The sequence below is a fragment of the Trichosurus vulpecula genome, chromosome 7, assembly GCF_011100635.1.
Source record: "Trichosurus vulpecula isolate mTriVul1 chromosome 7, mTriVul1.pri, whole genome shotgun sequence".
Taxonomy (NCBI): Eukaryota; Metazoa; Chordata; class Mammalia; order Diprotodontia; family Phalangeridae; genus Trichosurus; species Trichosurus vulpecula.
The window spans coordinates 67,041,872-67,113,960 of record NC_050579.1 but is presented as its reverse complement, the minus strand read 5'-3'; positions in this window follow the sequence as shown (position 1 = coordinate 67,113,960).

The window sequence follows — 72,089 nt, the reverse complement described above, 5'->3', positions numbered from 1 at the left end:
TGATTCTCTCCAGTAAATGCAAAGATATTTCATATGTGGCACCATCTGCCTTCATCAATAGTCAAATCATTTAAATCTTCTAAGTTCATTGACAATCCTATTTATATTTTTGATTGATAAAGTCCAGGTGTCTAGAGTTCCTGAAATAAATTAGGATGGAGGTGGAACTACAATCTTACACAAGGAAATGAGATAGGCAATATGATGTAACGGAAAAAGGACTGGATTTGGAATAAGAGGGATTGAGTTTTAATCCCAACTGTCTCATTTACTACATGTGTGACACCATGAACTTGAAAGCAGAACCAAAACAATCTAAAAAGCATTTATTTATCAAACACCTGTATGCAGTGAAGACTGTTAGGCACAGGTGTGAATCAGTATGGCAAGATTCATGATATCAATGGTGACCACGAATATGCCTGTATAGTTCGGAATCGCAAAGTATAAGGGACTCTGTACAGAAGGCAAAAGATTTATGCAGACACTAGAGGATCAAATCCCAGAACAAATAACCTTAATTGAACATAACAGTAATTGTATTCCAAAATCAGTAAGTCTACCTAAATGTAACAGCAAGGAGATTAAAACACAGTATCACAGCAAAGAGCCAAGCCATCCTATAACCTTCTCTTCTGCTAGAGCCTTCCCATAAACACTCACTCACGAATCCTAACTATCTGGTTGTCTGCATCCTCTCCTCCCATAGTTCTGAAAGCCCTTGCAGTTCTTAGAGCCTTTCTAGTTCTCTCTCTGTCTCTCCATGTCTCTGTCTCTTCCAGTTTTCCATCCTCTCTTGAAGTTGTCTCTTCTTCATCTTCTTCTTCTCCTTGCAGCTCTCTGGTCTCCACAGCAATCTGGTCTGAGCTTAATGGCTACCCACACGGTATATATACCCTGTGTAGGCCTGGGGCTTGGCACCTGGTAGCAAATTGGTGCAGGCCTGGGGCTTAGTACCTAATAGCAAAAGGGTGTGTCACTGCCTACAAGCAAGCCTCTCCTAATCAAGCTTCCCTTAACTAGCTCCACCTGAGGCAAATTGAGTGGGCAGGAAAGTGTGGGCCCAGGCCCCCAGACAGTGAAAAGAATACACGGACCAGGTGAGAGAATAAAGGACAGCTCCATTTACTAAACTGAGGGACAGGGCTTATATTCTTTTTTAGGCAAGCAAATCAACAAGTTCACGTGTGAAAGCATTTGCATTGCATGACTTCCTCATGCTTTGTTCCCCTTTTGCAGTAAACAATATTGTGTTAATAACCCACAGGTTGTGTTTAGCATGTGATGCTGTGGGAGCTTTGGAGAGAGCATGTGTGTACCAAGGAGGCTTGGATAGCCTTCATTTTGAGGGGGGATTTGGAGAGCCCATTTGCTGAATTATCAGCCCAAGGGCAAGAACAGGATTCAGGGAAAACCTGGCCTGTATCTATATCCCAGAATAGACTTTCTCAGAGCTGGCCCTCTACAGGAAAGATCTTTGATCACATTAGCACCACAAGGGGATACAAAAAGAAAAAATAAAGTTTTAAAAAATTGTCTATGACTTCAAGAAGCTTGAACAATGGACAGAATGAAGTTCTTGTAGTCAGAAAACAGCATCATCATCATCATCATGGTCATTGTCATCATTATAGCTAGCAATTACATAACACTTAAAGTTTTGGAAAGTCACTTTCTTGTACCTCAGTTTCCTCATCTATAAGAGAGGATTAGACTATATAGCCTAAAACCCATTGCAGGTCTATGACATTTAGAGGACATTTAGTTTAGGGTTTTAGTGTAGTTTGGGCAATACTTTTTAAGGCTATTTATGTCCCTGCAATGGTGAATCCAATTTAACAAACATTTTTAACACACCTAAAGTGTTCAGAGAACTATTGCAGGCACTGGAACTCTGAGAAGTGTTTGTGATTTCATTATTTTGGGAAGTCCTGTGTAGAAAGCTAATCCATTGAGGCAGATGGTAACACATCTATGACTCAGTTGAAGTTCCAAGTTTTTGCTTGGGACACATAGTGGTTAACTGACTTGCTCAGATTCATATACTTTATAACTGTTAAGAGTTGATGTTAAACCCAGTTCCTCCTGATTTCTGAGAGGGGAGGGGAGGGAGGGAGAGGGAAAGGGAAATGGAGAAGGAAAATATACTTAGTCTTGGGAATATTATTGATCTTCTTTCTTGGTGTGTTGCCGTTGCACTGGGTAGTAAATGAAAACATGTTAAATGTGTGGTTCCTGTAATGTCCCAGTTGCTTTTCTTCCATCAGAGGACAATAACTACAGGGTTATACCGTGTGAGAAACTAACATACTCCATGCTGTACAGAAGACTGAAAGTTTCAGCTTATAAGAAACATAAGGATTAAATGATTATTTTTTTAAAATAATAATCAGTGTGGAAAATTTTCCAGATTTTAATTATCTGTTTTTTAAGTTCTACTTCAACGACCAAAGCTAAGCAACTTGGCAGGAAGGATTGCTAAGATGATTCACACAGTTTACCATTTCCTTCTTCCTTACTTGTTTTCTTCCCTTACTATAGCTCATATAATTAACAGAAGGAAGTATCATAAGAAGGTAGAGGCATGCTTCTAGGAAAGGATAAGCACTACAAGAATCCAGGTTAGGTTGAGTTGGATTGTCCTGTAAACGTGAAATAGTAAACTGAACAGAAAAGTTTGAAAGAGGGAGAAATAGAAAATGTCTGAGAAAATGTAAGTGAAATGTGAGATGACCTTGCTAAAACTTCAGACAAACTCCTGTAGCCAAAAATAAGAGAGGAGCAGCTATCAAGTGTAAAAATTATAACACTGATAACTCTCCTCTCTCCTGTAATTCACTCTGAGGGACAATACCAGGGGTGGGGAAGAGAGAGCTGTTGTCATAATCAGGAAGACCTGGATGCAAAGTCCTTCTTCTGACATATACTAACTGTATGATCTTGGGAAACTGTCTTAACTTCTTAGTGTTCCAGCTTTAAAATAAAAAATTTTGAAGCAGGGATGAATTTGCATAAGACGGGGAAGATTTTTGTTTTGTTTTTATGAGTTTATTATACCAATAGAATTTCATTGACCTAGAGCTGGAGAATCCTAAAAGTCCACCTATTCCAATCCCTCCATTACATAAATTGGGAAACTGAGGCCTGGGGAGTTTAAGTGAACTGCTCAAGTTCACAAAAGTCAGAAGCATCAGAAGTCAGCTCTGAAACCTAGCCCTCTGAATCCAGAGCCAGTGCTATCTCCATTGTACCACACTGCCTCTCAAATACAACAAAAATAAGTCTACTATGTTATCATAGATTTAGAACTGGATGGGACTTTGGATGTCATCTAGTACAAACTTCTAATTTAACAGAGGAATAAATCGAGGTGCAGAGAAGGGAAGTGACTTGCCCAAGGTCACACAGGTAGTCACTTAAAATGCTGAGATTTATATTTAGGCCTTCTAGACACTAAGTCTAGCAACCAATCCCTTATACCAAGTTTATTAAAATATCCATGAGGAGGTATTTCATATTTCAACTTCCCAGAAAAAAATGATATATTATTTTTAGCCTATTGAGAATTCTTTTAAAAAACAACTATTAATTAGCGAAAACACTATCCAAAAATCTAAAAACGCATCATCCATAAAAATCTACCTGACTTGACAATTTTTGTCTCCAACTCCATTTCCATCAAGATTTTCTTCCTAACATCCATGCCCATCTTCCTCTTCAGCTCCTCCAATCAATAGGACAAAAGGGCAGCAGCCCCAAGAACTGAAGCCAATAGATGGCAAACAGGCAAATAATCTTTGATTTTGCCGTGGCCATACCATCATCCCTGCTAAAACCAAAAACTGATGATATATACTCCACGGAAAGCACAGACAGAAACACATGTACAATAAATAACAAAATATTCATAGCAATTCTCTTTGTGTTAGTGAGGAAAAAACCAAAACAGAACAAAAAACAAAGTAGGTGCCTATGAATTTGGAAATGGCTGCAATTATTTAGATGAATGTAATGGAATATTGTTGTACACTGAAAAATGATTTGTAAGAGAATTTCAAATAAACATGGGAAAATTAGTATTATTCCAGAACCAAAAAAAAAGCAACAAAACAAAACAGAAACCAGGAGAACAAAAGAAAAATGAGTACCACTATGTAAATGAAAAGGTAACAATATGAAAACTTATCTCTAAGTAATGGAAAAAAAAACATTAAAAGGCTGGGAGAAGAGTGAATTAACTTGTCTGCTGTCTCCTAGTAGAGTAGTACAAAACTAGAAGGACAGAATATTGCATACATTGTCAGGAAAGATTTCTGTTTTGGTTGTCTTGGGTTCCATATCAAAGAGGGTAAAGCAACAGAATTTTCCAGACTACTATGTGATTTTATACTCTAAAGATCTAAATAAATGTACAATTATGTTTTAAATGTATTCATTGTCAACAGCATAGAGGTGATGGAATTAAATTTGCTTTTCTAAAAAAAATGCTATTTTAAGCAAATGTGACAATATTTAGGTGAGATTTTCAGCAGATATGGGTCTGAAAAAAGTGATATATAGAAATTAATATCTCCAAGTAATCTTAAATGTAGAAATGTACATGATACAGTAAGCTCTTGAAAGAAGCAATGAAACGGTCCATGTGACATTTTTCTGTCCCTAGGAAACACCCGTGATTAGTAGATTTAGGTTTCTAAATAATGAGAAGAATAACAAAAACGTTGTCATTTCTATAGTATTTGGAGGCTAGTTAAATCATTTTGATCTTTTCTGGCTCAATCAGAGAGAAGAGTTTATAATTTGTAAAATAATCACTACATGTTAAAACCTTATTACCATCTTGTTATCAGTGATTGTGTCCTGTGACTATCAATTCCACTACTGAGGTGGGGGAGTATAAATTCCTCTCCTCCCTAGACTAGCTTCCATATATTCAAAGAATCAAAGAAGCTAAGAGTGGGAAGGCAATTTGAAGGTCACATAGAACAACCTTTACCTAAATCATGAATCCCATATGATTTATTCAACACCTGGTCATCTCATTTCTGCCTGAATACCTCTAGCGAAAGGGAATTGATGACCTTATGGGGGAAGACTATTCCATTTGCTGACAGATCTTTTCATGAGGATTTTCTTCTGCATATTGAGCCAAAATCTGATGTCCTGTGACATCCACTTACTGCTTCTACTCTTGTCTTCTGGAATGAGAAAAAAAATAAAATAAAGATTATTACCCTTTGAAAAACAGATTATGAAAATCCTGAAAACTATCTGCCTGAATTTTCCTTTGACTACAGTAAATCTACAAGTTAAAAAAAATCACTCTTGCAGCATTAGTTTAAGTCCCTTTACTATAATGATTGTTCATCTCTGGATTTATTCCCTATGGTCATGGTTCTTAAAATTTTATACCTGGGCCTGAATATAGTACTTCAGATATCGAGCTTCTAACCCTACCCCTACAGCTATTATTCAAGGGAGCAACTCTTTACACAAGGAGTCAGCTATTTCTACCAACTGATGCTGACAATGTAGGCAAGCCAACCTAGCTGAAGTTGCAAGATATCCTGAGGGAGAAAGAATAGGTAGTAGGCCTCAGATAAATCAAGCCACCTCCACCACTTCTATCACCCATTCACCTAATAACTGAGGGAACGCAGCTCGGGATCCTGTTTCTAAAAACTCTGTGACTATCAGCACACTCTGACCCCTAGCCCTGCTTCTAGCCTTCTAGTCTGGTGCCTGTAGTCATCAGTAAGGGAAGCAATACCTGTGGAAAATGGACCTGCCCTCTTTGGTAACACCAACATCAAACAGATGAAATGCCATCAATAGATAGGTAAGCACAGGAGGCCTGGGAAAAGTAGGGCTCTACCAAACCATTAACCTTATTGTCATTACAGCTCCCACAGCTATCATCCAAGACAGCAACTCCTATAAAAAAGAAGCCCAACAACTTACAACAAAATGTTCTCACAAGGAGGGCAACCCAACCTACCTAAACCCCAAGACACTGTAAGAAACAGGAAAAGAGAGGTGATATAGGAAAGGTGACTCAAAACCACCACCATAACCTTGACTAACAGCCTCTCTTCAAACACAAGTGGGGGTAGCATCAGTCCCTTAGCTCAAGAGTCCTAGAAAAGCAGTGTTCCAGGACCACCCTCCTTCCAGGGAACCAACCCTGGTAGAGATTCCTGCCTCCCCAGAAAATAAAGCTACTGAAGACCGAGAAAAGAAAGTTCCTGCCACACGAGTCCTCGGCACTATCCTAAATATTAAGCATCATAAGTGTATATCATTTTTATCAGTACTAATAAGACTTAAAAAAGATTCATTACCTTTTACTTTGCCACTATACCCTAAAAACTATGAAGCCTTTTTATGGAATTGGCATTTTGAAATATGCATTCTTCCTCTACTAGAATGTGACCTACTTGAGAGGAGGGGACATTTTGATGGTCAGTTTGTACATTCAGCATTTAGTACAGTGCTTTACACATTGTAAGATCTTTACAAATACTTTTTCATGCATCCATCCCTTCATTCATGTCATTAGCCTAATTTGGGGTGTAGTGAACTATCACTACACTTGGTCTATTCATTCTATGCTCTTCTACTTTCTCTTTAGTTCTACACTACTTCTGTTCTAAAAATGCAGTCTAATGAAAGTCTTTTGGCAGCTCTGTCACATCTTGACTCATACTATGCTAAACCCCCTCAAATATTACTTACATAAACTCATCTCTATATGTTTCTCTCTTAGCAGGTAATGTTTTTCCAGTGGAATTTTTACAACTAATTATTTAGTCCATATAAATTTAAATTTAATCCTATTAAAATTCATCACTTTTAAGTGAAATTTTGCCTTTGTATTCCTAGAACCATTATTTTGGCCTGTTACTTATTTTCATAGATGCTGATTTTATTGACTATTCCTACCTTCATAGCTATGCTGTTATGCTCTGAACTCTATCTCCACATTGGCACTTCATCTACCACCCTGGGGACCTGAGCTTTTGATTAGTGAACTTTCATCATTTGCAACCTGATCCCAATCCCTCTTTCATCTTTAAACCATTTTACCACACATTCCTTCACCCCACTTCTTGCTCTGGGAGCAGTAAGCAAATCAACACTATAATTTATGAATAAGACACGTCAAAGAGTCCCTCTATGATAGCATTTACTAATGCTGCACTTCCTTGACTAAAACACATCTCCCCTGCTACCCCTACCCATGTGTATTGTATTTTACTAATAAAATGTGAGCTTCTGAAGTCTGTGGTCTTGCGTTTTATTGTGTATTTCCAGTACTTAACAACTAACATATAGAAAGCAGTATAAAAAGAACACATAAGAAGTCTTGACAGGTGGGCAATTGACATTTAGGAGATCTTGCAGCAGGCAAATATGGAAAGGTTTTAGCTTGTAAACCATATGAATAAAACATAGGTGGGTTTTAAATCCTTGAAAGGACTTAAAAGTGCAAGGTGAGGTTAAATTATCTAGGAATTATGGTACTTGAGGGAGAATACAAACAGGGAAAGTATGTGGGTAGAAGTCACAAGACTGAGATCAATTTACAGAAGCTATAGCATAAGATGGGGACTTGATCATCCAAGGCACAAAACAAAAGTCTAGTTCCTGCAACTTAGGTAAAAGCTCAGAGCAGAACCAAAAGTTCTCACTTGATGTTAATCCCAAGAATTACAGTCATGACACTGGATTGTAAAATCCTTGAGATTAGAAAAGGAGTATTTTCATTTTAGTTTGTTTTGTTTTGTTTCCCCATCACTTAGCATGGTGACTGCTATATCATGGGCAATTAATAATGCTTGTGGACTGACTTGACTGATCTAATGTTCTGCTAAATCTAGTAATATGAAGTTCAGTAGGGATGAATTAGAGTCCTCATTTGGGTTTAAAAAATACCAAGGTACAGAATAGGGGAGATATGATTAGACAGTAATTCACGGTGGGGAAAGCCCTGAAGCTATTACTGATTGCAATCCCTGTTTGAGTTCTCATGTAACATAGCAGTTGGAGGGGGGAGCTAATACTCTTAGGATGCAATAAGTATCACATTCAGAAAGAGATCATGGCTCCTTTGATCACTCCATCAATCAGATGACATTTGCTGTATTATGTTGAATTCTGAGATCTTCATTTTTGAAAGGCTAACAAACTAGAGCATGTCTAGGAAAGGGTTACCAAGATAGTAAAATAATTTAAGAGCATGCAACATAAGGGTCATTTGAAAGAACTAAAGGTTTTTTACTTGGGCAATAGGGAATATCATAATAATCTTTAAGTATTTAAAGGGTTATCATGTCAAAGAGATTTGTCTTCCTTGACCATAGAGGGAAGAACATCTAGGAAAAAGGAGCAGAGTTTAGAAAGGCAAATTTTTAATCAGAAAAAGCACATCTTATCTAACAGACCTTTCTCATAGGGGAATGAGCTTCCTTCAAAGGACTGTAAGTTCCTAAACTTTAGGGGTCTTTAAGTAGGTGTTGGATGATAATTAGTGTGATATATAGGTGAGTTGATTTATATTCAATTTTGCATCAGCTCTGATGGTCTCTAATGTCGTTTCCAACTTGGAGATCTGTAACAACAATGTTACTAGCAGCTGCTGTGGGGGTGTAAGACCAACAGCACCAGCACACAGGAGGGCTGCTAGCACAGGTTCTTTGATCTGCTTTTCTGTTTTTTTTAATTTTACCAGAACATAAATACAGAATAGAGAAAAGAAATAATACATATCATAAACTTAGATATTGAAATTTAAATACAAAGTAAGAAAGAAAAAAGCATGTCATATGCGTAGCAAAACATGAGACAATTCAAAATATGTAACAATAAATTTCATTTCAAGAAAGCCTGTATGATAAATAATAAACCTTGTGTTGAAAATTGTCTTTCTTTTCTTTGCTTCCTTGTGTTTTCTTTTGTTCTCTGCTGTGTGCTTTTTTTTTGAGGGGGGAAAGCAGGGCAATTGGGTTTAAGTGACTTGACCAAGGTCACACAGCTGGTAAGTGTGTCAAGTGTCTGAGGCCTAATTTGAACTCAGGTCCTCCTGACTCCAGGGCCAGTTCTCTACTCAGTGTGCCACCTAGCTGCCCCAGCTGCGCACTTTTTAACTTTGTTTTTTTTTTTTTTCCCCTCCTCCCATCCTGCCCACAGAAGGCTCCAGTATAGTTTAGATGTTTCTCAATATATATATACACATACAGACATACACATACACATACATATATACACACATATATAGACATATACTTTCCCAAACATACTCTACTCCTGATCTTTGTTTTTATGTTTGTACATATCTTTTGTTTCCTATCCCTCCTGCCTCCTCTACTTTACTTCTACCCACTACATCACCATCCTATTACTTGCCTTCCCCCCTCCAATGATCCCTCCCCTATCCTCCCATTCCCGTTAATGTAAACACTCTTTACCTATTACCTCATTCTGCCCTCTAAAAGTCCCTCCCTTGTCCTCTCCCCCCTCACTATACCCCTACCATTTTACTAGTAGCTGCTGTGGAGATATAAGGCCAATAACACCACCATACAGGAGGGCTGTGAGCACAGGTTCTTTGAAATGCTTTTCTAAGGAAAGCAACTTTAAGGGATTAACAACCTTACTTTAATTAAACATAGATATATCATTCACTTAGTTCAGGGGAAAAAGTCAGTACCCTGAACTTTCAGAGAAAGTACAAACAAGAAGTTATAAACAGAAATTACGAGCTGAGAGAATAACAGAAACAAACAGACAGGCTTCTATCTGTCTGACCAAATCACAACACAGTCACCAGAGACAGAAGCAACAACATCTGGGTTTTTCAAAGCCAGGGGAGGGGGGAGGGAGTCCTTAACAATGGCTACCCAGAGTCTCTTCTGGTCAAATCACATGACAGTCTTCCAGTGAGTGAGAGCCCCAAGCAAAATGCTAACCTCAGAGTGTATATACTCTTTTTCAAGGTCAGAGGATGTCACTACCATGTGACTTAAACTAATTAGACTTAGGCTTTCTTATGACTTAAGCAGGTCATCAAAGACTCCTGATTCAATCAAAAACTCTTGATTGAAACAAAGAATTCAATCAAAGGCACTCGATCCCCTTAGTGCTGAGAAGCACTCAAACAAAAAACAGCAAAAAGTCCCACCCTGCTTGTCATTACAAGATCTTATGATTCTAAATCACATTGCCAAGTTGTTAGATCAAAATATTGAAAATTTCCTTTAAGACTATCTATATATCATATCAATGAATATAATTTTAGTTCTTGTTAATTCATTTGAACTAAAAAAAAACCCAGTTTATCAGAAGGGGTGGGAGAGTAAAGTTTTTACTAGAATACCTGTTCTCGATTTCCTAAGCAGTTATAAGTTCTTTTAATGTTTTTTTTTTGTTAATTTCAACATTTGACTTTATAGTACAACTAGATCTATATTCTTTATATACATGATACATACACCTTTAAATTGACTGGCTTACTACTTAAGATAAAATATTACTGGATTCAAGATAGCAAGAGTGTAATCTCTAGTTGTGCTGTTTGGATGCATTCAAAAAGTCTTTTAAATGGAAAATGAAGCCTACTTATTATCCTACAATCAGCTTTATGATAAATGTCATATGTTCTTTGAAATAATAGATTTAATTCATTGAAAAGTGAGTCTGATGTCAGGCCAACAGGGATCCTCTGGGGTGAAAAAAAAAACCCTATTCTGTTTTATGTTGTGGGTAGGCAAAGATAAACTTCACTTAACTTTTGCTTTTACATTATGACTTTAGGTAGTAGAATGATTCTGAAGGTCAAATGGTATTTCATGGACCCATTTTTAGAGTAGAAAATTAGCAGCATGATAGGGTGGAGACTGATGTTATACCTCTTCTTGCTCAAGTATAATTCCATTCCTCCCACTTACAGGTATAAAGCATCCTGCAACAGAGGTGTCAAAATTGGCCTGAACTAGATTAAAATATAACTGGTAAATGTTTAACAAAATGAATTTTTAAAAAAATATTTTACAACATAGATAATGTTAATTTGTGGTTTTCTAAGTCATTTTTCAGTCCACAAGTCTCATTTTTTTTGTTTGATACCACTTGTCTAGAACACATTTCCCATTTTCCTTGATCGTGTCATCTTCCTCTGCTCTTTTCATAGAATAACAGAATATAAGAGCTAAAGGAAATCTTAAGGATTACCTAAACCCAAACTCCCTGATATGAAAGAACTGAGGCCCAGATCAAAGACAGACTTTGGCCAGGTTACACATAGTGAGTTAGTAGCAGAAAAAAAAAATTGATCCCAGATACACTGATGTATATTTCCATATTTTTCCTCTTCAGTTCTATCCCTTCCTTTTTCGTTCTTTCCTATTTTATTTACTTCAGATTTCCTCCATTTCATTAATGTTTGTTTTCTTATCATATTCCCAAGAACAATGGATAAATATGGGTGGATGTGAAGAAAAAGAAGTGATATTATAATAATTTTCCCCTTTTATTTCTCTGTTTTAGATCATACTTGGTTGGACATTAAGTTGATTAGTGAGGAAGCTGAAAAAGTAGGCAATACACAATTTTTCCAGCAATTTTATTTCATATCAAATACTATAAAGAACTCTTAATATTAAGTTTTCACTTGAAACTTGAATGGTAGAAGATTATGTATTGAATCGCCTCAAAAAATATTAGAGAGAGTGAAGGATAAGGATAATTTAAAGAACCTGGATGGATATACAGCAGCAAAACCATGCTGAGGGCCCTTAAGAATGAAAATGGAAGAAAGAAAAAGAACAGAGGAAAGATACAAGAGATCTGCAGAGACCTATATCACAGATTCTTCAGGATCAAGGAAAATGGAGCTACCACATTTAGACTCTAACAACATAGTGCCAGCTGCTATTATAAAAGAAATAGAAATGATATTAAAAGAATAGCAAACAATGGAAAAAAAACAGCCAAATTGGACCATTTGCATTAAAAAAAATCTGTTCTAGAAGTAGCATAATTATGAGGAAATTGAGGGATCAATCCATAAAGTATTAAGGAGGGGAAAATCCCAAAAAGGATAGAAACCATCTTAGAACTTATAAATGCCAAAAAGATGAAAGAAAATATCAACAAATATTATACTGTACCTCACTTTTATATGCAATGCCTAATCTACACAAATATACAGTGCATCCTTGATGAAATAAAAAGGAAATAAGCTTAATCCTGATATCACAGGATAAAAAATCAGACTGGAACTTATAGACAAAAGTTATAGATAATACAAGAAGCTTTTCTTGCCCTACTTATTGCCTATTGACTCTCTCTCTCTCTCTCTCTCTCTCTCTCTCTCTCTCTCTCTCTCTCTCTCTCTCTCTATATATATATATATATATATATATATATATATATATATATATTATATATATATATGTGTGTGTGTGTGTGTGTGTGTGTGTGTCAGTATGTAGATATGTGTTCATGTGTGTCTGTATGTACACACACATGCACAAAAACAATACCACAAGTCCATGAGACATTGAGTTGCAACTAGATTTATTACAAGAGAAATGAACATGCATGTGAAACTCTAAGCCAGGGCAAAGGGTTCATAATCCAAGGAGAAGCCTGCATATTTATGAAATTGTGACAAAGATAAGAGAAGAAACAGAAATCTCCACCTAAATGGGAGTGGCAGGGGAGGAGAAAATATGATTAATTAAGATGATAAAAGCTGCATTCTTTTCCCTCAGGAACTGCTAGACTATGAAGAGTGATGACAAGGGTACCACCTGTACAAGTGCAGGTTGACTGGTGCCTGTCTTGACTCCCAGGGACACACAGGGAGCAGCTTGGGGTGCAAACAACAAATTATGTTATCTCGGGAGGGCTTTGTCCTTGATGTGTTCAGGGCCTCCTGCATACTCCAGGTCCAGTGCTTCTGGAAAATATGCCAACTCCAAAAGGCAAGTTCAAGGTACCCTTAACAAATATATGTGTATACATGTATGTAAATATGCCCACATGTATGTTTATATGAATTTATACATGTGTGTATTTATATACATACTTGGTTGTTGCTTTTGTTCATGAAGAGGACAAAAATGACATTAATATGTTGGGATGGAGGTAAAGTGTGTCTGGCTGTAGCTGATCAGATCAATACAAACCCAGAAGGCCCTCCCACAGGTCAGGCACAAATACTCCTTGCGAACATTTGGAAGACAGATGTCTCTAAATTTGAACAACTCACATTTCCTTTGAGATGATGCTCATAGAGCAGAGCACCTTCTTTGATGAGGTTCTACCATGCTACGTGTCTCTTGTGTCTCACAGTTGCTTCCAAATTTTCAGTGAGACCTTGAGAGTGTCCTTATGTGCCTTTTTTGAACTCGGGGGCTTGCCTTGTATGAGTTCTCCACAAAAAATTCATATAGGCAAAATAATCTTTTAGGTAGGTTTGGCATTTGAACAACATGGCCAGTCCATCTAACTTGTACTCTCTGCAACAGAGTGAATGCTTGCCAAGTCAGCTTGAAAAAGGATTTCAGTGTCTGGTACCTTATCTTGCCAGGTGATCATCAGAGTCTTCCTAAAACAATTCAAATGGAAGTGATTCAGCTTCCTGGCATGGTTCTGGTAAACTGTACAGGTTTCACAGGCATACAACAATGAGATCAGCACAACAGCTCTACAGACAGCCCTACAGCCAAATGACTCTTCTCTCCCACACTTTCCTTTGGAGCCTCCCAAACACTGAGCTAGCTCTGGCAATGCATGCATCAGCCTCATCATCTGTGTGTTCATCCCTGGAAAGTAAACATCCATAACCTTCACTATATGTGCATATGTATGTACATTCAATTGAATGTTGAGTTGAATGTATATACATATGCACATACAGACTATCCATATGCACATATAGAACATTACACACACTGTATGCGTGTGTGTGTGTGTGTATGTATACACACTTGATTTGACAAAGCAAATTTGCAAAACCTCTCTTACAACAAAGTGTTTCCTTTAAATGAATCATATTTATGCAAGAGTCCTTGAAAGATAAAACAACATGTATACAATTTCATATATATATATACACACATATATATATGTGTGTTTATATATGTATACACACATACACACAATTAAATTTACTCAATTTTATTCAATAACTCAGGATAGATAGATCTATTCTTGCCATAGATATGTCCTACTGCCATGGAAGAAAGTCCAAGTTGAAGAGGGATTCCCTATATTGATTTAGAATTCCTCCTTTTTACAGATGATATTTCACTGATCGCTACAAGGCACAATTATTGCTGAGTGAGATCTACAATCCACAATTATCCACAAAAGAAAATACGATTGGACTAAATTGAGTATTTTCCAGATTGTGATATGTAGTTAAGTCAGGGTTTCTAAACCTTTTTTTTATATCATAGACCCTTTTAGCAAATTGGTAAACCTTATGGACCCTCTCTGAGAGTAATGCTTTTAAATGTATGAAATAAAATAGAGGATTGCAAAGGAACTCAATTAAAATGAAATAATCAAAATATATGTATACGTGTGTATATGTATACATACAAATATACTGAGTTCACAATTTTCATGTGTATGTATGTATATACATACATGAGTGCATATATGTATGTGTGTATATCTATCTGTCAGAGAGAGAGAGAGAAAAGGAGAAAGAGAGAATAAAATAGCCCCTCATAATCTAGTAAATGCAGAGGACTGAGTCAAATCTTGATTTTCATTCAGTTTACATTTCTTATATTTTCTAATACATGTTTTCTCTTTTTATGCTTCTCTTGAGTCTCATGTTTAAATGCCCAATTTTCTATTCAGGTTTTTCTTAAAATTAGGGATGCTTGAAAGTCTTCTATTTAATTAAATATCTCTTTATTCCTCTGTAATATTATGCCCAGTTTTGTTTGTGGAGTGATCCTTCATTGTAATCCTAACTCTTTTGCCTTCTAGAATATTATATTCCAGGGCAGGACCTCTGTTCCTTTAACATGAAAATTGCTAAATGTTGTGAAATGCTGACTGCAGCTCCGTGGTAATTGACTCATTTCTTTCTGGCTGCTTATAATATTTTCTCATTGACCTGGAGCTCTGGATTTTGATTATAATATTCTTGGGAATTTTCATTTTGGGATTTCTTTTAGGAAACAACCATTGGATTATTTCAATTTACATTTTGTTCCCTAGTTCTAAAATATCAGAGCAGTTATACTTTCTTAAAATGTGATGCTTAGGATCTTTTTTCAATCATGGCTCTCAGGTAGTCTAATAATTCTTAAATTATCTCTCATCAATGTATTTTCCAGGTCAGTTGTTTTTTTTCCTATGAGATATTTAATATTTTATATTTTTCAGCCTTTTGGCCTTGTTTTATTGTTTCTTGATGTCTCATAAAGTCTCATAAAGTCATTAGCTTTCATTTACCAATTCTAATTTATAAGGAGTTATTATCTTCAGTGAGATTCTGTACTTTTTTTTACCACTTGGCCAATTCTAATTTTTAAGTGTCATTTTCTTCAGATTTTTTTGTGTCTTTTACAAAGTTATTAATTCTCTTTTCATAATTTTCTTGCAAAACTCTCATTAATTTTCCCACTATTTCTTCTACTGTCCTGACTTTTGAAATCTGATTTTTTGCTTTAAAAAAAAATCTTCTTATTTAGCTCTTCTGGGTCTTGTTGGGTTTGTGTCCAACCTACGTTTTTCTTTAAGACTTTGCTTGCATATGTTTTCAAGTTATTATCTTCTTCTGAGTTTGTGTCTTGATCTTCCCTGTCACCATAGTAACTTTTCGTGGTCAGACTCCTTTTGTTGTTGTTATTGTTGTTTGTTCATTTTTCTAGTCATTTTCTTTATTTTAAATCTTATGCTAGAGTTGGGCTCTGCTCACCTCTGGGGGTGGAGGTGGGGAATGTCTGGTTCGAAATTTTCTGTCCTTTGTATTCTTCTGTTGCATTCACATATCAATGGAGGCCTGTAAATTTTTGGTGGTGCCAAACTCATTTGATTTGGGGAGAGGTCTGGCCACTGCCCTTCTGGTCTGTACTCTGGCCTTTTTCCAGGTAGGACCCCAGTCCCTCATGACTAAACTTATTCCCTCAGGCTTGTAAATGACCCTGAACTGGGTGATGACGATAGAGGTTCCAAATGGCACCCATTTCTTCTCACCTTGCTATTACAGTGGTTCTCTGGGATCTCTTTCTTATGAGATGTTCAATCTCCTTATGATACCAGAACACCTTAGTGCTGCTTTCATTGCTGCACTCCTGGCTGGTTCCCACACCAGTGGCTGCAGACCTCTCTTTCTGTCTTAATAAGCTGCCCTGGAATGGAAAAATAACTCTCTACTACTTTTTCATGACTTTCAAACTAAGAATTTGTTTGGACTCATTCAACTCAACAAAAAAACAGAAAGAAACATAGAGAATGGAAAAAGATAAATAAAAATGAAACATAGATCTAGGGATTGGTACAAAAAATTATGTATATGGGATAAATTGGAGATAATCCCTAGATCTCTTTTTTTATTCTTATTTTCTTGTTGAGTAGAATGTATTTCTACACTAAATTCTTCATTTTAACATGTGCATTCTACACTAAATCCCTGAGTTATATATATTTGTGCGTGTGTGTGTGTGTGTGTGTGTGCGTGTGTGTGTGCGTGTGCATTTGACCACACCACATGGAGTCATTTTCTTCTGTTTGGTCCATTGTAATTTTGAGGGAATCTGTTATTTTTGTACCTTTTGTGCCATGCTATTGATTTATTTTCTAACTCCATCCTACATAGCTTTCATTTCCTTTAAAATTCTTTCTTCCATCACACATTTAATTTATAATGATATTTAGTCTTTTAAATTCTTGCACCATTTCTTTTAGAAATTCTAACTGATTTTGGTAGGAAGCTATGTTTTTCTTTACTTGTAGGTAGTGCTCTAGGAGTTAATCTCCTCTTCAAGGTTTGTGTCTTGATCATTTCTACCATCGTAATAGCTTTTTATCTTTTTGTTTGTTTGTTTACTCATTCTTCAAGCATATTTTCTAATCCATCTGATTTTTCTGGCCTGACCAAGAACTCTGAAGGTTGAGTCTGAGTTGCCCAGAAAGTCCTCTTCATTATTGACCTACTGCAAGGAATGGGTGAAAGATGTTGGGGGTGGGTGAGTTTGTGTTTGGTTCTGGTTGTTTCTGTGCTTCTGGCCTACCTTGAAGCTATGGAGTACTGGCTTCTTGCTTCTCATCCACCTGGGAGATCACCTATCTCCTATTTCTGACCCAGCCATTGGACTGTCTCTGGTCTCTGGTTAGCTCTGAGCACTCTGGGTTTTCCCCCATTGCAGGCCGAACTGGTAATCCTGGATGCTGAATCTCTTTTCACAGTTCTTATGGATGAAGTTTCACTGCTGGCCTGAGCCTGGGCTGAGTCCATCATGCCCCTGGTCAACTGCTATGCTGGCCTAGCTCTGAGCTCTGAGCACTTATTCCATGATAGTGGTTCTACATGTCTTGCCTGGGCATTTGACTGTAAATTAAATTTGTGATCTTGAGTTGTAAAGAAAGCCTACTATAATTTCTCCATTGGTTTCTCCTAATCACTGCTTGTTTTGGTGTTCTTGGCAGAAACTATGCAGGGTGAGAGGGGGAACATGGGGCTGGGGGTGAGGGAGACTAGGCTACCCTGTTTCTTCCTATTTCGCAATTTTAGCTTGTTTTCTGCTTCTCATTCTATTTGTTGCACAGGAATCTTAAGAATGCTGTTAGACCCCCTGATAGCCATTTCATTTTTACCACTACCCTCTAGCACAGATTTGGTCATAATGGATCATAATTGTCTAATTGGAAGGATTTCTCCTATGAAATACTGTTTTCCTGAGTTTTTAATTCAATTCTAATGTTTTGTGCCAGCTACAAGCTGAAATAGACCATGAATTGAAATATACCCAAAATGAATTGCAGTAATGATAGGAATTAGATCTCCTGATGGCAGATGGTCACCAGGAAATAAATCGCAGATGTCAGTTACTCTGGGAGCATTAAGCAGAATAGCATGTGATGAGGAGTGAAGCAAAGCAATATTCTAGCATGACACATATTTTAGAAAAATAATTATTCAGTTTCTCCTTGTTTTTATATGTCAGTTTTAAAAAAGCAAAATGTAATACTATTTCTCTCGTTACACAAGTGGAAGAATTGCAAGGCTCCTTCTAATTTAATAGCCCCTGTTCTCTCACCAGGCATTTCCTTATTTATCAGGGAAATAACTGATGCTTCCAGGATAAGCCATTGTTAATGGGACTCCTGTTGGCAAATTACCCTTGTTTTCTGTAACTAAATCAGTTTCTGAGAAAGGAGAAATATAAACTCAGGCTGAAATCTCTGCATAGACCAAATGACCCAAAGCAGTAGGGAATGATCTATAATATATTGCCAAAAGCCCCATGTGAAGTATTTTTCTACAAGTCAAGGAACCATGAGATTTGGGGTATGTGTGTATATGTATATGTATATGTATATGTATATGTGTATGTGTATGTGTATGTGTATGTGTATGTATTAGTATGTGGATGTGCATACACATATATATGTATGTGTTTATGTGTATATGTATATATATGTGTATATGTGTATACACACATATTTACATATATACACATATGTGTGTATATGTATTATGTATTTATGTGTGGGTGTATTTTTCTTCAGCCAAAGTGATAAGCAAACTGTGTCCAACCTTGCAAAGATATGATTGTTTTAATGGGATTTTTGAGAACCTGAAAGAAATATGTACTGTCCTATTAGAGGTATTGTGGCACAGTCTTTGATCTAAGAGAGATGGTAAAATGATCGTCTTTTTATTAATAATGTACTGGCCTTATTAATAAAATAATTAAATTACCCAGAAATTATATCTCTCAGAATGTTTTTAATCATCACAGACTTAGGCTATAAACAGGGTTAGTGGCCTAGAGAGGCACAGATATTCACAAGGATCTTGTGTTCTGAGTCCTAGACCATCTCGATCACAATCTGAGGAAAGCCCACTGCTGAAGGTGAGATTTGAAAGGACTCTTGAAAGAAACCTGGAAACAGAGATGAAGAGTACTCCAGGCAATGGATTCACCCAGTGGAAAGGCAGAAGTAGTATTCCTGAGATGGTCAGTAAGAAGGGAGGGCTTGCTGGATGGCAAAATACCTGGAGGGAAGTCAAGCATAAGAATACTGCAAAGGTTTTCAGAGCATCACATGTATTATCTTGCTTGATCCTCACAATAACCCTAAGAGCCTCTCAAACACTGAGCGAGCTCTGGCAACATGGTGTCCACATCATCATCTATGTTCACATCCCTGGGAAATAAACTGCCAAGGCATCCAACAACATTGCTGAAAATATCAGGCAGAAAAGCATGGGAGCAAGCCCACAATCTATCTTCACTCCATTGGTGACTGAGAAAGCACAAGAGCATCATCCATTATTCAGAACCCATGCAAGCATGCCATCATGAAACTGATGTTCAATACAGATGAACTTCTCCAGGCAATCAAAATTGCTTTTTATTTTTTAAATAATTAATTTATTTATTTTCGGTGTTCAATGTTCATTTCCATAAGTTTTAAGTTTTCTCCTCCTCCCTCCCCTCTCCCACCCCAAGACGGCATGCAATGCAATATGGGCTCTACACAAACATTTCTATTAAACACATTTTCACATTAGTCATGTTACATACAGGAATTATAACAAATGGAAGAAACCATGAGAAGGAAAACAAAGCAAAGCAAAACAAAACAAAAGAGAAAAGAGTCTGCCTCGCTCTGCATTCCAACTCCATAGGTCATTCTCTAGAAGTGGATCAGGCAACCAAATTTTACCATGGTTTCCTCACGACTGAAAATATCAGAGCCTCTGTCAGGTCAAAGCCGTGGTACAGACCTCTCTTCTGGTCCTGGCATTTCTCCTGGAGTTGTCAGGCAGCACATACTATATCACTATTCCTCAACCCTTTCAGAAGTCATGCGGGCATCTTCCAGGTGAAAGGAGGACTCTGGCAAGAATCTTGCCAGCAATGACTAAGAAAGAGATGCTTCCCCCATGATTGTCACAGGACAATCTGTTTTCTTTTCCTGAGTTACACAGTTAGTAAGTGTCTAAAGCAGGATTCAAATTAAAATCTCCCTGACTCCATGTCTAATATTCTATCCACTGGTAGAACTATGCATAGGGGACAGCCAGAGAAAATGCCCAGAGCCAAGAGCTAGTGTCTTGTTCATGGAATTTCCAGGAGGCCAGTGTCACTGAATTGAAGAGTATATGTTGGGGAGTAAAATGGGAAAAGTCTGGAAAGGTCGGAAGGGGCTAGGTTAGGAAGGGCTATGAATGCCAAACAGAGCATTTTCTATTTGGTTCTAGAAGAAATAGAGAGTCATTGTAGGTTACTGAGTAGGGAGATGACATGATCAGATGGGTGCTTTAGGAAAATAGCTTTCATGGCTGAATGGAGAATGGACTCGAGTGGGAGAGACTTGAGGCAGGCAAACCTACCAGTAGGCTATGGTAATAGTTCAGTTGTGAAATGATGAGGGCCTGTACCAGGCTGGGGACAGTGTCATAAAAGAGAAGGGGGTGTATTTGAGAGATATCGTGAAGGTGAAGTTGACAGGCCTTGGCAACAGCTTGGATTTTGTGAGTGAGAGAGAGTGAGGAGTCCAGGATGACTCCAAGGTTGGGAGCCTGAGGAACTAGGAGGATGATGTTGTCCTCAACAGTAATGAGAGCTAAGAAGAGGGGCAGGATGAGGTTAAGGAGGAAAATCATGAGTTTTGTTTTGGACATATTTAGTTTAAGATGTCTACTATACATCCATTTTGAGATATCTGAAAGGCAGTTGGAAATGCAAGATTGAAGGTTAGCAGAGAAACTGAGGCAGGAAAGGTAGATTTGAGAATCATCAGCATAGAGGTGGTAATTAAGTCCATGGGAGCTGATGAGATCAATGAAGTTGTATAGAGGGAGAAAAGAAGAGAGTTCAGGATAGAATCCTAAGGGACATCTACAGTTAGAGGGCATGGACTGGAGGAGGATCCAGCAAAGCAGACAGAGGAACAGCAGAAAGATAAGAGGAGAATCAGCAGAGAGTGGTATTAAAAGCTGCAGAGAAGTCAAGAAGAATGAGGATTGAAAAAAGGCAATAAAGAGACCATTAGTAACTTCAGAGAGATCAGTATCAGCAGAATGACAAAGTCAGAAGCTCAGTTGTTAAGAAAAGAGTGAGAGGAAAGAAAGCGGAGACATCTATTGTAGATAGCTTTTTAGAGGAGTTTAGATACTACGGACAGAAGAGATATCAGGCAATAGTAACCAGAGGGAAGGATCAAGTGAGGGTTTTTCAGAATAGGAGAAACATGGGCATGTCTACAAGGTGTAGGAAATGAGCCAGTAGAGAAAAAGAGATTAAAAATAAGTGAAATCATGGGGATGACAGAGGGGGCAATCAGTTGGAGGAGATGGGATGGAAGGGAATCCTTGAACAAATAGAGAGGTTAGCCTTGGTAAGGAGTAAGGCCATTTCTTCATGTGAGACAGCAGGGAAGGAAGAGATCTATCTGGTCCCTTACTGTTTGGATCTCACATCCTAAGACACAACAAGGACCCAGTGCAGAGGGCAAAGAAGTAGGCATCTGTGTGTGCTTGTCTCCATCCACATGACACCATCCACGTTCAAGTACTCAACATCTTTCACCTGGATTGCTTCAATAACTTTCTAATTTGTCTTCCTCAATCCAATCTCTTCCCCATCCAAATCCGTTATCTGCACCAGAGGTATCAAACATTGGGCCATAACTGGCTCACAATACCCCCTAGTACCACTGGACCCAGATTGAAATGAAATGGGAAAATATTTTTTGAAATTAAATACAAGTACAATAAAAAATGGCCAATACTACATTTTAAAACTCATAAAAAGTTGTATGACAAAATTCAGAGAGGGCTGAGCTAGAAATCAGGAAGACCTGGATTTGCATAGACACTTCATGATACTGGGAAGTCACTTAACTTCTCAATGTTCGTGGCAATTCTCTAATGAGCTAAATTACTCAGGAGTTGAAGACTTGCTTAGTAGAGGGAAGTTCCTCACCTGGAGATTCCTTACAGCAATGAAATTGCAAGGCTTTTCCCTATTTGTCTTTGTATCCTCTCTGCTACCATTTAAGGCCTTTCTAGGCAGTGTCTATCATATAAACTCTGTCATACCTATTTGGGGCTTCTTATTTGATGAGTGTAACAAAAATTATGAAAAGTGCTTTTCACAAGTGAGTTTACAAAAGGAAAGGAGCCCTAATAGGATTTCAGTCCGTGTGGGAGGGAAGGCTGGAGAACTCCAGCACTGGAAGTCATGGAGCAAAATCATTAACTTTATTTTTAAGCTGTGGAACACAAGCAAGATCCTCTTTACATTGCAAAGACATTCTTACTGAACCAGTAACTGAATTCACCTAGGACAGTTTCTGAAGACATACTGATCCCCATGACACTAGCCCCAAAAACCCATTAGCTGGCTGAAGACAGTCCCAAATCTGCACTGGAAATGTCTTCTTTGGTTTATTTCTGTTTCACAAACTTATGAAACTGGATAGCTGCCAAAGGTCACTTTAATCTTACCAAATCTTGCAAACTGTTAAGTTTCCTCTCCAACCAAAGCATACAAGTGAAAGGCAGCCACTTTTAGCAATTTTTTCCCGATATAATAGGGAGCAAAGCTCTGGCATTTAGATTTTAACTCCTCACTGCTAGTCTTTTTTTCCTCTTATACAAAGTATATACAAATTCAATAGTTGAAAGGAAGAAAGGGTTGTTTGTAACACTATAATCTAGTGTTTTATCCATGTTTCATTAAAGTCATGCCCATAAAACAGAATAACTGAGAAAAGAAAATCTATTTGGAATTAGATGGTCTGGCTCTGTCACTCATAATCTGCATGGCCTTGGTCAAGTCACTTACCATTCTAAGTCCATGTTTCTACATCAGTAATATAATTAATGACCAAGAAACTCCAAGAACTCTGTTTTCAATAAGCTGAGTTTAATCCTTGGATCTTCACTGTGATAGATTGATTTATCTTCCTCGGATTGCACCCATCTAGATTAATCCAAAAGTATCCAAAATGAAACAGAGTTATAAATTATGTCTAGAGTGCCCCAAATGTTCATGGGAGGACTGCCAAATATACACTATTGCTTAAAGTACAGTACGGGACAGCCTTTATTTCACAGAACAGAAAATGCACAAGACACTAAGCATCAGGGACTCATTAGTGCCTGGGAACAGACACAGAAACATCAAGTGCTAAAATATTACATCAGTTCACTTCCTCCCTTTCTCCAAAGGAACTCACCTGGACTTGGGGTTGTTGTAGGGAAAAGAGTATTATTTTAGTGGGACACTCTTTCCCATAAAGTCTTTTGTATACAGTTTCCTTAAGATTTGTAGCGTCAGCTTGTGGATTAGACTCAAGCAAAAAGTAAACATGCTTTAGAAGTTGCTGAACAATCCAAACAAGGAAAGAACATCCCCAAACTTCTATCATCAGACATACTTTCTGAGAAAACCATTGCCTTTGTTCTCCAAGTAGGGAATTCCATAGGTACCATGTCATTTCCCCCTTTCTTTCTCCAAGGAACATGCTGTGTCAGGAAATTTTCTTTTCCTTTGCCTGATATCCAAACACTTGAAATCAAGAATTCACAAATTCTTGAATTTGGGGTTACTCCTGAAGGAACTCTCAAAGCTAGTGGTATCTAGGAAATCTCTCTTCTCTGTTAAAAGATTCCTATCCTAGGTTCATGCTGTCTATGAAATTAAAAACCCCTCTCCTCTCCCCCTTTTTTACAGACAGTTGGATTTAGGACCCCCTTGAATTTCCCTCTCACGCCATGTGCAAGCACATGCCTTTGATGGTCAGACGTTTCTATGCCATCACATTATTGCCTCTGGTAGGGAATAGAGAAAGAGATTCTTCCCATGTTCAGTACCCATTGAAAAGTGGACAAAGAAAAAAGATTCAGAGTGAATATTAGGGAGCCAAGGAACCTAAAGAGTGAGACCAGCTTGCTTTTGTAGACTATAAGGAAGGGTGGCTGATCTTCGGTTAGTCAATCATTAGTAGTTCCCTATGTTTTATTGGTTGCCTCACCAATGAACCAAGAAGCCTCATACTCTATAATTTCATCAGTATAACAGGGGGATGGGAAGGAGGCTTTTCAATTTGTCCAGGGACTAGCAATGCCCTGACTAAACATATTCATGTTTACTGCCTCTCTCCTCTCTGGCCAATTTCTCCACAGCCTCCTTAACTACTGCCTTACCAATGGCACTGGAACCTTGCCTTGGAGTAACTTCCACCCTGGGGCCTTCCACCACCCATAAATAAGCTAACTGTCCCAGAATATTTAATATGGGTGGTAGTACTATTTTTCACTTTACACCCTAATATCTACCCACCTCCTTCATACTCCCCTGGATAACTGCCTCCAGAGATTATGTCCTGGAAGAACATTTCCTTTCTCTTCTCCCTCTACCCCATCTTATAAGCTCTAGAACCATGAACAATAACCAGTTCTGCTCTGCAATGGTTCTTTGATGGTAAGCATCAATCCATTTCTCTGGGGCCCCACTCCCCATCCCTCTAATTCCCAGACCAAAGTATCCCTCCCTGGAATCTCTTATTTGTGCTTTTTCCACCAATGGCATATAAGCTCCCAGAGGAGAGCAGACATCTTTTCTTTGTTCTTGAGTTTTTGTCCCCATCCTCATTTTGTTGTTGTTCAGTTGTGTCAGTTACGTTCAACTCTTTGTGACCCCATTTGTTGTTGTTGTTTTTTTGGCAAAGATACTTAGAGTAGTTCGTCATTTCCTTCTCCAGCTCATTTTACAGATGAGGAAACTGAGGTAAACGGGGACAAGTGACTTGCCTAGGGTCACATAGTTATTAAGTGTCTAAAACTGGATTTGAAATCAGGTCTTCTTGACTTCAGGCCTGCCATTCTGTCCACTGCACCACCTAGCTACCCATAATCTCTCCACTTACATATTTTTTTCAGTTTAGCCAATCTGATGGATGTGAAATGGTACCTCTGAGGAAGTTTCTTTTCTAAAAAGTCTAATAAATAAACAAATATATAAATAAGTAAACATATATATATACATATATATATATACATATATATACATACATATATATATATATGAATAAATGTATGGATAATCGAATGAATGGATGAATGTAATAGAGAAAGTATTAACGTGATGGTGCTGTGGACATCTCAGATCAGGAAACCTATTTTAAGTGACAACTGACCTGTGCTCTAAGTGAAGTTAGGTTTGCTATGAACCTTTGGGTATAAAGGAAAGTAACCTGGACATTGAGGATCAAATGTGAAAAGGGCATGGAACCAGTAAATGGAATTGCATGTAAGGATAAAGCTAGCAGGAGATTTCTATTGGTCTGGAAAGTGCATAAAAGAGACTGGAATAAGGGTGGAAATGTATTTTGGAGCCATATTATGGAAAACCTTACTTGGCAGGTGGGGATTTTTGATTTATATCCTAGTGACAAGAGGGAATTCATCTATTGATTAATCAATAAACATTAAGTGCCTACTATGTATAAGGCACTGCGCTAAGCATTTCAAAGAGAACCAAATGAATGGGATTTAAGTGAAGCAGAGTTGCATAGTCATCAGTTTCACTCTTTCTTCCAGAGTCATCAAGTCTAGTGACAAGACATAAGTCAAGACAACTGGTCTGAGATGCAGTGGATGACCTTGGCATCTTTGATGTCTGAACAAATTCTAAGCACTCCATAGCTCCTGCTTCAGCCACTGGAACATTGAAACAAATTATTCTTATCAGCTCATTCTACCAGGGAAAGTCTTCAAATGTTTAGATTAGATTTCTCCCTAACACACCTATCAATATGAATCCTGTTGCTTACAGTCAACCTGGTTTAGCCTATCTTTTGAGATAGTTTTATCAGTGTGGCCGCTGAACATGCTGCAGCTTCTTGGAGTCACAGGTGAAAGTTGGCTGACAGGTGGACATCGAAGGTGTGTGTGAGTGGCCCTGAAAAGGGCTGTGATGGCAAGCAAAGTGGGACTTTTCACTGTTTTTTCTTTTGGAGTGCTTCTCAGCAGTAAGGCAATCAAGTGCCTTTGATTGAGCCTTGCCTTTGGTTGAATCAAGAGTCTTTGATGACCTGCTTAAGTCACAAGAAAGCACAAGTCACATGAATTTGAGTCATATGGTTGTGACGCCCTCTGACACTGAAGAAGTGTATGTATATTCTGAGGTTAGCATTTTGCTTTGGAAGCTCACTCATTAGAAGAGTGTTCATGTGATTTGGCCAGATGAGACTCTGGGTAGCTGTTAAGGAGCCCCCCAGCTTTGAAAACCTAGATGTTGGTGCTTCTCCCTCTGGTAACTATGCATGTATTGCTACAGACAGACAATTAGAAGCCCTGTCTGCTGATTTGTGTTATTTGCTCTGTTTATATAATTTCTGTTTGTGTTTTCTCTGAAGTTCAGGGTGCTGACTTGTCCCCCTGAACTAAGTGAATGATATATGTATGTTTAATTAAAGTGAGATTGTAAACCCCTTAAAGGTGCTTTCCTTATAAAAGCAGATCAAAGAATCTGTGCTAGCAGCCCTCCTGTGTGCTGGTGTTATTGGTCTTACACCTCCACAGCAGCTGCTAGTAATATTAGTGTTACAAGGGGTCAGCAAGCCCTAACACTAGAGGTGCAGGTCCTCCCTGAAAACCCCATATGCCCCAGAGCTGGAGATACAAAAAGAGATAAATGACAGTCACTGCCCTCAAAGAGTTTACAATCTAAAGCTAATAATCATATATGATCTATAACTAGAGGAGTGACATAATCAGGTCTCACTTTAAACACTATTGATTTGGAAGCTGTATGGAGAATACTCCATACCCACTTGGGAGGCTATTGCGAAAAAATAGATAAAAGGTGATGAGAACCTGAACTATGCTAAAAGTCTATATGGGTGGTTAGAAAAGGACAGATTAATTGGTGGAAGAAACCCCAGATGAGGAAACTCCTTTTACTTTTGTAGATACTAAATTTTGCTACAAATTAGTTTTAGAAAGTTATTTGAGTAATTGTTAGTTTAAGTGATTTGTCCAGGATCACATGGCTAAGTATCCCTCAGAGGACTTGAACCCACCTCTTCACATCTCCAAGGCAGGTTTTTTTTTTATCTGCCATGTTATACTTCCTTTCATTATAGTAGATATATGATGATTTAAGAAGGAAGACTTTGTCATGTTCTTTGAAGAATTTTTTTTTTTTTACCTTTTCATTCTGGGCAACAGGTGTTGGCACATAAGCTGTAATTATCCTTATGTTGGCCTTTTTGCAAATGTTTATTATAAATACCAGACTACTGTATGACCAATTGCCCCATGAAATGATATTTCTTGTTGCCTTCAGATACATAAAATCAACTTTGCAAATGCCTTTATTTGCCCTTCTGGGAACCTGTGTAGCATTTTTTCATTTAACCACAACTTTACTTTTATCTTCCAATTTCATTTTATAACAAAATGTCAAGATTTACACATCTCAGTTCCTCTACTAGTAGTTATATTATTCGTTGATCATTGGACAAAGACTTTACCAATAAAATATCAAAAGCCAAGCAAATTTATATTAAAAAGTTATTCTGAAAGCAATGGAATAATGATATATAAAATATCAACTAGCGTTTATATAGCACTTTAAGATTTGCAAAGTGATTTACAAGTATTAATTTATCCTTACAATAACCCTAGGAGGCAGGAACTAGTATGATCCCTATTTTACAGATAAGGAAACTAAGGTAGATAGAGCTTAAATGACTTGCCAAAGTTCACACAGCTACTGCGGCTGTATTTGAACTCAGGATCACTGATTTATCGAATACAACTAGTAGCTGCCTCAAACTTAGCTTCCTTAAACTCTCCAACCTCTCCCTTTCCCTTTCCTGACACTTTGGTATTAAAAATAAGAAACAGAAGAAATATAGAGCTGCCCAAGACTTTAGGAGGCATTTTTCTTTGTTTCTTAGGCTGAGTTGGTTAAGAATTCATCAATTGACTTGCTTCCTGGTGATAAGGTGCTCTAAATTTAGCTAAGCTGAACCTCATAAAACTGACATGAAGGTAGGCACTGTACTTGGAAACAGATATGAGTCAAAGTCAAGGGTAGCCTGGGAAAGGTTGAACAACTGGATATCTGTGAGTGGGGGGAGGATGCATGCATGAAACAAGTTCAAGTTTAATCTTCAATATTAACATTTAGAAAAAATTACACAGTCAACAAACAATAAATCATGCCCCGATTTGTAACCTTTGCTGATATTTAAGTGGTAAATACGCTAAAAAAGTAGTAATCAGCTCTTAGCTGCTTCAGCTGCCTCAGCATTAGAGCCTGCCTCATTCAAATCTTGCCTCAGTTATTTAGCCCTATGATCTTGGGCAAATCACTTTACCTCTTGGGGGTCTCAGTTTCATCATCTGTAATTTGAAATAGTTACACTTGATGCCTTCTTATGTCCAAGTTGGAAATCTCCACATTTCCTATGACCTATGACATAATAGGTTGCCAGAACTATACTTGATACTTCTCCATCCTGGTAGAACTGACAAAATTTGCACTCTACTGGAATGGCCTTCAACAACCTGGGATCATCTGGTAGACAGGAAAGGATGCCAGATTATGACTCAAAATGAATTTAGATGCAAAGCAGTAAAAACCAACTTGATAGGAGACTATTTTTGTAAATCTGTGAAGGTTTGCAACCACTATTCATCTCAAATTATCTTTTTAAAGACAAACAAAAAGGACCAATTTTGAGTAAGAACAGTTATATATTTTAATGAATATAAAATAAGTTTTCATGGTCACCTGAGTTTTTGGCCCCAGAAACTATTCTTAAAATCTGACAACAAAATGAAAGTATTGGTAATGCCAGTGAATATGTAAGAGTTCCCTTCTCTTTACACTGCTCAGCAGGTAGTATATTTTGCATATATCACCACATTATATCAATAGAGTAATGTTGCCCCAAATAGGCCTTTTACATGGAGACTCTATTATCTTGTCAAAGCAAAGTGTCTTCAATGACATGCCTTCTGTGAATACTTCAGGTCAAAATCTTTTTGTTAGAATTAAATAGAAAATTTCCTTTTGAAGTCTTTTTGACCAGGGGATTGATTGCCTTTTCTTTTTTCTCCTTTTCTTTTTTCCTCTTGCTCTGCTTTCTCATCTTTCTCCTTCTTTCCCTTCTCCTTCCATCATCCTTTTTATGGAGATAGTCCAAAACTAACTGTTTGCCTCAGAGGGCAGCCTATTACTAAGCCCAATCCATTTAGTCTTAGCAACATCTCATGCATTCTTTCATTTCTTTCTAATCCCATGATCGCCACTCTAGTACATGACCTAATTACCACTTAGATTTTTAATATTTCTTCATTCTTCTACTCTTTCCCTACTCTGATTCATCCACCCTACAGCTGCCTAAAACAATTATGCTTATGCATAGATCTTGTCAAAACCCTCCTGAAAGCCTGTGAAGTAAAGTGGAATTCCTTTCTCTGACATTCCAAGTTCTTGATATGGTCCCTCTTACATTTTCAATGTTCTCTGATTTTACTACTCCATGTATCGTATTCTGTTATCCAGTCAAACTAATCATGTCATTAATCATGACCTGTAATTTCATTTCTTCATGCGTTTGCCTTTGTTATTCCTTTAGCCTACGGATGCTCTCTCCACCAACCTTTTATTTTTCCTTTAGTTCCTACCCAGGCTCAACTCAAATGCTATCTGCTTTAGGGAACCTTCCCTGATAATCTCTCTGATGACAACTCCCCTCAGTCCCCATACAACACTCACAAGAATACTTGTTTTACACCTCTCTAAAATTAAATTGTTATATATTGTTTTATACTATGTTATATTAATTTTATATATTTATTATATATTATATGTTAATGCTATATTATAGAATATATAAGATATTAAATAACATGACATAGTTATTTGTATATTACATATTTTATTGTATAATATATTTATCACATTGCCATTAAGGAAAGAGTAAGTAGATAATAATTATGACTAACATATATTAAGGGCTATGAAAGACTTTGTACCTGTCACCTCATTAGATCCTAATAGCCATCTTATAAGGTGAGTGATATTATCATCCCCATTGTTCAGAAAATGAAACTAAGGCAGAGAGATATTAAGTGGCTTACCCAGGATCATTCAACTAGTAATTCTCTGAGGAATGATTTAAATCCAAGTTTTTCTGACTCCAAGTAAGGCACATAATATATTATACCACACTATTGTACAAATTATTATACTTTTCCATAATCATGTGTATCTTAGAAAAAAACAAATGGACAACAATTTGAGCCCAGAATGAAATAGGAAGAGGAGGGAGAGTTGGATGCCTTTGGGGAGTTGCAATTCACTTTTTTTTTTTAATCCAAGTTCCTCCTGCAAAAGATCTATTTTTTAAAATTTGAATATTAGATAGGTGTTTCTGTGCGGCAGTGAGAGATTCTGAAAATGAATGGAAAATGTATAAGACAAGGGGCAATGGAGTGCCACATGGTATGTGTGTCTAGCTTTCACTTGTTTAACTTTTCTGACTCCAAGCATTCCTGTAGCTTTATTAGTAACCTCATTTTCACTGTCCTGTTGGTAGCCACACACAGTAGGAAAAAAAACAAAGAAAGAAAAGAGGAACTATACATGCAGGTTGGTGAGTGTAATATCAATTAAGTTTGGACATTTTTACTGTTTTAGAATGATAAATTAATTAAGGGTCTTTGACTGAGCCTTACTAGGTCCAAAGCCCTGTACTAGCAATCTTGCTAACAGCTGCTTTGGGGGTGGAAGATCCACCAACAACCAGCACCTGGAAAGCTGCCAACACAGGTTCTTTGATCTGCTTTACCAAGGAAAGTAACTGTAAGGGGTTTACAATCTCAGTTTAAACAAACATACAAATATCATTCACAATTCAGGGGGAAAAGATCACCCCCCTGAACTTAAAGGCAAATACAAGCAGGAATTACAAACATCAACAGACAGACCTTGTCTGATTCAAATCACAATACATAGTTACCAGTGCCAACATCTGGGTTGCAAAGCTGGGGGGCAGTTTGCAGCTTGCCCAGAGTCTCAACACTCCTTTCATAAGTGTGCCCCAAAAGTCAAATGCCAAGCTCTCCTCAATTATATCCAGTTTGGAGCCCTGAGGGCTCTGACCTCAACCAGGCTGGGTCTGGGAAAGTTCTCCATCCCCAGGATCACATCATATACAAATCAATGACTCCCAATTGTCTCAGTGCTGAGAAATACTCCAAGACAAAAAGATCCCACTTTATCTGCCCCGTTCAAACAAAGGCCAGAATCATTAAAGGCACTTAAGAGAAGAAAAGCAAAATATCCTACCTTAATTACTATTATGCAATTATTACATACATTAAAGCATGCTGGTACCTGAGGGTGCCAGGAGGAAGCCTGCAACTGTTGTGTGGGGAGGACACACCCTCAAAAAGAATTTTACTTGGACTAAAGAGATTGACTCCCTTTGACCTAGGGATGGATGTTGTATTCTAAACAAGTATTTTGGGAATGATACTGTTATATTTCCTTGAATGTGATTGCAATGTATAATGCTTCAATTTTGTTCCTGGATCCATGGCCATTTAATTTAGGTTTTTGTTAGGCCATGGACCCTGGAGGTGTGGATTATGTAATAGTAATTAAGGTGGGACTTTTTGCCTTTCTTCACTTAATTCTGGCCTTTGTTGAATGGGGCTGATAAAGTGGGATCTTTTTTTGTCTTGGAGTATTTCTCAGCACTGAGACAATTTGGAGTCATTGATTTGTATATGATGTGATCCTGGGGATGGAGAACTTTCCCAGACCCAGCCTGGATGAGGTCAGAGCCCTCAGGGCTCCAAACTGGATATAATTGAGGAAAGCTTGGCGTTTGATTTTTGGGGCACACTTATGAAAGGAGTGTTGAGACTCTGGGCAAGCTGTAAACTGCTCCCAGGTTTGCAGCCCAGATGTTAGTACTGGTAACTATGTATTGTGATTCGAATCAGACAAGGTCTGTCAATGTTGTATTGTAATTTGTTCGTATTTGCTCTGAAGTTCAGGATGCTGGCTTTTTCCCCTGAAGTAAATGAATGATGTTTGTATGTTGGTTTGGAATAAGACTGTTAACCCCTTACAGTTACTTTCCTTAGTAAAGCAGATCAAAGAACCTATGCTGTCAGTGTTCTTGTTGGGCTTGTGTTGGTCTTCACCCCCACAACAGCTGCTAGCCTAATTATTGCAACAGTGTCATGGCTAGCATCCTACTAGGTGTTTCACTGGTCTCGTTTACTTGTTCACTGGTTTTGTCCTTTTGTTGAATATTTTCACTATTCACCTTTAAAACCTGAGTTTTGTGTTGCAATTACATCCTCAAAGTGTAGTACAAATACTTTGTGCTCTAAGCTCAAGAATGCAAAGTCAGGGAAGCTTAGTGAGAAAATAAAGGTATTAGATAAACTTCATGCTAGAATGTCTGCAACTGCTATCAACCATGAGTTTGGTCAATGAATCAATGATCCATTATATCCACAAAAAGGAGGGAAGTATTTATGGTCCTATATGTTTTGTGAAATGTGAATATTGTCTGAAATCAATGGGTTTTTTTGTTTGTTTTGTTTTATTGAGACATCACAATAGGTCACGAAATTCTAGGGAATTATTGGTGAGAAAAAAAGTTTTGCATATTACCAATTTTAACTTGTATATTACATTTTATAGGTTATTTCATGGTTGCTGTCTTAGGAAAAGTGCGGAATTAATGTTTTTTTTTATAAAGAATTGTATGCCCTAATGTTGGTTTTCAACAATCTCTAAGAAAAGATTAGGGCTTTTGGTGGTTATGGGAATCTATTCCCCTACTTCCCACAGGTTCAGTGAATCATCATTCAAGTTTTTGACTTTCACACCATTTTCTAGGAATTTTATCTTTGTGATAGTTTAGGGATTGACTGGTATATCCTATTAGGAAATTCAAAGAAGAAAATGAACAAAAGACATTATCAGGAAAATATGATAAGAAGTAAAAGTTAACTGCTTACATGAAGAAGGAATAAGATAAGAAGAGAATTGTGAGTATTACTGATTTTTTCTCAGTGTGTTCAGAAAGCAGAAGAGGCCCACATTTTGGGGGAGCTTATTAGGGACTAGAGTTGTTTTCTAAGATGGAAAGTTCATTTTTTTTCCTTTTCTCTTATTTTATGTTTTAGTTGTGTTAATTTTACTCCAATATTTCATTTCTCCCATTTTTTTGTAGATTGGAACAGTCCTTTTTAAGTACTAAGCAGGAAGAACCTATGAAATTCTTTGCAAACTGTCATTGTTTTTTGAATTAGTATAATTTTGTATTTGAGGATCACTGCAATCTCAAAGCTCAGAAGCTATGATAGGCCTATGTATTCAAAAAAGTGTTTATTTGGGGACTAAATTTGTTGTTTTTCAGTTCTTTCAGTCATATATGACACTTCATGACCCCATTTGGGGTTTCCTTGTCAAAATAGGGGAATGGTTTGTCATTTCTTTCTCTAGGCATTCAGAAGTTAAGTGAGTTGCCCAGAATGATTCAGCTAGGTAGTATCTGAAGCTTGATTTGAACTAGGGTCTTTCTGACTCCAGTCCCATTGTTCTAGCTACTGAGCCACAAGGTGCCTCTGGGAGCAGTCTCGATATTTGGAATTTGAAATTTTGGAATTTGAAATTTTGGAATTTCTACCTTTTTATTATCTCCATTAGGATTTTGATATTGTTCAGCCATTTTCAATCCTGTCCAACTCTTTGTGACCCATTTTGGGGTTTTCTTGGGAAAGATATTGGAGTAGTTTGCCATTTCCTTCTCCTCTTCATTTTACAGATGAGGAAACTGAGGCAAACAGGGTTAAGTGATTTGCCCAGGATCACAGAGATAGTAAGTGTCTGAGGACAGATTTGAACTCAGGAAAATGAGTCTTCCTGACTCCAGAGTGACACTCTATCCCTGCACAACCTAGTTGCCCTTGGGGACTGTATTAGAATTATGCTAAACTAACATCTTGGGATTCTGTATTTGACATTTTCTAGTCCATTACAGTTCCACGTGGACTTTGTTGAGATTCTTTAGTGAAAAATTACAGGGCAATGATTTGAAATTAGCTACTTGAGTATCTCAAGTTGCCCAGAGAATTTTTTAATTGGGGATATGGACACTAGGTGCCTTTTCTGCTTTATTTCTTTCTTCATCATAGTCAATTATATAGCAATTCATTTTAATGAGGTGGATTATCAAATGTGTGAGTTTGATAGCTCAGGACTTCCTGAAGCCCCTAATCAGTGCCAGATGCACCATGGGAGTTAGCCCCCCTTATACTGCTACAGTATGTCTAGGAGGAGATAGTCTCCTGAAGTAAAAAGGACCCTATTTTCTTCCTTAGCTTACCTGTAAGCACAAGGTTAACATGAAATGCTTATTCAGCAGTCCAACAAAATAATTCATGTTTTGAGGTTTGCATCAAAAAACTTGGGTCTAAGTTGCTGCTGATTCATATTTAAGGTTTTTCAGTGCTCACTTGTGACTCATGTTCTAAGAATTATTTTTGTTCATAATAGTGACAGTAAACAACAGTACTATACTTAATCAACACTGTATATTGAAGACCATTCTATTCCTTTTCTAGATCTTAAGAAATCCTAATTGACTGACTAACTGGATGAGACTCTAGATATGAACCAATACTAAACTTTGAGTAATTTTCCTTAGGACTTTAGTGTGAAAGGATCATAATAAGAAGTCAAAGAATATGAGAAAAAAAATCTTGATCCCTCCCTCTAAAGGCCTGAAACCAATTCAAATCCAGCCTCACACTCTAGCTGTGGGACCCGGAAATGTCATTTAAGCAGCTTTTTTGGTTTCCACAACTGTAAAATGGCAATAATTATAACGCATACATCACAGGGTTGCTGGGAGGATCTAATGAGATAATATTTGTAAAGTGCTTAGCATAATGCCTGGCACACATTAGATGCTATACAAATGCTTATGCTCTTCTCCTCTTCTCCTTTTCTTAAAGGAATCACTTAACGAAAGAGGGAGAAGGTAAAGCCTCCATGCAAGTAGGAACTGTATGTTATTACTTTCTAATTATACTCCTCGTACATGAGAGAGAAACAGGAACTGATTGGAGCTGCATGTCACCCTCTTCCTATTTGTAGATATTTTGGTACATGTGTCTCTATAATTGGTTCTACACTTAATACCTATATTTTAAGTATTTTAAAACCTTCCCAAAATGTCCACAAGGATGCTGTTGGATGTATAGGACTAGATTTAACATAATAGAGTATACAACTTTGTAGAAGATAAGATAACATAACAGAGCATAATTTATTTTAACATAACATAGTTACATGACATGAGAAGGAATAGCAAGAGATAATAAGGTCTGATTTGACAATATGACCTGATATGACATGACATGATATGACCTTAACATAGGATAAAATAGCCTGAGTCAGCCTCTGTAGCCACTACTCAATGTTGTCTCATATAGTTAACATCTACAATGAAATAACTGAGTTACAAGAGAAGTCAAAAATCTATGACATAAAATTTATCAGGAATAACTATATAGTGGTCCATAGCCATACTCTAGTTCCCAGAATATGTTCAGGTCTATCACCTCTTTAAAATTACTGCTAATGGACCCCCATCTGCCTTTAAATCTCCTCTGACGAGCCAGAAATTAATCATGTGACATTATAATGATGAAAAAAGACTAATTACTTAATAAAAATATGATGTGACACAAGGAGTTAAAATAAACACTTTATCTTCTATTTCCACAATTTTCCTGTTTCTGATATATCTTAACCTCTATTTAGAACGACTACATTTCTTTTCACCTTCTTGGTTGTTTACAGTTTTCTTTTGAGATAATTTTGCTCAGTGATTATTTTTTTCAAAAAATAAGTTATTTATTATATTAGTCAGCCAAGATAAAGCCATCTAATTGCAAGTAACTTTAAGTACAAATTCAATCAAATTTGATTAATATTAATTAATGACTTACTGTGTATAAGACATTATATTAGGATCTTTGGATGCAATGAGAAAAATAAAACATTCCTTGCCCTCAAGGTGCTTACATTTACTGGGGATGGGGGATAGGGGAGATTTGATATACTCATAAATAAATAAGCATATTGTTATCATACTAAATGAGAATAATTTCTTGATAGGGAGGTAAGAGAGGGCTAATGATTGGAAGGAGGTATCAGTAAAGGCTTTGTGTAAGAGGTAGAATTTAAGTTAACACTACAGAAAGGTCTTAAGGGTACCAAAGATTTAGACATAAGTGAAGAACATTCTAGACATGGGTGATTGGCTATGAAAAGTCAGAGAGAGAGCTTTGAGAAAAATATATATATATATATACACATAAATACACACACATACACATTTTGCATTAGGGACATTAAAGAGTCCATTTTGGCTGGAATGTGGAGTAATGGCTCAAATATAAAGGGCAATATTGTGAAATCATTCTGGAAAAATTAGTTAGACCCCAACTGTATAGGGCTTTAAATTTAGAAATTCTCACATTCTCACAGGTTCTAGTCAAAACTGCCAGCTTTCGTTCTTCCACAGTGATGCCCTATCTCAGTGACTCTTGTTGCTAAACACTCAGCATAGTTTTCTGACCTTGCCATTGACGTGACAAGTAAGGCAAAGGAAAACACTGTTACCCTAAGCTCACTCCTTGTTTGTTCTGTGTAAAATAGGGACCAGCAGAAAAGAAACCAGAAACTGACAGTTCAATTTCTCAAATGACTATGTTGCGATGTCAGCCAGAGAGTATGACAGAGATTGTTCAAGCTAAAGAGAAATAGATGGTCTACTTTGACCACCAATGAGAAGTTGATTTGATAAATGTGATAATAGCCAAAGTATCCATTACTTTTATGGGGTAATGGTCTATTAACTCATAAATCTGCTTATTAAAAATATTAGAAAAGGTAGGGGGGAGAGGATAAGGAAGGGATTTTAGGGGGGAGAATGAGGGAATAGGTAAAAGAGAGATATAGAAGGTTGTTTAGATTTGTGGGAATGGGTGGATAGGGGAGGGTTCCTTGGAGGGGGATAGGCAAGTAATAGGAGGGCAAGGTAGTGGGTAGAAGTAAAATAGATGAGGCAGGAGGGATAGGAAACTAGATATGCACAAACATAAAAACAAAGATCGGGAGTACAGTATGTGTGGGAAAGTATATGTTTATATATGTATGTGTATATGTATATGCGTACGTATATATCTTAGCTATAGAGAAACATATCTAAACTGTATTGTAGCCTTCTGGGGGGTGGGGAAAGGCAAATGAAAAAGTGCACAGCAGAGAACAAAAGAAAACTCACAAGGAAGCAAAGAAAAAATGGACAATTTTCAACACAATGTATATTATTTATCATACAGGCTTTCTTGAAATGCAAATTTATTGTAACGCATTTTGAATCCTCTCTTATGTTCTGCTATGCACATGACATATTTTTTTTTCCTTTCTTACATTGTATTTAAGTTTCAATATTTAAGTTTATGATGTGGTTTTGTTTCTTTTCCCTATTCTGTACTTGTGTTCTGGACCTTGAGTCTAAAATAAAATTTAAAAAAAAAAGGAAAAAAAAATTAGAACAAATGAATAAACGCAAGTATATCACCGAAAAGAACAAAAATAATGCCTCTCTTCTTATTTTCCTACTTGTACAACTTTCTGACCCCAGCCTCAGCCCCCACTATCCGTCTCTTGCGAAACAGTCCTATGGGACAAGGAAGAAAAAGGAACCAGCATTTATTAAGCTCTTACTATTTACCAGGCATCATGGTAAGCACGTTCCAAATATTATCTCATTTGATATTCACAACTATAAAAGGCAGATGCTGTCATTATCGCATTTTTCAATTGAAGAAAACTGAAGCAGTCAAGGTTTTAAGTGATTTGTCCAGGGACACACAGTTAAGTACGCATCTGATGTTAGATTTGAGCTTAGGTCTTCACAATCCAAGACCAGCTCTCTATGCACTGTACTACCCAGTAACCCCAAGTCAGGTGAAGTGGTAAAATGGGGTCAGAGTGAATATTTATCAGTATGCTCAGTGATATTTATGAGGGTGTTTTTGAGAATCCCTTATTAAACTAGAAATCATAAAATTCACATTTATATAGAGTGTTTTGGGAGATAAGGCGAGTATCAATGTTTCATGTTTTATAGAAATACTAATAGTCATATAGCTTATAAACATCCAAGGAGCCTTTGAACCCAGGTCTTCTGATTTCCCATCTATCCCATTTCCCAGTGCACCATATTGATTCTCAGGAATGATAAGAACATCCAAGTCTTACCACAGTGTTCTTGAGACTGGCACTAGCAATTTCTATAATTAGCATGAGTACTTTCTGTGGAAGAAGTATGAAATGCTTTGAGAGGTATAGGTAAGGGTTGAGACATACTCTATAACCTTTTCACAGCTCTTATTATTCCCCACACCACACCACCAATATAACTTTAGTAGGAAGCAGCCTCGGATATCAGACACGGTACGAGGCCAAGATTCAGTGGACCTGAAATTAAATCCTACCCCTGATACTTACTAGGTAGTTTAACATTAGACATCTCTACATTTTCTGAATCTCCACTCTCTCTTCTGTAAAATGGGGATAATAATGTGTGATTAAAGTGTCATGTGTTCTTTAAAGTCTCTTTTATGAATGTGAGAAAAATCCAAATAGTATATAGAATTTTTGGAAAGAGAGCATTGGGCTTAGAATCTTCACATAGTCTCAAGGCCTAGCTCAGCTACTTAATAGTCAAATGACCCTAGTCTACTGATATCCATGATGCCTCTTCTTTCTCAGTTTCTTTACCTTTAAAATAGAAATAATTTTGTTGGTGAACAGCTAGGTGGCATATTGCATAGAGCACCAGCCCTGGAGTCAGGAAGACTTATATTCCTGAGTTCAAATTTGGCCTCAGATATTTACTAGCTGTGTGACCCTGGGTAAGTCACTTAACACTTAAACTGTTTGCCTCTGTTTCCCCATATGCAAAATGAGCTTGAGAAGGAAAGGCAAACCACCTCCAGTAATCTTTGCCAAGAAAACCCCAAATAGGCTCACAATGTGTCAACATAGCTGAAAATGACTGAACAATAAAGTTTTATTAGCACCATCTACTCCAGCCCACCCATTGTAGTGGGAGATGGAAAAGTATCCCAGAGGGGGTACACCATGCATTTTATTCCAAGATAAAGTTTTCTTGAATTTTTCAAAAGGATTAATCAGATGCACAGCAAAACAGAAACAGTCCTGGATTTGGAATTAAATGACCTCTGGTCAAATCCCAGCACTGCAACTTTCTACCTGTATGACAATGGACAAGTAATTGCATCTCTGACCCTCATTTTCCTGATTTCTAATGAAGTAGGTGGAATTCAATACCTCTCTAATCCCTTCTATCTAGAAATCTATGACTGTATGTGTGGATGAATTGTTCAAATTCACCAAGATTTTGGTGCTGTATAGATATTTGAAGTAGCCTACCCAAATTCTCAGACTTTGAGTTGAACATGAAATATGTAGATATTCAAGTCCTTTGACACACTATCCTTTAGACTTCATTTCCTTTAGCTATTGCTATTTCTTTTGAATTGATACTTTCAGAATCACCAGTCACATCCAATATACTTTAATTTGTTTTATCAAACTTTTATGGAACCACACTATGGGTACAATGCTTCTGTATACACAATCAGCTATCCCCACCAACACACAAGGATCATTAAAAAAATACTTCTTATCTGCAATACCCTTGCCTCTCCTCTTTATCCATCTGAATTTTGCTTCAAGGGTTCTCTCAAATCCCAGTCTTTCATTAAAATTCATTTGACCACTCCAGCCCTCACTGATCTCCATTTCCTTCCAACTGGAATTTAAGGTCCATGAGGATAAATATTATGGTTTGTACTTCAGGGACCAAACATATACAATGAGCATTTATTGAGCATCTGTCTACTTTGTGAAAGACACTGTGGGTTAAAAAAAAAAAGACAAAAATGGAGCAGCTGTTGCCTCAATGAGAGTTCATTCAGGGTGTGTTTTTGTGTGTGTAGATTATAATATGTATATATGTATGTATATATATATGTGTATATATATATATATGCATATATGTATGTAAATACAAGTTACAGGAAATCATCCAAAGTAAATAAGAAGTAATTTCAAGAGGGAAAGAAAGAAAATTAGGAAAAGTCTCTTCTGAGGCATTATTGGTGGTATTCTGTGGAATTCTTTAGCTTTTTTTCCATGTAACTTGAAGTCAGTCTCAGGTTCTTTCGGCTGCAGGATCCATTTGGAGGCAGAAGTTGGGGGTGGATAATCCACCGCTAAATCTTAGCTATTTTTGATTTTGTGGACCTCTTTGCCCCATTTTTTGAATATCTGAGGCCTTCCTTTTCCACCACGATGTAGAACTCTTATGGTAGCTGTTGCAGTTTGTGTGATCAGTTAAATGCATTGGAATTATTTGGAAATATACAGAAGTAATCCCTTTGCCATAACATTCAGCTCTCATGAGAAATGAAATACTAGAATCATGCATTTAGTTTTGAAAGAGAGCATGAAATGTTACCTATTCCACAATGTGTTGGCAATCAAAATGGGCCCTCAGCACTCAGTTGAACCAAGTGCCCTTGAAGAGTTTGCCCTTTGTTTCCTTCATTAGATTGGGAGTCCTTGGTGACCTCCTTGCCTCAGAGGAGGGCCTAGTTTACATGGGTTTGAGTGGCATGTTTGGGACATCGGAGGCTTTTAGACCACGTGGGTTTAAGTCACCTCTTTGTGACAATTTTAGGTCATGTGGGTGAGTCGCATGTGCGACTCACCCTTGACCCTGAAAAAGATATAAAACCAGGGGTTGGCTTTCTATTTTTTGGAGCTCTTACCCACAGCCGTGGTGGCGTGCATGACTCTGGGCCAGACCTTGTTATGAGCTGCCAGGCTGAACCTAGATGTTGGTAACTATGAATTGTATTTGGCCTGTCTGTCGATGTTTGTAATTTGTTTGTATTTGCTCTGAAGTTCAGGGTGCTGGCTTTTTCCCCTGAACTAAGTGAATGGTATTTGTAAGCCTGATTAAAGTAAGCTTGTTAACTCCTTAACGTTGCTTTCCTTAGTAAAGCAGATCAAAAGAACCTGGGCTTTGGCAGCATGCTGGTAGTGTGCTTGTTGTTGGGCTTGTGTTGGTCTTTCACCCCCACAACAGCTAGTAGCCAGATTGTTGAAACACACACATACTCATTTTACAAATGAGTAAACTGAAGAATGAAGGCTAGATGACTTTCCCATGGTCAGATAAATAGGTAGTAAATGGTTGAATCAACTAACAAAGTCAAGTAGCCGAATAGGAAGGCTCTGTATTCCTCACAAATATTTATTGAAACATGAATATATTGTGATTTTTTTACAAAAGGCTGGCCTTTTTTCTATTATACTACATGGCTGTTTAGAAGTAGTAGTAACTATTACTACTATACAATTAGAAATATAAACAAACATATAGAAATCAGAAAGTTATTTATTAGAGGCTATGTTTAGTTATATTTTTAGATGTCAATATATTTTGAATCTATTGTTTGCAAAATATATTTTAATTATGGCTAATATTTATACAATACTCTAAGGTATACAAAGCAATATATATGTAATCTCATTTGACCTTCACAATGATCTTTTCAGATAGGTACTATTATTAATCCTACTATAGAGATGAAAAACAAAACAAAACAAAAAACCTGAGGCTCAGAGAAGGAAGTGACTTTCACAGCATCACATGGTCAGTAAATGTCTGAGGCAGCATTTGAACTCATCTAGCACTCCATGCTTTACACCATCTAGTTTCCAAGTAAAATTTGAAAAGAAAAATCAGTTCAAATCTTGAATTCCTTATAGTTTAAGCTTAATAAATACTTGTTTATTAATTGATTCTCACACTAGAATATAGAGTTTTTGAGATTATGTACTGCTCCTTGTCATTTTTCTTTTTAATTTTGTATCTGTTGCATCTAAAATTATTTCTTCGAACATAGTAGGCACTGACTGCTTAAAGTATAGATTGAATTGAATTAACTTTTAGAGCTACATTGATGCTATTTCATAAAAGTTCTCTTTTGTTTATAAATGAAAGAAGCCAACATGGTGAAAGAGATGGTGAAGTAACAGCAACATGTTTTATCTCTGATGAAAGAAATGGCATTAATATATTCATTTCAAAAAACACCCTAATGCCATCTGCTTATAACTGTGCAACTGATGATATTTTCTACCTGTCATTGCAATGGTGAATGATGAGAAAACCATTCCATGATATTAATACCAAGGTGTCAAATATATTAGTCAGCACTCCTAGTACCTGTGAGACATAGTCATTGCATGGACCAATACAATGATTGTGGAAGAACCGAAACCAATGAAAATATCATTTCTAGTCAATTCTTTGTGTTACTGTGCAATTAATCTATGTTCAGCACAATTATCATGCCCTCAGATGGACAATTAGAATTTGTTACTTTACCTATACATTTTTGCAGAATTGGTAATCATTTAATTCTGAACTGATGGGGTTTGAGATTGTTAGAATGAAAGTACTTGCTAACACTATAGAATCATGTATTTAGAGTTGTAAGGCACTTTGAAGATCATTTAGTCTGAGTCATTTTACAGATGAGAAAACTGAGGCCTAGAAAGTAGTAACTTGTTCATGACTCAACTGAATCATGATGCCACCCATAAAATACATGTTTCTATTTATTGAACATGTCCCACATTTAACTCATAAGTTGGAAGAAACTTCAGAAGCAATATAATTCAACCCAATCCTGAAAAAGAATCATTACAATATACTCAGTAAATAGTCATATGGCCTTAACTTGAAGACTTCCAATGAGAGAGAACTCCTTTCCAAAATATCTCATTTTCACCTTTGGGTAGATCTAATTGTTTTTTTTTTTTAATATTGGCATTAGCCTATTTTGCAAATTCTACCCATAACACCTTGTTCTACCCTCTGAGGTCAAGCTCAGGAGGAGCAATTGCTCTTACATATATAGTCTTTCAAAAATTTTAACAAAGTTATCATGTTCCCTTTGTCTTTTTTTTTCTTCCTCTGGGTGAATATTCTTACATCCTTTAATTGTTTTTCATATGGCATAAATCCAAAGTCCTTCAAAACTCTGGTCTCTCTCCTTGGGGCATTCTCTACCTTATCAGTATCCTCTTCAAAATCTAGCACCCAACACTCAACACAATACTATGAAGGTGTTCTTACCGGGACTGCATACACTTTTCTAATAATAATGCTTGAAATTTTACCTTTGTTCACTTAGCCTAAGATTGTGTTTGTAAAAGGAGAAGATATTAACATTATTACTATTAATATTATTTTCTAAAGGATAATATATTAATATTAACATTCTGTGGCCAAGGAAAAGTCTACTCCCACTTTCACACATCATTTTCTGCCTTCAGGTAACTTGAATTCTACTAAGGAGTCACCATATGCAGACACAGATGAATACAAAATATACTATATATAATATACATATATATATATGTATATACAAAGTAATTTCAGTAAGGGCAGTATTTATGTGTGAGAAAGATGATTTTTAACAGACTTCATTTCTAATTGAAATATATTAATTATTTTTGAAGAAAAAATTTAAATAAACTAAATTGCCATCATTACCTAAATACTAACCTCATACCACAAACCTAACAAACTAATCTTTCAATTTTGAGTTACACTGAAAGTTCTACAATTTTATAACACTAAATTTTATGTCAGCAGCATTCTATATTTGATTGATGAATCTTCCCATCCTTTTTCAGGAGCAAATAAACATTTAAAGAGATCTTCATAAATAATTAAATAAATAATTGGCAGATCAAATGCTGCAAGTGTACTTAGTCACTGAATATAACCTTAGCTCAGCTATGCCTATCACTTTTCTTCCCGACAATCAATATTACCATTATGGCTAAATCCATTGTGAAGAATCTACCTCAATTGTTTTTTTAAGATGGACAAAATATCGGAATCAGCTGGATCATAATCTGGTCATTTAATATATATATATATATATATATATATATATATATATATATATAGCTATGACTTTTAAAATCAATAGCATCGAGCAGGGCATGTAGTGAGATGAGGAGAATTTTATACATTGCAGGGCTGAGAGATACCATGTATTTTCTCCCATTGTTCTGTGTAAAGGAATCTACTGAGCCATGCTATCCTGGTGTATAGATGATTTCCCAATCTGTTATACCTCCTGCTATGCACTACAATCAGAACTAGCAGATTGTATGTGAAAGGTAGAGGTCATCAATCTTTAAATAATTTGGTATACAAAGTATTGCTTTACTTCAGTGTTTCCCAAATAACCTGAAGGATTTCAGATAAGTATGTTAAATTAGAAATATGTTATGCTGAGGGGGCGGAGCCAAAATGGCAACTGGAAAGCAGGGACATGTGTGATCTTCCCCCCAGGTCCTTTCAAAAACCTAGAAAATGGTTCTGATCAAATTCTAGAGCTGCAGAAGCCACAGAATAGTAGAGGGAAGCAAGGCTCCAGCCCAGGACAGCCTGGATGGTCGCTGGGTAAGGTCTATCATGCAGGGAGCTGGGAACAGAGCAGAGCAGAGCCCAGCGTGGGCTGTGCCTAGACCAACCAGACTGGGAGCTAGGCAGAACAGGACCTAGCATCCTGAATCAGTGAGCTGTCACAGTTACCAGACTTCTCAACCAACAAACACCAAAGACAACAGAGGAGGTTAGTGGGAAAACCTGTGGGAAATGAAAGGAGTTCGCAGTTCGGCCACCACCCCAGGGGCAGCGGAGGTGGTGTAGCTCTGAGGAAAGAACTACAGATGCAGTTGCTTCTGGCCCCAGGCCCACCTGGTGGGAGGAATTAAGTGGCGGATCACAGTAGGAGTGCAGAGCCTGATTAAGACCTGAGTCGGTCCAGGGTGGCAGTTCTTGGGGGAGGAGAAGCTCTGGTGTGGCAGAGCTGGCTGTGTAAAAGTAGCTCTGAAAACAACAGTGCAAACCCTCAAGCCTGGGACAAAGTACTCTCTACTCTACAAGCAGTCATACCCTGACAAAAAACTCAAGGGTCAAGTAGTTGGCTGGGAACATGGCCGGGCAGCGAAAATGGAATCAGATTCAGACTCAGACTTTGGAATCTTTCTTTGACGACAAAGAAGACCAAAACATACAGCCTGAAGAAGTCAACAAAGTCAAAGAGCCTACAACAAAAGCCTCCAAGAAAAACATGAACTGGTCTCAGGCCATGGAAGAACTCAAAAAGGATTTGGAAAAACAAGTTAGAGAAGCAGTGGAAAAATTGGGGAAAGAAATGAGAATGATGCAAGAAAACCATGAAAAACAAGTCAATAACTTGCTAAAGGAGACCCAAAAAAATACAGAAAAAAAAATTGAAGAAAACAACACCTTAAAAAATAGATTAACTCAAATGGCAAAAGAGCTCCAAAAAGCCAATGAGGAGAAGAATGCATTGAAAGGCAGAATTAGCCAAATGGAAAAGGAGGTCCAAAAGACCACTGAAGAAAATGCTACCTTAAAAATTAGATTGGAGCAAGTGGAAGCTAGTGACTTTGTGAGAAATCAAGATATTATAAAACAGAACCAAAGGAATGAAAAAGTGGAAGACAATGTGAAACACCTCATTGGAAAAACCACTGACCTGGAAAATAGATTCAGGAGAGATAATTTAAAAATTATTGGACTACCTGAAAGCCATGATCAAAAAAAGAACCTAGATATCATCTTTCAAGACAGGAGAATTGCCCTGATATTCTAGAGCCACAGGGCAAAATAGAAATTGAAAGAATCCATAGACCGCTTCCTCAAAAAGATCCCCAAAAGAAAACTCCTAGGAATATTGTTATGAAATTCCAGAGTGCCCAGATGAGGAGAAAATACTATAAGCAGCCAGAAAGAAACAATTTGAGTATTGTGGAAACACATCAGAATAATCCAAGATCTAGCAGCTTCTACATTAAAGAATCAGAGGGCTTGGAATATGATATTCTGGAAGTCAATGGAGCTATGGTTAAAAGCAAGAATCACCTACCCAGTAAACCTGAGTATCATGCTCCAAGGCAAAATATGGATTTTCAATAAAATAGAGGACTTTCAAGCTTTCTCAGTGAAAGGACCAGAGCTGAATAGAAAATCTGACTTTCAAACACAAGCATCAAGAGAAGCATGAAAAAGTAAGCAAGAAAGAGAAATCATAAGGGACTTACTAAAGTTGAACTGTTTTGTTTACATTCCTACATGGAAAGATGATGTGTATAATTCATGAGGCCTCAGTATTAGGGTAGCTGAAGGTAATATACATATATGTGTTTATGTGTCTGTGTGTGTGTGTGTGTGTGTGTGAGTGTGTGTGTATGTGTACGTGTGTGTGTATACATATATATGGATATGTATGTGTATGTATATATGTATATGTATGGGTGTCTATGTGTGTATATATATACACAAAGGGCACAGGGTGAGTTGAATATGAAGGGATGATATCCAAAAAAAAATAAAATTAAATTAAGGGATGAGAGAGGAATATATTGAGAGAGGGATGAATGGGGTTGGGCACCTTTTGGCATGGTTCAGGGCTTCTGGTGGACAGTTAGGCCTGAGTTTCAAGTTACTAAAATCACCTGAACTGTGTCCTCATTCAATAAAGATAAAAGTGTTTTTAAGACTTGGCATTGGCTAAATTTTACCTGGAATAGTGGATTTCCGCGTTTAGATTTTAAGCCTAGACTCCACCAATGAGAGTAAATGGTCAGTGGTGGGGTGGGGGTTTTTTGCGTTAGGGTATAAATCTAAGTTCTTCCCTTGGGGTACCACCTCTTCCTACCAATTGTCTGTCAGTTTGGTGACTGCCCTTTCTTCATAATAAAGAAGTTTTCTGTTTGTACCTTGAGAGACCTCTGACTCTTTTAATTAATTGCTGGTGGGTAGTCTGACCTCACACATCTTCATAACTTAATTCAAACCTGTAGTAAACTCTGGAGTCAATATTGAATTACCAGCACTTGGAAACATAGGTTTGACACATTAATTTCTTATGAAGCTGGAAAATATATTTCAAATGTATTGTCTGGAAACCACTTGAAATGATTAATATTTTTAAGGAACTAGGGGGAGGGCACTTTACAAAGCAAATGTGGTTTTCAGAAGGCATTTACTTTCAGTAGTTCTAGAAATACCATTTAATATTAAAAAAGAAAATTCCCAAGTTTTATAAAAAGATAGATATTTAATTATATCTGATAATAAGGAACAAGGAAAAAAATTATTAGAGAAGTCTAAATTTTCTTCTTTTTGTTCTTCTTGTTCTTGTTCTTCTCTTTATTGCATTATTGGATATAAATGAATTTCTTACAAATTTACTATAACCATGCATAAATTTATGTGTATATATATATATATATGTATATATATATATATACATATATATATATATCATCGTTAAAACCTGAACTATGCCTTATTATCTCTTTTCCTTATAGATTAACAACAAAAAATAACATATTTTCCTTAAAATGTCACCTCTTTCATCCTCCCTTTTCATTTAAAATGTTAAATATTAAGTGATATAATTGATTTCTTTCTGTTTTTCTCAAGTTTCACAGTGTCATATCTCTAGTTTAGTTAAAATGAATTTTAATCATCTCATTCAAATTCATTTGCAAAGCTTCCTTTCTTCCTTCCTTGCTTCCTTCGCTTCTCCCTTCATTGCTGTGGAAAATGTAATCATTCTTTTAAGTTAAGACTTATTGTTAATATATACAACATTTAGCTTTGTAATCAGTACTTCTGAAAGTTTGTTACTACTGTTCTTGAAGGACCTTGGTAAATTATGAATAAGTAGGAAACCCAGCCATCTTTGTACTCTGGGTGTTAGATTGACTTCTTTTTTTGTAATCAGCACTCAGATTTGCATATTTAAAACCCATCCCCCCCAAAAAAGCAAACACTCCTGGATCAATAAATAACATTTGAACCAAATGATGATGCTGCCTTAAAATTTGGTGTGTGCCCATGCATGCTAGTGTATAATACAGATAATATTTCATACCATTTTAAGTTTAAATTTCTTACTTAGCTACAGGGGCACAATGTCCTGATGTTTAAAGAACAATGACTCTTCAATCAAAGAATGTAGATTTAAATATGGGTCTTTCCAAATATCATATGTGTGATCCTAGAGAAGTCTCTTTATTCCTCTGGACTGTTTCCTTATTCTTAAAATGAAAGATTTGGACAAGAAGACTACTAAGATTCTCATAGCTCTATCCATGGTTTCTAGGTCCTTGTTTTGGTTCAGTCTTTCATTTGTCAATTCCTCTATAAACCTATGTCTAAATAATAAGTACAAGATTGTTAAATTCTGGAAAATACTATTATCAAGGCACCTAACCAGTTTGGATATAACCATATTCTTCATAGCTCGTTAGTTGTCCTTTTTTTCTATAAGGAATAGTAAAAGGAAGGGGAGATGACAGAATATCAGACGGTACATAGAAAGACAAATTTAAAAAAAAAAACATCAAGAAGCATATATTCTAGAAGTTTAGAGTTCTTCCTGTTTATAATGTAAGTTTTGTGATATATAATAAAACATGGTTAAGGGACAAAATTGTTTTATAGCAAACTATTCAAGTTTTAAAGACCAGTTAAAAAAAAAAGTAAAATCAGAGGCTTTAAGTGACTTGTAAATTTAATGCAAGAACTGCCATCATCCACTAACTAATTCTGAACAGAGGTAAATAAAGGGGTAAAAAAAGATTTTTCTGTATTTGAGGAAGCCACCTAGGCTCTCTCTGTTAAAAAATACTTCCCTGCTGTGTTGTAAATTAATATTCTCCTTAAGTCTATTTGTAGTATTATATAATGCAGCTTTTCATGTTACTGGATTGTATTGGAGTTAAAAGTGTTTTCCAAATTTTCTTTTACAGCTGATGGTAATCCTCTGCTATATTTCACATTGTAAATTTGCAAAGTGAAAACCTCCCAATAAATCCTTGGTAGTTTAGACACTGGGAAAACACACTTGAAAGGCCAGAAGACAGAGTATTAGTCAGGAAAGGCCAAGAGGCTAACTCTGTTCATAATAGAAATAGTGCTACTGGCCAATCATCATACCATAATTAAAGAAAATAAAGCATGTCATCATGCCAGGAGGTGGAAAGAGCTGGAAACCAATCACAGTTGGCATTAATAGCTCCAATGTTCCTTTGTGGCATAAATCTTGAAAACTGGAAATAAAAGCTGTAGTTTAAGTAACTAAACATTCAGGCATTATCTTGGGATTGTTCTTTGCCCTTGTTCAGGTTTTTATTCTCACAAACAAATCACAAATTTCCAAAGACTTATTGGGAATGGCAGCATTGTATTTGTTTATAATATCAATAATTTTAAATGATGGAAAATAATTTTATCATGATGACACCTAAATGTGTTTAGAATATCCCAACATGCCCCCTTTGCCACCTTATATGATGAATAATAGTTCTGTTAATTTGGTATGTCAAAGACAAAACCTTGGAAAATGAATTCTTATGTCTGGACACATCATTCTGGTACCTACCCTACCACTGCTCCTGAGTTAAAATTTAGAAAGTTGGGAGAAGTGTAGGTCACTGAGTATTAATCAGTCTTTAATAGAGTTTTACTCAATCTAGTAGTTTCAAGACAAAGTATTTAGAAAATTGAACTCAGAGACAAGACACTGAGTTCAAATCCTGTATCTAGACACGTACTGACTGTGTAACCATAGTTGAAACATTTGAACTCTCAGAGGCCCCAGCCAAGGATTTGAGATTATTAGAGGCATCAAAGGTGGTGATTTTCATCAGTAGAGGAAGATTTTTTTTTTACTAGGAATTCCCTAAACCAATCAAATCCCAAGTTTAATGTAAATTTGTATGTTGCATTTATCTGTCATTTCCTTTACTAGGAATTGAATTTACCTTAATTAAAATTGCAAAATTGATCATATTCTTTTCTTAATTTTCAACTTGAAATAGTTGATAGGAAAATACCTTACCTTCTCATCCAGATGACTTTGTTCTTTAGCATAGTGAGGGGACTGGGGACATTATTTTTTTCCCAGAATATGAAAGGAAATGTAATTTTACTGATTTCCCTCTGAGATTATTCTCTTTTTTTCTCTTTCTCTGCCTCTCTGCATCTCTCTCTGTCTCTATATCTGTCTATCTATATCTTTCTCTCTCTGTCTCTCTCTCTCTCCATACATACATACACATATACATACATGTATGTGCATATGTGTGCATGTATACATAGTGGTTTTTAGACTATGGACTCCTTGAGGGCAGGGACTTTTTAAAAATTATTTTGTCTTAAAAATATTTATTGACTTCAGTCAGAATGTATTAAGCCCTTAGTATTTGCCAGGTGCAGAGTTAGATGCTGTTGAAACAAAGATGAAAAGAAAATAGTTCTTGCCCTTAAGGAGCTTATATATTTATGTATGGTGACAGCAGGTACACATAAATCTATGAAGAAACCCCATAAGTCTAATTCCAGTCATTACAGAGATTTGAAAGGGAATTGTTTTGAACAAATTTGTATTTCTTTAAAAATATAATATAATCCAAACTTGTCAGTCATTCAGATTAGCCTTCCCCCATTTAGTCTTTCCAATTAGTGAGATTTTGCTGAAATTAAAACTTGATTAGTAATCTTGAATTTATAACTTTGCTCCATAATTAGATATGCTAGCAGACATTTTATTTTTCATGAATGAAAATTAACTTTGCATTTGAAAGTGTTCCATTTCAAATGGGTGCTGATGTTAGTATTCATGATCATAAGAGGCTCACTCAGTAATTGGGGCAGAACAACTCACAAACATAAGAAAATAATATAAATATGTGATTTACTAAGTCCCCATTTAGCCGGTTTTGTTAGAACTGACTCAATTTATTTTGAATTAAATTTTTTCTGCAACAGTCGCATATGCTTCATAACAATCAGTGAACATAGAGCTGGCCTTGGTGCAGGGGAGTCCTAGGTTCAAGCCTTGCCTCTAATCCAGAGAAGTTGGCAACCTGTACTGGGGATACATAGAATGAAAAATTCCTATTCCTGAGGACTTTGTATTTAATGAATCTAAGAGCTGAATTTTGTTATAAATTAAGTTATTATAGATTGAAATATCCTCTTGACACTAACTTTGAGCTGTGTATCTGTGATGATGAGGATTTTGATGAATTAATATAAATTAATGCAGTATTTCCTATATCGTATAGAGTAAGAGTTCTTACCATTTGTGTGTGTGTGTGTGTGTGTGTGTGTGTGTGTGTGTGTGTGTGTGTGTGTGTGTGAAGGTATCAAAAACCCCTCAACCAGTCTGGTATATCCTCGTCAAGTGACTCACCTTTTGTTACAGAGTTATCAGTAGTGGGTCTTGAACCAAGTTTACCCAATTCCTGGTCTAGAAGTGTAGGTAACGTACTGTGTTGCCTCTCACTCTAAAGGAGAAAATAAGAAACAATGTAAAATAAAGATAGTGTAATATTGGTAGATATGATAAGAAATTTTTCTATAATAAGATGAACACAAGAGATGTAATATCTCCTAACATCAGCAAGGGGAAAACCTTTTAGTTCAAAAACAAAATCTAAATGATAGACAATGATGTGAATTAACTTCTTTGGTTATTTCCCTCTTAAATACCTTTTTCTATTTATATTACAATAAATTAAAGCCCACAAAACAGAAATCTGCAAATTATTCCTAGAAATAGAGGTCTATTACTTATTGATGGTTTCACCTTAATGAGTAAGGAATATTATATTACAGTTTTCAGTGTCCTACAAATCCTTAATGTATATAGCAACAGGTTGCTAGAAATGACAGCTTGGATTATCCTCAAACAAGATTATATAGCACTAGGGTATATCATTGTATTAATAGCTCTTTTGATATTAAAATTTCAAATGGGGGGAGAAAGTAATTTAAGTTTAGTGATTTGGGTATTTCTTAAATTGCAAACAGCTGCTAAATGTACAAACATGAATTCACCTCCTTACTAGGTAATCAAATTTATTAAAATTGACCTCAAATGACACTTTAGTCTGTGCCACAAAGTGCAATTTTTCCCCAAACTCAATCATGTTTAAAGCCTACTACACTGAAAGGAAACTGTTTTCATTAATGCAGAGTCATACCCCTTCAGACCCTTCATTGTACAGAAAGCCCTATAATAACAAGATTAATTAATAAAGTATTATTTGATGGAAAGTGTTAGATCTGAAGTTAAAAATCCTGAGTCCAAATCCTGGGTCCTCTACTTAGTAGTTGTATGAACTTGGAAAAGTTATATTATGTCTTTGGTCTTCCATTTCCTCTTTTGCAAAACCAAATGAGGGAATTGGAATAAATGATTTTAAATTTTCCCTACCAGTGCTATATCTGTGATACCATTATGTGCTTTTATGTATACTAAGAATCAAGTTTTGCTTTGCCATGATAATAATGGGGATTAAATCTGTCCCCCAATATCCTCAAGATACCAATTCTTTTCTTTAAAAGGCCCATACTATATGCATCTAACTTTAAATCCGGCTAGACTATATTATGGGAATCATTGAATGTGGATTTCATATTAAAAATACCAAGACACATACAATCATAGATGGAGAGCAGAAAGGGCCCTCAGAGAACATACAGTCTAATCCCTTCATTTTCAGAAGAGGAAACTGAGGCCTAGTTAGGTTAAGCAAGTTGTCTAAGATCATACATTACCAAATGGTAGTTCCAGAGCTTTAATTCAGGTTTTCTGACTTCAAAGTCAGGGTTCTTGCCATAGAGCAAAATATACATTTATTCTATACAGAGTCATCTATTCACAGAAAATGTTCTGCAATTTGTCTTCTATAGTAACTCAGATCTTTTATTATTATCATCCTTCCTCATGATTAGAGTAGTGAGATGTTAACAATCTAGCATAAACTAAGTGAAAAAGAAAAAATATTAGTAATTTGCAAATAACTTTAATTCTAGTGAGCTCTGTTATCCAAAATGCTTAGAATTGCAGTGTTTGGGTTAAAGAAGAGTTCGATTCTGGAACACAGTGGATACATAATAAATATTTTTTGAATGATTTCCAAATATCAATAGGATAAAATCATATTAAATACTCAATCAATTCATATCCATTAAAGTTCTTTTCTGTTGAGTCATCATGACATAGAGATACTTGAAGGCCATGCCAGAGAAATGTAAACTCTGCAAATCCTACCAAGTTTGAAAGGTTTTAAGCACAGGCCCAAAAATGGATTATATGTCTGACATCTGTGACCAACACCAGCTAATGCACATTCCTGGAAGATTATCATCAGATTCAATGGAGGGTGATGAATTTGTTAGTCGTGATAATTTTCAAGTATCATCTATTCAGGTGTTAAGGGGCTATTATCTTCACCACTGTTTGGCACATGGACATTGAAAGGATTGTAGAAGTCCAGAATGACTAAAGTCAGTCACTCAATCAATAAACATTAGTTAATCCTACCACGTGCAGGGCACTGTGCTAAATGCTTGGAATACCAGAGTCTAAAGTTAGTCCCTGCCCTCAAGGAGCTCATGATCTAGTCGGGGAGACAACAGACAAAGAAATATGTATAAATCAGCTTATATACAGGATAAATAAGAAATAATTAAAGACAGAGAAAGAGTTATAATTGAGAACGGTTGGGTTAGGTTTCCAGTAAAAATGAGGTTGTAAATGGGACTTAAAGGAAGCCGGGGAAGGGAGTAGGTAGGGATGAGGAAGGAGGTCATTACAGCATGGAAGAAAGTAAGAGAAAAGCCCAGAGTTAAGAGATGGTGTGTCCTCTTGGTGGATCTGCAGGGAAGCCAGCATCACTGGATTGATGAGCACCTGGTGAGGAGTCAAGTATAAGAAGAGTGTGAAAGTAGGAGAGGACTAGGTTATGAAGCACTTTGAATACCAAACAAGATTTTTCATTTGGTCATGGTGGAGATAGGGAGCCGTATTGACAAGGTTGGAACTGTACTTTGGGGGAAAAAAGTTTGGATACTGAATGGAGGATAGATCTGAGTGGAGAGAGACTTGGGACAGGCAGACCCACGAGCTGGCCATTTCAAAAGTTCAGGCATGAGATTATGATGGCCTACACCAGAATGGTAGCAGTGTCATTAAGAGAGAAAGGAGCGCATTTGGAAGATGTCGAATAGGTGAATTTGATAGACCTTGGCAATGTGGGATGTGGGAGGTGAGGGATAGTGAGGAGTAAAGGATGACTCCTAGATCCAGAGGGACTGGGAGGATGTTGTTGCATTCTAGGTAAGACATGAGGTTTGAAGGATTTAGGGGGAAAGATGAAGAGGGGTCACATTTGGGCATATTCAGTTTAAGAAGACTGCTGGACATACAGTGTAGGATGTCTGAAAGGCAGTTGAAAATGTAAGGCTGGAGATCAGCAGAGAAGTTAGGGCAGGATAAATAGATTTGAGAACTATCAGAATAGAGTTAGCTGAGGTGTCAGCTTCACTTTATTCTCTTCATATCATTCTGGAGTACTCTGTTCAGCTTAGAGGGTGACCTTTTAGGAAAGACATTGATAATTAGATGTTTGTATAGATGCGGGAAATGGCTAGGAGACTGAAAATGAACACAGAAGGAAGGCAGTAGGGATATTTAATCTGGAGAAGTGATTACTTGGGGACAAGAGAAGGAAGAAAAAAACAAAGCATTTATAAAGTACCTGCTATGTGTCAGGCACTGTGCTGAACAAATATTTGATTTGAGACTCACAACAACTCTATGAGGAATGTGTTGCTATTATCCCATTTTATAGCTGAGGAAACTAAGGCAAACAAAGGTTAAGTGATTTGCTAAGGATCACACAGCTAGCAAGTTTCTGAAGCCAGATTTGAACTCAGGTATTCATGACTCCCAGTCCAGCACCCTATTCACTAGGCCATCTAGCAAGAACAATGGTCTGAGGATCATGGATTTGGAGCTTAAAGATATGAGGTTATCTAGTAAATTATTATTTAATTAAATAAGAGGAAGAAGAAATTTTTATTTAGATAAATCAGCTCACTTAACAGTTAAGTAGAATCAAACTAGATAATATCTTCATTTTATAATTGCGGAAACTGAGGCTCAGGGAAATCAAGTGACCTGTCTAAGGTCATGGATATAGTAAACATAGAAAGTGTGATTTTAACCTTTGTCCTCTGACACCAGAATCAGTATTCCTTTCGTTATACTGTGATTGCTCCATCTTAGGTGTTAGTAGCAGTGGTCTGAATATGCCCAATATGACCTCCTTATCTTTCCCCCTAAACCCTTCACACCTCTTATGTTATCTAGACCACAACAACATCCTCCCAGTCCCTCAAGATCTAGGAGTCATTCTTTACTTCTCATTATTTCTTACCTCCCACGTCCAATCAGTTGGCAGGTCTGTCAAATTCACCTGTTTGACATCTCCCAAATATGTCCCTTCTCTCTCATGACTGAAAAGGATCAGATTTGTTCTGCTTAGGAAACTAAACGGGCAAGAGTTTCTGGGAGGCCAATTTTGATCCTGATATAAATTTAAAATTATTACTAATTTACTAATTGCCAAATTTACTAATTCACTAATTACTAAATTTACTATTTACCAAAATTAGTACTATCTCAATGTAATTAACCTAACTTATGAAGTAGTGAGTTACTTCTCAATGAAGATCATCAAACAGAAGATGAGGAACCATTTGTTCAGGGATGTTAAGGCAATAGCACGGCACAGTAGAAAAAGAATTGACTATAGTTTCAGAGGATGTAGGTTTCCACTCTGCTTCTGATCCTTACTATATGTGTGACCCTAGGCAAGCTCTTTCATCATGATGGGCTTTAGTCTCTTTATAAGTAAAATGAAATGGTTGGGCTAAATGAATGATGGAGTCCCTTTCAGCTCTACATAACAGTAAATAATCATTCTCAGCATTAATATAGTGCTTTAAGGTCTACAAAGTGCTTTACAAATATTATCTTATTTGATCCTCATGACATCTTGGTAAGACAGATATTATTATCCCAGTTTTTCAGATGAGAAAATTGGGACTGAGATAGGTTGCACGACTTCCCCAGCATTTAAGAACATACCAGTATGACCACAGAAGTGCTTTCCAGCGATTCTATGAGATAGTTGGACTTAATATCAAATTACAATTAGACATTTTTTTTGGTTTTTCAAAGGCATTCTGGACTTTTTGACAGGGTGGATAGAGCACTGGATACAGGAAGCTCTGGGTTCAAATTTTGCCTCTAACACCTACTAGCTATATGTGTCCATAAAGAAGTCACAACCTCTCTGAGCCTCAATTTCTACATTTGCATAATGAGGAAAAGAATACTTCACTGTACTTCACTAAGTGGGCTTCAAATGAGATCAGTTTACAAACAATTATTAAGTTCTTACTAGCCTACTAGGTACTGTGCTAAGCCCTGGGAACACAAAGCCCCTGTCAGAAAGCCCCTCAATCTCAAGGACCTTAAATTTTAACAAGGGAAGACATATTTTCTTTTTTGAAGTGGGGAAGGCAGGGCAATTAGGGTTAAGTGACTTGCCCAAGGTCACACAGCTAGTGAGTGTGTCAAGTGTCTGAGGTCAGGTCCTCCTGACTCCAGGGCTGGTACTCTACTCACTGCGCCACCTAGCTGCCCCAACATATTTTCTTATGGATATAAAAGGAAGCTATAAAAGTGGGAAGGGAGAGGCCCCAGGGTTGGTGGATAACATCAGGGTGTGAATTCCATTTATTGTGAGCTTCCATATTAAAAAGGTTTTTAGGGGAATGGATCAGGAAGTTCAGAGTGGATCATGGAGAGGAATAAAGATACTGAGGGCAAAGAGCTTTTAAAACTTGAAGTGTGTCATACAAATATCAGTAGTTGTTGTTATAGCAAAGCCTTGGGTTTATTATTATGAACTCTATTGATCATTATAACAAGAAAGTGTGTATCTGAAAATTAACCAGGAACTCTGGGAGGTAGAATCCCTGATGGAAAAGAGGTCATTAAATATGTTTGGTAACATGAGAATATGATAGTTTACAAAGAAGTGCTGTTTCATTTGATGGACTTGTGTATTGGCAGCTTTCTGAAATCCCGGCATTGAGGATGACGTAAGTCCTGCCCATACCATCTGTCTTTGTTCAGACATTTCCATTTCACAAAAGAAAAACAAGTTGATGGGGGCCTCACCACCTCTCCTGCTGTGATACATTGTACCCCTAAACATTATGACTGACTGATTTTCTCAACAATATGTTGCAGAATTATCTCATCTGCTGCACAGTACACAAAGTATTTCACTGCCATTTCTTTGCTGAGTCTAATTTAATATTTACCATCACTTAGGAAAAGGCCGTTTCTTGAGAGACAGCATAATTGCACACTAAGGAAATTTGTGTCATGGGAACCAGAAGAAATGTCTTCCAATCCAATGAGAACAATGCAAATGTTAATTGTCATAACACTTGTCAAGGAAATGGGTACTGACTCAAAAGTGTCATTGGGGAAGACCAAGGTTGTCTCTACAATGCTGCTGAATTGACCATTTTTCATTCAAATAATTTCCTTCCAGATGTTTTAATGACCCATTTCAGTATTATCAATTCAATTGGCTGTGCAATTGATCTGATTTAGTCATTAAGTCAGCTGAAAATACTAGATTAACTGATTGCATTTGTTGCTTTTGATCCAATATTTCATGTCATTCCATCGTAGCCTCCATGGTCAAAATGCTGCTCAAGTTTTTGATGGGGTTTTTAACCCTAAAAAGTAGGATGCCAGATTCTTTCAGGCCTGATTGTCCTGGCTACAGCAATGCTCCTTCTCAAGTTTACTTTATGCATATACACAGATTTCATTGGCCACTGGGATTGCTGTTTTGTTTTGCTTTAAGAAATCTCTAATTACTAAAAACATTATGTAAAAAGCTTTAAAGCTTTATAGAATGAACAGGTGTTAATGCTTTGGTGTTTCTCTCATACTTCAGTACTGTCCATAGAGAAAGGGGAGATAAGTTCAATGCAGTTCAATCTTACAAACATTTATTTGTTGCCTACTATTTGCAAACTATTGTGATAACTACTTGAAAAACAAAGGTAAAAATGCCCTAGTTCCTGCTCCCAGGCAACTTAAATTGTTTGGGTTTTAGGTGATAAAACAAAAACAAAAAGGATAAATAAAGTCAAGTCAATGGTGCAGCATCCCAGTCTTTAGGCTTGCAGAACCAAGTGCAAATTTGGGGACAACTGCATAAAACCCTTTCTGTTTGGTTCATTTTGCCACCATTTGGATTTTTTGTTTGTTTCTTTTTTCCTATCAGCACTTCAAAAAATGCTTGAATATTTCTATAAATTCATGGTAAACCTGAAATATGATTTAATAATTCAATAAGATTTATAAAATGACTATTATTTTCCATGCAGTGTGCTAAGAATTGAGGATACAAAGACATAACTGAAACAGTCCCTGTCCTTTAGGAACTCATTCTGACCAGGGGCGATCACTTGTATATAGTTCAGTATATGCATGTTGCTATTCAGTTGTTTCAGTTATGTCCCACGCTTTGTGACCCTACTTGGGGTTTTCTTGGCAAGGGTACTCTGTAGTGGTTTGCCATTTCCTTTTCTAGCTCATTTTACGTATGAGAAAATTGAGGGAATCATGGTTAAGAGACTCTCTTGGGGTCATACAGTTAGTAAGCTTCTGAAACCAGATTTGATCTCATGTCTACCTGACTCCAAGTCTAGCACTCTATCCGTTGCACCACCTAATTGCCCCTTGTATATTCATAGTTATATACAAAATGGATGCAAAGGAAATTTAGGCAGAAGGTACTAGTACCTGGGGGAGAGGAAAGATCAAGAAAGTTTTCATATGGAAGGTAGAGTTTGATATGCATCTTAAAGGAAACCAGGGATTAAAAGAGGCACAACTCAGGAGAGAATCAGTTTCAGAAATCAGGAATGGCATGTGCTAAGTCATGGAGACTGTGGATGGAATGTCACCCATAAGGAATGTTAGAAAGGTCAGTTTAACTGTATCGTAGTATAGGTCAAGGGTAGTAACAAGTAATAAGGTTGCAGGTGTAGTTTGGGTCAAGGTTGTAAAGGAATTTAAATGACAGAGGACTTCATGTTTGATCCTTGAAATAATAGGGAGCCATTGCCTTTCAGAAATATATGGGACTGTCTGTGTCTGTGGACTATGCAAACCAAGCATACTGTTTCAGATATCTAGTCCTATGTCCACTGAATGGGAAGATAAATGCTAAATATGACAGAAATAATCTCTCTTTTAGACCGTCCAAGCAATCAACAAGTATTTAGTACTCAACTTCTTTGTCCAAGGTACAATTCTCAGCACACTGGTGAGTACAAGGATGTAAGATAAAGTTCCTGTTGAAAAGCAGTTGATAGTTAAGATAGAATTTTGAGTTATGGATAATAATAAGAACAACCAAGAAGTCAATAAATCTAATCCCATCAATTTTGATCAGGGTAACTCTGAACCTCCTTGAGGGATAACAACCTGTAATACATTCTTTATACTTCATTTTATATATTAACACCCTATCTCTATTACCTACCCCTTAAGTTTTAGGATTTTATCAACCAACCTAGGGCAAAAAGAATTGATGAGAGCCTCCTGGTTAGTTTCCTTCCTCTATACAAAGGCATCAGTACACATTCTAGTAAATCAGTACTAAAAAGAACAATTCACCCTGTCAATTTAAGTAGATGTATACCATTTCCTTTTGTTTTTTAAATTTTAAAAAAATATTTTTTGCACTTGAAAGTATTTTTCTAATTACATTTAAAATAGTTTTCAACATTCATTTTTGTAAGATTTTGAGTTCCAAATTACTCTCTCTCTCTTCCTTCCCTCTCCCCTCCCCAAGACAGCAAGCAATCTGATATGGGTTATACATGTACAATCATGTTAAATATGTTTCCACATTAGTCATGTTGTGAAAGAAGAATCAGAACAATAGGGAAAAACTATGAGAGCGAAGAGAAGAGTGAAAGAAGAAAAAAATGAAAATTGTGTGCTTCGATCTGCATTCAGACTCCATAATTCTCTGAATGTGGATAGACTTTTCCATCAAGCATCTCTTGGAATTGCTGAAAGAAGCTAAGTCTATCATAGCTGATCATCACACAATGCTGCAGTTACTGTGGATAATGTTCTCCTGGTTCTGCTCAATTCACAGCATCATTTCATGTAAATCTTTCCAGGTTTTTCTGAAATCTGCTAGCTCATTATTTCTTATAGCACAGTAGTATTCCATTACATTAATACACCAAAAGTTGTTCAGCCATTCCCCAATTGATGGGCATTCCCTCCATTTCCAATTCTTTGCCACCACACAAAGAGCTGCTATAAATATTTTTGCACATATGGGTCATTTTCCCTTTTTTCTGATCTTTTTGGGATACAGACCAAGTAGTGGTATTACTGTATCAAAGGGTATGCACAGTTCTACAGTTCTTTGGGAATGGTTACAAATTGCTTTCCAGTATGGTTGGGTCAGTTCACAACTCCACCAACAATGTATTCGTGTTCCAATTTTCCCATATCTTCTGCAACAATTATCATTTTCCTTTTCTGTCATATTAGTCAATCATAAAGGTGTGAGGTGGTACCTCTGAGTTGTTTTAATTGGTATTACTGTAATTGATCTCTTTGGGATACGGAACTAGTAATGATATTGCTAGACCAAAAGGTATGCACAGTTTTATAGCCCTTTGGGCATAGCTCCAAATTGCTCTACAGAATGGTTGGATCAGTTCACAACTCCACCAAGAATGCATTAGTGTACCTTTTTGCAAGAGGTAGTGTCCTTCCTTATCTCTTTTAATTAAATCTATTAATTTTTTTTTGCTTTTACTTTGTCTGAAATCAGGATTGCTACCTCTGCTTTTTTTTTTTTACTTCAGTTGAAGCATAATATATTTTGCTTTAGACTTTTACCTTTGTTCTGTATGTATCTCTATGCTTCAAATGTGTTTCTTGTAAGCAACATATTGTCAGAATCTCATTTTAAATCCACTCAGCTGTCTGTTTCCATTTTATGGGAGAGTTAATCCCATTCACATTCACAGTTATGATAACTAACTATTGCCCTATTTTTCACCCTGTTTATACTTTTCTCTCTCCTTTTACCCAGTTTCTCCTCTCCAATGTTTTGCTTCTGACCACCACCTACTTCAGTCTGCCTTACCTTTTATATACAATTTCTTTTAAGAGTGAGACTCAATACTACCCATTTTAAAGTAAGTGATAAGATGTTCAAGAAATAAATCTTGCTTTTAGGCTTTAGATCAAGTATGAAAAAAAAGTCTTTGATAGACATTTAATGAAGTGAAATAAAGCTAAGTTAGACAGTAACCCACTGGCTAAGGGATTTCATGATGTCCTCTTAGTCCTGTATAAAAGCATCTCATTAGTTGGAATTCTAGCAGTTCTAGAGGGTAGTTTTTCATTCTAGAAATTATGAAGAGAGTATTGATTATACCCTTGAAGAGAAATTGAATAGTGGGTGATGCTGAAGAGGGAGTTCACAGAGGCAAACAAGTGTGTGTGTGTGTGTGTGTGTGTGTGTGTGTGTGTGTCTAGGCAGATCTCCTTCTTCGCCAGTTTTGACCAGTGAAGGATCTTGTGAGCTTCTAAGGCTCTGGAGGATTTCAGACTGCCCATCTTCTCATCAGGACCCCTCTACTTCCCCCACCTCTACACACTCTTCAGGTCAGTAGGTTCTGGGTGCATGATCTGCATCAATAGCCATGGACAGCCTAAATGCTGGATTCATTGGCCATAAGGGGATTTCTTTATCCCCTCTCCCCTGATATATGCACTTATAAGAGATTGTGTCAAAAAATTTTTGGAGGGGATGTTTTGGTAGTACCAACTGTTCTTATCCTATCACCTTAGGAAATATCCCTTTAAGGATAGCTGGCAATTCTCAACTAATATTCTTGAAGGAAGCACACTGCTAGGCACTGGAGCCAGTAACACTAGAAAATCACCCCTGACCTCTCAGGGAACCTAGAACCCTTATGAGAATGTGTAACTAAGTTACAGTGACCTTGCTCATTAATGAGGGATATGGAGATAAGGAATATCAATATCAAAGCTTACATAGGTTATATCTTCATATTATAAAACTTTTAGCTCAATTAACCCAATTCAAAAGACTTGGTCTCAAAGTCAGAAAGATCTGGATTCAATCCTGGACTCTGACACATATTAGCTTTATTACCTTGGCTAAGTCACCTAAGATCACACTACATCAAGCAACTTTCCAAGACTATATGTTATAGAGAAAAACTGCATATGTTTTGGCAGAGGAAGTTTCTTCATCAGTATTCTCTGTATAAGAGGTATCAAACTTGCCTCCTTGTATAAAACTTCCACGTGTAGTACAAATCAGATTAAAAGTTAGTTGTGAAATATTTAAAAATAAATTAAAAATACAATTCACCATAGATGATGCTAATTTGTGGTTTCCTAAGTCAATGTGCAGCACAGAGGGATCCATTACTTGAATTAGAATCAACTATTATATACCAATGAAATCATAGCTATCTTCAAAACGAAAACAAATTCAACCTCTATATAATATAGTCTTTTGTAACCATCAGCTCAGACTTCACTTCATCTCATTTCCACAATATACATCACTGTATAGCAAGTCATTACAAAAAACTAATCAATGACATTACTAACAAACCAACATTACATTTTCATTGTTTCTGTGTTTGTTGTCTTCTAGCAGGCCGCTGTCACAAGATAATAGTCTTGAAGAACATTGTATCTTTTTAATAAAATGAAATAAATCACTGAATATTGTTTATTTCTGTTTCTTTTTTTTTTGTCTTATCTGAACACCTACTGCAGCATCTTCAAAATCATTAAGAAGAGAGAATCCTTCCTACACTTGAATATCCTTCATGTGAAGTATACTCTAGAGGAAGAAATTAATGGTTATATTACCAAACCTGATGCTCTCAACACCTCAGCAAAACAGGTTTGAAGGTCGCTATACAAGGAATCCCTATCATCAGAGATCCTAACTTCTCCACGGAATAAACCCTGGGCAGCTGCTTTTTAGGATACCCAGAAAGAAGGATTTAATTCTTATGTTTGTGTTTTCACATACATATACCTCCATTGTTTTATTCTGAATTTAGTACAAATTAAAATTTCTAAATTGAAGGTACAGTCTGCCTAATGGATACAGCAATGAGTCAGGGAGTTGTGTTTCTAATCTCAACTAAGCCACAGATTTAGCTTTTTGAATGCTAACATACCACTTTATGCTCACTTTATGCATAGATAAAGTAGACCTTGGGGCAACCACTTAAGCATTCTGAGCCTCAGAGTTCCTACCTAAAAAAGGTACCATGAATAGAGTGGATAGAGTGTTGATTTGGAGTTAAGAAGACCTAGGTTCATATACAGGGTCAATGCCTGGCACATAGTAAATCCATTCTTATCTGTGTTTTTTTCTTTACTCACACAATCACAAATCTGGTGCAGGCTTTCATCTCCTACGCATGGACTACTGCAATAGCTTTCTGCACGGTCTCCCTGCCTCAAGTCTCTCCTCACTCCAAGCCCATCCTCCATTCTGTGTCAAAAGTGATCTTTATAATGCTGAGGTCCCATGATGGTGTTACTTTCCTGCTCAGTCTTTCCACGATTTTTCAAGCCCCTCACAACCTCTTCCCTCCCTACCTTCCTAATCTTACACTCTATATCCTTCTGTATTTCTGTGACCTTATTGCTTTTCCTCCTGTATGATACTCCAACTCCTGAGTCCTATGCATTTCCATTTGCTATCTTTCATGTGTGGAAAATAGTCCCTTTTCACCTTGGCCTCCAGGTTTCCTTGGTCTTCCTAAAGACTCAGCTCAAATCTTAACTTTTGCAAGAGGTCTTTCCTACCTCACCCCTTGCTATTTATGCCCTTCTTTGTTTACACTGTTTATATTTTCAATATACATAGTTATTTACTTGTGTCTCCCATTTAAATGAGAGCTCCTTGAGACCAGAGATTATATTTCTCTCTTTCTCTATTTCCCTAATAATTAGCTTACATATTGTAAACATTTAATAAATGCTGTTTGTTGACAGAGCATGTGTATATCAGTGTGTCTGTATAAGTTTAGCCAATACACGTATTTGTACACTCATACAAATACATGTAAACATAGAAGTACATATACACACATATGTATGGTATTTGTATGTAGTAGAGGTGACATAACTTCCCCTAAAGAGTAGGAAACCTTATATATTATAACTATATGTTGCAAAATGTGATAGATAACATTCTATAGAAGAAAAAAGATATCACAAAGGTGTGACTTTAATTCTGATAGTTTATTGTATTCATCTAATTACAGAATGTTAGAGCTTGAAACAACCTTAGAGATCACCTAGATAAGTTCATTTTATAATAATACTATTAGATCAAACTTACACTTGTATATTACATATGCACATGTAGATATCCACACATACATATGTGTGCATATGTACACATACAAATATATTTATATGCATACACGCACACATACACAGCTACTTACCTTAGCATTCCATACATGTATGTGTCTATGCATGCTTTAAGGCTCACAATGTTCCTAATATAAACTATCTCATTACAATTGCACAAAAACTCTTGGAGGTAGGTAGCTATTATTCTCATTTTATAGATAAGGAAACCAAGGCATTGGGGGTGATAGTGACGTGCCCTGGTCACATACGCATGTCTGCTTTTGCTAGACTGAAACAAGGGTGAAGGGTCGTAATAAATGAGGCTGGAAATGTGGGTTGGAGACCATTTGGAAGAACATTAAAAAGATACTTCAAGTTTGTATTTATTCTTATAGAGGTTATTAAGTTTCTTGAGCATGGAAATGACATGATCAGACCTACACTTCAGAAATATCACCTTGACAGTCATATGGAGGATGGATTGAAGAAGGAAGAGACCTGGGGTAGGGATACCAATTGGGAGGCCATTGCAATCAATACTCTTAAGTAAGGAACAATGAGGGCCTGAATTAGAGTGGTATACATGTCAATGAAGAGAAGAGGATGATTTTTGGAAGTCATTTTGGGCATCTAATTGGCAAGTATTGACAAATTATTGTGTATGGATAGTGAGGGAGAGGGAAGAGTTGCTATAACATTTTGATTTTTTTAAATGAAGATTTCTAATTCCTATCAGAAACTTATCAATTCACATGACCTAGCCTACCCATGTCCTAATTGTTCACCCCCCAATGAATAGTTTTCTTAAAGGCATAGAGGAGAAAGAGGGGATAAGGATTTATTAAATATCTAAGATGTTCCAGACATCATGCTAATCATTTTACCAATATCTATACATTATATATATATAATATATTATACATATATATAGCTATTTACCAATACCAATATTTCATAATAAGCTTTGCAATAATTTTGTGATAAATTTATATTAATGGGGAAAAAATAAACTACTGAATCAGAAATAAGAAGAGATGAATTTTACCTTCAGCTTTCCTGCTAAATGACTAAATGACATTGGACAAGTCATTTAGCCTCTTGGAGATGCAGTTTCCTAGTTATGAGGTTAGACTACTGATTCTTTTCTACTAGAAATACAAAAACCCATATACAATAGGTACTTCATAAATATTGCTTGTATGGAATAGCCTCTGGACACATGTGAAGCTGTGTTCTGCCTCACCCTCAGGTTGTCTACGAAGATTTCTTGTCATACTTAAATTCCAGCCATAAAAATATTACTAAAACACTCTGAATGGTTTCAGTATAAAGTCTGTAAATACTGAAGCAGAGTAGCCAAGGAGGTAATACTGTCTCCTTCCCACTTAATTGGAGGTGATTGCAGTATGATCCTGTTTCAAAGAACAGAAAAGACTAAGGTCTGTATCTGAAATACACTACTAAATAGACCACTCATCAGTTAATTCTTTCTCCTCCTCCCTTTATTTTTTGTACAGTTGTGAAAAAGATGAATCAATCATGGACTAATCGATTTGGCCGAGTCAATAGACAGTCAGAATGTCCTCTGAGGTTTCTTCCAAATCCATGCTTTTGCCCTTAAAACTGGGATAGCACTTCTTTCCAGGGAAAACAAGAAAACAGAAGCTAAAAAATAATTGACCTTTTGGTTCTGGAGAAGACCTTGACAAAAATCTTAAATATTAATGAAGAATTATCAATCAGATTGTGTGAGTTTAAATATATATATATATATTATATATATATGTTAATCTTATAAAATCATGAGACTATTCACCTTGTCCCCCTTTTGATGCTTACTTACATGCAGGAAAGGCTTTGTTTTTCGGTACAAACCCTAAGACAATGATATTCATTTTCTCTAGAGGCCAGTTCATCAAAAGGATTTTTTTCTTTTTTTTTTTGGTGAACTGTCTGGCATTCACAGCATGCAGAAGGAATGATTGTTTTGGAGGAAAGTCAGTAATGCAATATAGATCTTTTTATAACCTCATAAAAAATCTTGTGGAAAATAACTTTGAGGAGAAAAACTCTCTAAATAATTGAAATGTACAATAGAGTAGGAAGGGCTTTTTGACCATTCTCCCCTTGACAGAGTTTCTTTTATTCTATTCATGAAGTGACCTTCAAGAACCAGCATCATCTTGCTGTGATTAATTGGCTTGTACCAAACCAGGTAACAGAGAGAACTTCATTCATAATCAGAGGGGCCCTGTACATGATGATCTGCCATATTCATAATGGGAATCAACTATATGTACTTGCCATTCCTCTTGCAAACTACCCTTTAGTATGTAGTTGAGATTTAAACTGGGTTCTATCTCACTACCAGAGTAATCTTGAGGAAAGATGTAGAACTTTGAAATCAGAGGTCATTAGTTAAAATCTTTATTCTTCTACTTATGTGTGACTTTAAGCAAGATTCTTTGCCTCTCTGATTCAAGCTAACAAGCACTTTTTCGGTGCTTACTCTTTATTTACTAGGTGCTGGAGATACAAAGGAAGGCAAAAACACAGTCCCTTTTCTCAGGGGACTCAGATTCTAGTGGGAGAGACAATTTGCAAACAACTATACATATAAAAGTTACACATAATATATAGACAAGGGAGAGAAGGAAGGAGGCAGAGAAGAAGGAAAAAAAAAGGAAGGAAGAGAGAAAGTGAAGAATGGAAGGAGGGAAAATAAAGGGAGAGAAGCATGGTTGGAGGGCCTACCAGGTACCAGGCACCATGCTAAACATTTTACACATAATATGTCTTCTGATCCTCTCAACAACTCTTCAAGGTAGGTACTATTAGCATTATCATTTTTACAGTTGAGAAAAATGAGGCAGACAGCTTAAATGACCAGGGTTACACAACTAGTAAGTGCCCGAGGCTATATTTCATCTCAGATCTTGCTAACCTCAGGTCCATATTCTATCCACTTCACCTAGACCTAGCTGCCTCTAATGATTAATCTATATAGTATAAATTGGAGGTAATCTTGAAGGGAAAGCACTAGCAATGGGGAAGGAGAGGGGAAACAGGTGAAGGATTCTTGCCAAAGGTGAGATTTGAGCTGAATCTTTAAGGAAGCCAGGGAAGACAGGAGAGGGAGATGACAAGAGCAAATGACCAGTAAGAACACGTGATGTTCAGAGCTGGAGGATGGTGTTTGAGGAGCAACAAAAAAGGCAGTGAGTGTCATGATTGAAGGCAGTAAAGTCTAAGATGACTGGAAAAGTAGGAAGATGCTAGATTGTGAAGGGCTTTAAATGCCCAACAGATGATTTTATATTTGATCCTAGAGATAATAGGAAGCCACTAGTGTTTATTGAGTAGGGGGATTACATGGTCTGACTGGCACAGTAAGGATGGCACTTTTGCATCTGACTGGAGAATGGATTAGGATGTGGGGAGACTTGAAGCACAGAGATTCACCAGTTGGCAGTTACAAATTGTCACGGTTTGAGGAGATGTGGGCCTTCCCAGGGTGGTTACTGGGTCAGAGGAGAAAAGGGAGTATATATGAGAGACATTTTAAGCTTGAACTCCTGTAAAATAAGAGGCTTAGGTTACAAAATCTTGAAGATTTTCTCCAATTCTAAAATTATAATCCTATGCTTTGATTATTTCCAGAACCAATTTACTTTATATTCCAAACTATGGATTATACAAAATATTAGTTGAGCAACTCCTACTTCCCCCATTTTTTTCACTCTTGTATCTTCAGGTATTCACAGCTTTCAAGTAGCAGAAAATGGAAGCCTACAAAACATATCCCCTCACCACAAGTAGTATCCATGTCCATCTCCTCCTTTTTAAGACAATCTAAGAAGAAGAATGAAAGCAGTAGGACTTATTCTTCCATTTCTACTGTGGCATTTGACAGCCCTCTGGGTCCTCTCACCACATCTGTAGCTTTCTAGGGCATATTTGTAGTTTTCTTACCTGACCACCACTTCCCCTTTACTTGTCATAACTCCCCATCTTCCTTACAATGAAAACTATTTAACTAAAGGAAGTGTTATTTTGTTTGTTTGTTTATTTTGGTCTTTCAGGTGCCTAAAAAACGCCTAACATCTAGTAGGTACTTAATAAACCCTGCCCCACCCCCAGGAGGAAAAATAGCCTAATTCCTACAAGGAAAATTTTGTGTGAGCCTGCCCCAGGAATATTTCATTCTTTTTCTAGGTTTCCTTTTCCTTTTCACCTACTGCTTCTTAGTGATTCTAGAAAAAGATTAAGGAAGTCAGTCATATTTATCAGTTTCTCTGTGGCCTTAGGCACTTGTCAAAAGTCTTCAAAGTATTTCAGGGTATTTCTTTCATCTTGGTAGAATGTTATATCAGATCTGTGGGTTAGGCCTAATGCATATCTAAGACAAAAAAATATTAAAAATTTAAAAATAAAACCAACCTTAACATCTCTAAAGTTTTCATAGGATAAACATGACTTCTTGGTAGAGGGAATTCTTGTTCAGGTAAAAGTTGTACTTGATGACCTCTGAAACCCTTTTAGTCTCTGAGCATATGTGCTTCTGGGTTCCCCCAAGATTATAAAAAAAATGTTTAGAGATCAATATCTAGTTGGAGTGACCTGGAATAACAGGTAACTTTTGAGGTTGCACCCATTTGTACTTCCTTTCTTTTTCGAATGGGGAAGGGACTCTGTGTGTGTGCATGTGTCTGTGTGTGCTTGTGTGTGGGTATGTTTGTGTGTATGTTTTAGAGGGGGGATTTGCAGTATTCTGTTCTTAAGCTTGTGTTAGATCAGAATTTTTTTCTCTCAAACCTACTTGGGTGGTGCTTCATAAGCTAATCCTGAAGTTCTACTGAAGATCTTATGAATGAATGAATGAATGAATAAGTAGCAACACATTTATTGAGGATTTGTTATGTGCCAATCACTCAGCTAAACCTTGAGAATGCAGCTATGAAAGCAAAGTTCCTCAGGGAGCTTATATTTTAATAGAGGAAGACAACAACTCCCTGAGGGTGGTGACCAGGGAGAGACAGTTATTCTGGGTATAGGGATACTGAGTGATTGTTAAGAGAGTAGATCCCGTTCAGGGACAGTGACAGAATTAGTTGGATCATGTTTCCAGAACGGGGAGGTGATGGGGGCTATGGAAGATACACCCGGAAGTTGTTGTCATTGTGCTTAATTGGAAAATTCAGTTAGTAAGTTCTACTTTCAAGCCTGTCTAGACAGTGAGCAGGGCATTAAAATAATATGTTAAAAATGTAAAATGTTAAGTTCAAAGTTTGAAATACAAATACCTAGTCACCATTTGGTACCTTTCTCATAGGCTGTGATTCATCTTGATCCTTACCCCTCTTTTTCCTCTCAAACCCTTAACAACATAATTCCTTAATAACTTTACATACTTCCTTCAACATGGAAAGGTTCTGTTCCTTAGACTTTCATACCTTGGCTCCAGAGTCAGTACGTTCATTATCTGTCTATCTATCTATCTATCTATCTATCTATCTATCTATCTATCTATCTATCTACTATCATTATGTTCATTATCTTCTAAAAGTAGAAGTTTCCTGAATTTTTCATCCACTAATTCATCACCTCCTTTCTAATTCCATTCTTATCATTGTCCTTTTCTTCTCCTAGAAGCTTATCCTAAGCTTTGACTAGGAGGGCTTAATCTGCCACATCAGTTTTGTTGTTTGTCCCTCTGGATATGAGGAAGAAGACCAATGACATCAAGTAAGTGATGCCTTGACTTGTTTGTGAGTTGGATTTAAGTGAGGCAGAGTTGCACAAAGTCATAAAACTCACTCTCATAAAGTCATTGAACTCTAGTGGCAAGACAAAAGTCAGAATGACTAGTGATAGCCCGGGATGCAGTGGATGACCTTGGCATCTTGGATGTCTAAGCCTTAAGCACTCCACAGTGCTTGCCCCAAGGGCCTTCATGGCAGTTGGAACAAATTATTCTTAGATAGTTTTGCCAGGGTGTGGTCCCTGGGCATGCTACAGCTTCTTGCTGCCACAGGTGAGAGTTAGATGATAGATGCACACCAAAACTGTGAGAGCAGCTCTGAAAAGCGCCCTGCAAGCCTTCTCACCAGAGTTGCTTGTCCTCCCTGAATACCTCATACGTCCCCATATCAGTGTAGTTGATTTTTAAATCATCATCTCTAATTCTGACCTTTCTTCTCAGTAGTCCCTAGCTACCCTCAAGGCATCTCCATTAGGATGTCTCACTGGCTTCTATAATTCAACATTTACAAAAGCAAGCTCATTTTCTTCATCCCCAAGCTTGCTCTTCCTTCAGCATTAACTCTTTTTTTTTCCTGGCACTCACATCTACTCAATTTTCTATATTCATATGCTTTTATTATTTATTTATTATTGTTATTGTTGTTTCTTTCCTTTATTATTGTTATCAATAATATTATTGATTCTTTCCTTTCTCATCCCTTATATCCAAACTTCAAATCTTATTGATTTCACCTCTGCTACATATCTCACATCTGTGACTTTTCTTTTCGGAATGTTATCCTAATGGTGTCTGACAACATCACCGACATCGACAATTTCTTCCCCCTCCATCCAATCCATTCTCCATGGCATTGCCAGAATAAAATCTAATACATAAGATACATATACACATACATATACATACACTCATTATTCTTTTATGCAAAAATGTTCAGTAGCTTCCTATTACCTTTGGAACAAAGTTTAAAGCGTTTGTGTCACATTCAAATACCTTCAAAAGTTAATATCACTTTGTTTTTCTAAATTTATTTCATATAACCCCTCTCAGTGAATTCTATGCTGATTGACTTGAAGTCTTCTGAATGTACCATGCATTTTATAGTCTCCATATATTTTTGCTCACTGTTCCTCATACGTAGAATGTCTTCCTTTCCCTGACTACTGAATTTTTATCTATTTTCTAAGGTTCAACTTAAATACCACTTCCACCACTAAAAGTTCCCTGATTTTCCTAATAGATATTAACTTTTATCTCTTCTGACATAGAACTTTGTTCAATAACTCTAATTAATTTATAATGTGTTTTGTTATATTATCTATCATATTCCCCTCCTAGACTTTAGATTATTATGACAGTAGGAATTTTTTTTTCCTAAACTTTATCCCCTCAAATCTAGTACAATGC